Source organism: Lepisma saccharinum, chromosome 3, assembly GCF_977018435.1.
Source record: "Lepisma saccharinum chromosome 3, izLepSacc3.1, whole genome shotgun sequence".
NCBI classification, from domain to species: Eukaryota; Metazoa; Arthropoda; class Insecta; order Zygentoma; family Lepismatidae; genus Lepisma; species Lepisma saccharinum.
This window is the reverse complement of record NC_139231.1, coordinates 55,817,102-55,889,190: the sequence shown is the minus strand read 5'-3', so window position 1 is coordinate 55,889,190 and position 72,089 is coordinate 55,817,102. Positions and strand designations below refer to the sequence as shown.

The following is a 72,089-nucleotide window of genomic DNA, read 5'->3' as shown; positions in this document are numbered from 1 at the left end:
TCACAGTTGAAACTATGATGTGCCACTATTGTTTCCGCCACATAAGGAAGTGACTGATAACCAAAATGCTACCACAATTAAAAATTACAAGCTTTGTTCAACTATGTTGCATCAATCAATGCAAACGTTTTATCTAAAAATGTCTGATACTTTTTCTTTTTTGTTTCTTGGATATATATATTCTCGTTATTTGTTAAAAAGTCCACTTCTAGCATGAATTGGGGAAAATAGCCTGAAAAACCCACTATGACTTGTTCTATATTCATTATTTTTAGTATTATAAGCTATTCTAAGCCTTTACTTTACAAGTTTTCCAAAACCTTTTGACAATCTTAGAACCTCACAAGTATTTAAAGCAATAATTTATAAAATTTTTTGAAAAAACCCACATTTTCACTGGGTTTTTTTGTTGGGATTTTTCAAGGTGGGTTTTTCTGAAAAAACCTGCATGGGGAAAACTGGGCTGGGCCCACACAGGCCAACCCTGTACTTGACTGAACATGTCTTAAGTGGTATAACAATTAATTCTACCAAGTCTCTTGCTTTTATCGAAAATTCAATGATTCCTGACTTAACTGCCGGACTGTGATAAAGACACCCTTTTTGGATGCTGTTCTCAATTTGGAGACACATTTTGTGGTGCATCTTTCATTAAAATATATTAAAACTGATATCATTTTAAAGCTTATAAATTAGGCTGCAACTTTTATTTGAAACGATTTCTTGTCATTTGATTTGTTTAAAAGTTACAAGTCAAAAACTGCCTCTCCGATGATGCAGTGGATCCCTTGATTACAAGGTGACGACGTTACCATTATGCTGTCAGGGAGGCCCCCTTCAACTTGCTTTGAACACATGAGATGTGGAGATGAATTATCTAGTCTAAACTTCCCGAAAATGAGGTTGGCAATCTACCTTCCTGTTGCATCAGTAGTTTTGTCAACTCCCACCCAAATGTACGAGTCACCTATGTCTTGCTGGAGTGAGAGGAGGGAAGTTTCTAACAAGTTAGTTGTCAAAGGAGCAAATACCTCTTTGTGATATACAAATCCTGTAGGGCCTCCCCCATGGTGCAGTGGTAGCGTCTTTGCCTTGTAATCAAGGGGTCCCGGGTTCGATACCCGGTGGAGGCACATAGTGGTTCGGATTCCACTTTAAACTGTAGATCCAGTCCCAATTAGCCTTACAGTGCACAAAGTGGACTAAAACACCAACTCAAACCAAACAAGTCAAAAACTTTGGAAAGTACTAGAAAAAATTAACCTTTTAAAGGTTATTTTTGAAATTGCGGCCAAACCATCAACATTATCGAAAAATGAAACAGAATATTTTTTGTAGCCCATCTAATGAGGATTAAGACTAAAGAATGATGGTCTACGACTATTGGTTACGGGGATATAGGTCAATAACTAAGTGTCTTCGTAATTTATGTTGGGGAGGCCATTTGGGGGGGGGGGAGGATAAGCACTGCGAGGAGGGCCGGTTTTTGCACCACTAGTAGTGTTCTACCAACTGACCAAAATTCAGCTTTTACGGAATTATTCCAGACATTGGCCTTTTTTTTATGTCCTTCATTGACTGGGCTAATAGTTTGGTGGGAAGTGATGTGAGCCGGAGGTCCATGGTAGGTGTACCAAAGCATTGGATTCCTATTAGGGAGATTTCATAACGAAGCAACACGTAACGGGTGACACACGTGTTGCTTGGAAGAGAACCCTTAGTAATGAATGCAAACTTTCAAACTGAAGAGACATGGCAAGCTGCACATGTTGCTTGTCATTTACGTGCCACTTGGACTGGGCCGTTTTCTCACTACCATGCATCGTGTTGCCTACTGCTGTTGTATGCACATGCGGAGTGAATGTTTTGCTTCAGACTGAATGGCCTTGCATCGCTTGTTGCTTCGGTGTGAATTCTCCATGTCACTTGTCACCTATTGCTCGCTGCGCGTCGCTTCGGTGTGAAATTTTCCTTAAATGGAGAATCAGCAAGAACTTCTACCGAATTTAACAAGTTGTAACTTAATTCTCTGCTTCATTACAGAACATGCTGGAAATGCAACAAGAAGTTTATTAAGGAAGAAGGATGCAACAAAATGATGTGCCCCTGTGGGGCCATGATGTGTTACATATGCCGGCAGCCTGTGAAAGATTATTCTCATTTTGTTGGGGATGGAATACCTAATGCTAAAGGAAAGTAAGTATTGTTTGAATTTCTACTTGACAAAATGTGATTATATTGATTGGCAAACCAAACAAGAAATTTATTATTACATGTGATTTTGGTTTCTGATATTTTCTACCCCTGCACGACCCATAATTTTGTGTGTGATTATTAGACCTTGAATTTTTAGGTTCTAAAAAGTGTGCTTTTAGGTTCCTAAAATAGGCTCTAAAAATCCTAATATAAGTTGAAAAAATCCTAAAATATTTTCGAAAAATCCTAAAATAGGTCCTTAAAATCATAGGCTCAAAAAAACATGAAGTAGGTTAAAAAAAATTAAAATAGTTCAAAATTCCTGAAAAACTCTGATTAGGTATAGTCACCAGCAATGAAAGTGGGACACCTATATCCTGAATCTTCTGCGATGGGAGAACTTACCATTGGAAATATGCTATTAAAATCCACTCTTCGCCGTATAGTTAGGCAACAATCTTTTTTCATGTTATCCACAGTCCAACTCCACAAATTTGTCTCTGAGGATCATCTTATATGCTGAAAACAATCTTGCAACAAAAACATAGTCAGTGGTGCAAACTTCAATGTTGAAATGTTAGTTTGCAAGACGTGTGTGCAAGTGACGTGAAAGTGAGCAAGACCACGCAGATCAGACCACTTTGGGTTGTACAGGTAACAGTGGCATCAGACATTTTGCTTTGTTTAGAGCTTTGAAAAATTTGTTTCATGACCAAACAAAGCAAATGCCTCTGTGTGACATAAAAATCCTGTAAAACCTTTAAAGATATATAAAAACCTTAAAAAATGCTTGATTTAGGAGCATAAACCTAAAATGGATTCTAACAAGCAAAATAAGTTTTTGTAGGCAATATAAAACTTCCTCAGTAGTTGCGTTTTTTAACGAAACACTGACATAAATTATTTCTTACATACCTGTAAAGGAAAAAAATAGGTTGAAAACCTAAAATCCGAGGTCCAGTGATTACATACATCTAATAGTCAAAATCCATCAAGACAGGGGTAGAGCAAGTCTCAGAACATCAAATTAAAATTCAATATATATCCAGTGGTTGGGTAATTTTAATGGTATCAAAGTTTTAACTTGAATGTATTGACCATAGTGTGCAAATCTCATGTCCCCAGGCTGGATTCTTCTGTCCCATCTTCTCACTTCTCTGTTAAACCAGAATCGGCATCTGAAAGTCGAGCCTCTTCTACCCACTTTTTACACTGCTGCCTTTCTTCTTTCTTCACCTTACAGTGTTACACTTGTGTAGCAATGATTCCTACTGGCTCCATTTGTTTCTAACCAAATTTAATTCATAAATTAATTATTAACACTGTATTACACTGGAATGTTTTTTTAGAAAATCAAACAACTACTGGTGTTAACTAACCACTTAATGCTGACTGTAACATCTATGTCACATTTTGATGTTGTTGCTAATGCCGAGATATGACATGTCACAGGGAACATTTTCGACTTTTGGGAACAATGTGGCTCAGGTAATGTATGGAAATACATGTTTTGAATGTTATATGAGTTATCTGATAAGTAATTAGTAAATTTTAATTTGATTCTGGCCATCTAGACGGTATATCGCGATATTGAAAAAATATCCAGGCAATATCAACTAGAGGATATATTGTTATGATATTTTGGAGATATATCATCATGATATTTTGGTGATATATCGTCATGATATTTTGGCGATATATTGTCATGATATTTTGGCGATATATTGTCATGATATTTTGGCAATATATCATCATGATATTTTGGTGATATATCGTCTATGATATTTTGGTGATATATCGTCATGATATTTTGGCAATATATCATCATGATATTTTGGCAATATATCATCATGATATTTTGGCAATATATTGTCATGATATTTTGGCAATATATAGTCACGATATTTTGGTAATATAGATCATGTCAGCGATATATCATGATGATATTTGGCAATATATATCGTGTTTGCAATATATCATCACAATATTTTAGTGATTTGTATTGGGTCAGCAACATACCGGGTGAGTTTTTTAGCTTGACACAACGAAATATCTCTAAAGGAATAAATATGCATTTGATCAAAAAAAAAAAGTTCTGAATGAAATTTGTTCGTCACTGAGGGGCTCATCCAATGATGCCAAACTCCACCCACCACCCTCACCCTACCTCAAATGGGAACCCCCATTTTGTATTGCAGATTCGGATTCTCCAGACAAAAATACGTAGGTTTTGTCTTAAACGTGTTTGTGGATATGTGATATATAGTGCTGTAATCGCAAAAATGAAATATTGTGGAAATTGTAAAAAATGCACTTTTAATCGCAAAATGACTTGATGCATGTTGAATTTTTATAAGAAACTGCATTTAGTATAACCCAGGAACAACGACGTGGACGTAGCAGTATTTTGTTCCCATCAAAGTGCTTTTTTAAGGTGAGTCCCCTTGCCTCTCACCATCGGGGTGCTTGTTTTTAATAATCATTTTACAATAAGTGCTCGAAAATGTCACCACCCACTTCGATACACTGATTTATCCACACTTGGAATGATTGGACACAACTGAGAAAGAAAAACACTACTTCCATCCTCTTCTTCAGACTTCGTGGCAGATTATGCTGTGTCTGTTTGACTAGGAAACAAGGTCAAATGATCTTTAGGAGAAAACATGCAATCTTGAAACATGCTCGGCAATCTGTTCAAAACGTTGTTAACCACTTATAAAACTAAAACGTTGAAGATTTCAAAGCTCCGTAAAAACCTTTGACCATGTAAAAATAAACAAGTTCACTTCCGCCGAATGGATCGTCGATTTAGTCATCTTCACAGCTAATATTGTGCTGCTGATGTGCTGCCGATGGCTGGTACTGGCCCCGCCTACTTGCTTCCTCCCTCCACCCTCCTTTTCCCTGCTACTCCTGCATTATTACGTCATCCCTCCGCCTTGGAACTCCTCTATCATCATGAACGCTCGTGTCATTTTTTTCGTTACATTAAAGCCTATTTGTTTTTATCTTCCATTTTTTTAAACATCTTTACCCATCTTTCCTCTACATTCCCTTTCTTCAACGTTTTACAGTTTTATAATTGGTTAACCTCGTTTTTAACAGATTGCCGAGCATGTTTCAGGACCGCATGTTTTATCTTACAAACCATTACACCTTGTTTCCTGGTCAAGCAGACACTGCATAATATGCCACGAAGCCTGACGAAAGAGGACAGTGTTCTCGAGAATTGCGCCAAATCTTACTCTTTTGCGATTACAGCTCCAGCTATCACAAATCCAAAAAACAGTTTCAGACAAAACCTACGTATTTTTGTCTGGAGAATCCGAATCTGCAATAAAAATGGGCGTTCCCATTTGAAATTTTACAGTTGCTCCTTGCCCCACCCCCATGAGGTGGGGTGGGGGGTGGAGTTTGGCATCATTGGATGAGCCCCTTCGAGACGAACAAATTTAATTCAGAACTTTTTTTTGATCAGATGCGTACCTTTCAAGATATTTCGTTGTGTCAAGCTAAAAAACTCACCCGGTATATTGTGGAGACGATATATCGCCAATATCACAATATGGAAAACTATCGTATTGTATAGTCTGTGATGATATTTTCTTGATTATATATTTCGATATCAAATTCCAATATTGTCCATCCCTAGATGGTGTCCTGAGTATAGTGTGCATTTTTGGCAGGCTGTTTTTTTTTTCTTACAACAGGGGAAGTTAGTAAAAAACAGGCATATTTACATGATTAGTTACAAATGAATATATCAATTTCGCTGACCTCCGTGGCAAAGTGGTTATCACAGTATGCTACAATGCAAGGTGTCCTGGGTTCGAGTCCTGGTCTGGGCATGGGTGTTCTTTTTAGTGTGTCCCTTCATCAATATCATAACTCATCGTCATTGTCGCGATTAGCAAAAAAGTGGCAGAAGTCATCGCTAAATAAAACAAGAAATAATCGTCTAATATACGAGGAGCATACTAAAAGTAATGAGCAACAATTTTTCAAAAATCAGAATCCATCAATGCACGCAAATGAAGTAAATCATCATAAAATACAGACTTTACTGAACGCGTCGAGGTAGTGTGACATCATTAGCTTTTGATCGCGTGAATGCAGGCAGTTGTTTCAAAATGGCTGACAGTGATGTCTTGTTTTGACAACGTGCTGTGAACGAATACTTCTTAAAGAAGGAATTCCTGCTGCTGAAATTCGGAATAGACTTCAGTGTGTGTATGGAGATGTATGCATGAGCACTAGCAGTGTTAGTAGATGGGTAAAACATTTTGAAGATGGAAACACGAGCATCAAAGATCGGCCTCCATGGAACGCAGCATGGAAAGAGTTGACAACATCATTAAAGAAGACAGACGGTGGATACAATTGCAGCAATACTTGAAATAGGACACAGTGCAGGAAATGATAGCAAGGTTAGGCTATTTAAAAATTTGTTGTCACTGGGTTCCATGTTTATTGACGGCAGACCACAAAGTGCAGCGCTTCACAAGCTTCGTCGTGCATTGCAGGATAAACGTCCTGGAAAGATGATCATTTCACCAGGTGATTGGGAAAATGGGGGGGGGACTTGTGGCTCACCCTGCCCAAGACTACTAGAAGGAAAGGCTGGGGTCAGACACGCCTCTTTTCGCGACTGCCGCAGGTGTGACGTCATGGGCGGACAAAACCCAGCTGAGTCTTTACCCCATACGGAAAGAAACGTGGAAAGGCTGATCTGTTTTGTTCTTTTCGCTCCTTTTTTCTTGTATTTCTGGATTGTTGGGTTCAGGGTGCGAAATCCTGGAGTGGACGAGGGGAATTTCCCCCCACCAAGAATCTTGGCCTCAAAAATCCCCCCACCAAAAATTTCCCGGGGGGGCAGTTTTTGTTATAACAAAGAAAAGATAAGCAATTACTTTTAATTTCAAATATACTTTACTAAGAATAATATCGAAAACACACACAAATTAGTGTGGCTGTGAGTGTTGAATGCTTTCTCTCTCAAGAGATCACTAACAAATCTACATCAATACGCACAATAAAAGTAAAACAAGAATGCAAAACAATAATAACTATGAAATCTAATTGATTTATATTAACATAGTGCACAAACTAAACAAAAACTTACACATAATAAAAACACTTCAACTGCCATAATTTATTAACATCTTTAACCGGTTAGTAAAGGAATTAGTTAGCTGCTTTACACTATCTGATATGTATGAAAGTAACAAATTAATTTCTAATTAATAATCATAATAATTATTTTAATTGAGTAATTTATTTTTAATTTTAATAACATTGAAAAATATGTACATCGTATAATTCACACATATGCTTGTGGGGGGGGGGGTTTAGGTTAAGAAGTTTCTCCCCCTCACCAGTTTTCAATGATTTCGCACCCTGGTGGGTTGTGGGGTTCTGCAGTTTACAATGCCTTCAGTGAGGTGTTGCGACGTGTCGTAATCTCCGATGAAAAAATAAAAACAGCGGGTGACAATATATAACTGAACACATCGCATCTAACGAGACTTGTTAGTGGATTGCGATACCAGTAGTCTCATTACACAACATCAGGTTACCATACACTTCAATTGGGTTACAATTATTAGAATAAAAAATAATAATATTGTAATTTATAATAAAGGCTCTCACGGGTATAGTAAGATAAAAACTGCAAGCATATACCCCCAATTTAATATCCTGCCCCACCAAAATTCCTATGTCAATTTTAGGTTCACTGTTGGTATTGAAGAGTTAAATCTCGACCTCCTCCAAATAATTTAATTCTCAATCGCCACACCAAAATTCCCACAACAGTCTAAGCGCAACAGTAATTAATACTCAAGACTTGGCTATCTCCCATCCTAGTGCTCAATTTCCTTACTACAGAGTTGGAAACTTCCCCAACCAAGGGTAATTCCACATCAGAATTCATGATAAAAATTTAAGGTTTAATATGTAATATCTGGATATTGTGCACCTCAAATAGATATACCGTGTTGCCGAGAGGCGACACTGGTATGTCTCGTCGCGTGAAAATTCCATCTCTTCTCGTGTCTAGTCTCGTTAACAACACTAATAATACATAGTAACTGTTATAATTCCCTTGAAAATACACAACTTGCTATTTATATACGAGTGATGCTTAAATGACAACGTAGTTCAACTTCCGTCCTCCATTGTTCTATTATTTATTCAGTCAAATTTACATTACAATCGCCAAGTTAAGTGGACGCAACCAGCTTTCACATACCCGCCTGTGGGCACCCCTGTTCGACATCCCACTGATTATATATATATAAAGTGAGCCTCGACTTTCTTCAGTTCTATGTCTCAAGTTTTCGTTCAATCGAAAGTTGGTTCAAGTGTTTGTGACATAATACACACGGAACTTCCTCACATTCCTCCCTGTGTAGTTCAAAGATTCATAAGACTCACAACTGTAATCTGAATAAGGAAAATTAATGATGAAATAAATATCAATAGTCGAAGCAAAGTTACCAAATTTGAAGAAGTTAAGTGTAAACAGCTCCTCTCTCACTCCTAAAAGAGAGCAATAGATAAGGTTGTTTTCTTTTACATATTCAACTTATCCATAATTTTGGCTTTCTGCCTTTCTTTATTTAACAAAACGCATGATCAGGCATATTAACTTCAATTTTACATGAAACTTTAGGTTTCAGAGAGAAATGTGACGACCTAAAAACTACCGATTCAATACATATGTTAATAGCTGTATAATCCAATTCTGAAGACATACATTATCTCGGATCCTAAGTGAACCTGTATATTCAGTCCCAGCTAGCTTCTGGGCATAATGACGGCTCTTTTTTGTTCATAATTTCTGCATTGATTCCGCTGCGAAACCGTGGCGCGGAGCGATCTGTCCGCCCGTGACGTCACGCCTGACGTCAAGGACCACGTGATCAGGTATGGCCCCAGCCTTCCTTCTAATAGTCTTGCACCCTGCCTACAGTCCCGACATCACACCCTCAGACTATCATCTGTCCGGTTTGTGAAGGAAAGTTACGAGGCCAACACTACCAGACGACTGAGGACATGCAGAAAGCAGTGTGTCAGTGTCTGCGAGCAGCTGGAACAGAGTTCTACCGTAAGGGTATTTTCAAGCTTCCAGAAAGTTGGGGAAAATGTGTGTAAATAAATAGGAGACTATGCCGGATTGATGTACCTACGACAACCAAGGCGAGTTAAAAGGAATAAAATTGGAACTTGGAACATACTTACGATTCTGAAACCAGGTAAAATGCAAGAAATTGCTGAAGAAATGTTGAAATCTACACTCCAAATAGTAGCCATTCAAGAAATTAGATGGAAAGGCTATGGACACAAAGAAAAAAGACTATTCTTTATACTATACCTGCAATAGCGAAAAAACAGGTCACCTAGGAACCGGATTTATGGTACGAAAGGAAATCAGGGAAAATGTATTAAGCTTCACACTTCACAACGACAGGATCTGTAAACTTAGAATGAAGGGCAAATTTCATAATCTTTCTTTAATATATGTTCACGCCCCTATGGAAGACTCATCTGACGAAGATAAAAGTCAATTCTATGAAAATTTACAGTTGATACAAGATCAGACACCCAGACACGATATAACAATACTAGGAGATATGAACGCAAAAGTAGGACGTGAAAATGCATACTTGTCAATAACAGGCAACCACTCTTTACACAATAAATGTAATAAGAATGGTGAGTTATTATGTGAATATTCAGCTATTAATAACATGATGATAATGAGCACAACATTTCAACATAAAAATATCCATAAAGGAACCTGGATCTCACCCGATACAAAGACTTTGAACCAGATAGATCATGTGCTTGTTGATTCAACTAAGAGTAGTACATTCCAAGACGTTAAGACTAGACGTGGATTTAATTGTGATTCGGACCACTTCTTGGTCCAACTGGAAATAAAACAAAAACTAATATCAATTAATAAACACCAACAGATTCATCTACAAAAATGGAACAAGAACAATCTAAGTGACTCTAAAATGCAAAACCTATATAGACAGTGTTTGCAAGGAAAACTAAAAGGAAAGGATGAGTCACAGGATACTAACATAGAATGGCAAAACATTAAGGAATCAATACTTGAAGCAGCTAATGAAATATTCCAACCCCAGAAAAAGAGAACATTCAATGAATGGTGGGACGAAGAATGTAGATTAACTATAGATGAGAGGAATAAAGCAAGAATGAAATGCTTAAACAGAAGATCAAGAGCAAACCAAGAAGCCTACATACAAAAAAGGAAAAATGCCACAAGGATCTGTAAAAGAAAAAAGAAAGAATGGATAAATAATAAAATCAAAGAAATCGAAGAATCAAGTAGGAAAAATGAAACTAGGAAATTCTATAAAGAAATGAAATTTTTTAACAAAGAAAAAATTTCAATGATTCCACTATGTAAAGATAAACCAGGAAAATTAATTTCAGAAAAGAAACTTGTATTGGAAAGATGGAAACAATATTTCAGCAATATTTTAAACAATGAAGAAACACATGACAATACCTACCTAAGAAATGTAAATCAGATAAATTATGAAGAGGTCCGATGTCCCAACATATACTGAAATAAATACCATAATAAATAAGTGCAACAATGTAGGCCGTCAGCCCGTTGCCAAGGCACGACACACTGGCTCGGTCCCCTCAAAAGACCAAGACCGGGCTTCGCTGCCTACCAATTATCTTTCTGTTATAATATATGCCACGACTAATTCTCAGTTCCTGCGGGGTATGAGAGCCCGCATCCCAAAGTTCGGGTAAGGGTCTGCTTTTGAGTAATAAAATTAAAATTAAATTTATGCTTACTTTTCTAAGAACCTTAACTCTAAAGTAGGTAACCTTCCTTACGCTTAAACTTCCATCGTGATTGCACCCGCATCCCACTGACCAGTGAGGATACGCATGCGAGTCGCGAGCGAAGTCAGCATAAGCTACACTGACATCTTATGGGTTGATAAAGCCTCCGCCTCACTGACCAGTGACGGCGGGACACATCATCAAACCAAAAGGAGGCCAGTTAATTTGCACTTATGAACCAAATTTACTATAAGGAAATACCCATTAACGACTACGAGTTTATTTACAAATCCAAACATAGCTAAGTTAAAAGGAAAATATACAAACTTCTGATCAAAAGGAGAACTACAACAATGCCAAGATAAAATTTAGATCAATAACTACTTCCGTAACATAAACTGAAACTTGCTTTAGAGTAATCATAAAACCCAGAGAGCTCTCTCTTATATATATATTGTCCATATCCCATCATAGAACTAACACTGCTTTAACTTGGTTTCAATTAACGGTGACTAATTATTCAGTAATGGTCGACAAAATTTATATTAACCAAAACCAAAGAAAAATTTACAAAAACATCTATCCGTAAATTCCTATTTGTGCTTTTGTCATATTTTCATATCTGCATTATGTTCTCTAGAACTCATGAGGTAAACTACCATCTTCAGGGTCAACCTCCAAAAACATTCATAACAAAATATAAGGGGAGCCTTTCTCTACCCAATATCAAAGCCATATCTCGGCCACAAATTACAAATGTTCACGTGGAATTCCTTAACATAATAGGGGACTCTATGTCTACCCTTTTTGGCTACTCACATTGCAAAAGCAAAACAATAGACTTTTACATTAAATGAATTTCTATAAAAACATATACTCGACCGGTCACCTATTATAGCTGTTTCAAAATTATGTCTAATATAAACCTAAATAAGAGAAACCAATAAACCTTCCTCAACTTTCCGGATACTCAGACTTTAAAACGGACATGTAAACTACATAAGCTATAAGGTTTAAAAGACACCCTCTGACCAGAGGTATGCTCTCGGATTAAAGTAATAAAAAAAAAAGAATTTAAATGAACCTCCTGACCAGGACAATTCAGAATGATTTAGAATAAAAATTAACTAGACGAGAAGGATGTATATCTTTGATATTATATCGGAGTCACACTGACCAGTGACAACTTCGACCGAAATTTAAAATGTATGAATAATTTCAAAGTTTAAATTATTAAGGTTAAATATTTATATATGAATCAAATTATTTATAAGCCTGCAAAAATCCCCTTTAAGGATCATGCTGACCAGCACAAATCCCGAAAGGTGGCTTACGGAAAACCTCGGACATTGTGGAAGGGAGAGCTGACCAGCCACTCCCCACACAACGCCCGTATTCTCCCAGCCCTGGACCTAGACAAGCGATTTAATCACCTAAAGATTTCGGAATATACTGATCAACTGATTATTTTGCCAGCGAAACGGCTGGTATTTATACTCGCGGGATTGCGCAATCCTATCCCCTGAACAAAAGATTTAGACATATGGAAAGTTATTTTTAGCATTCAACAATTACCCCTTCGAAAAAGGCATATCGAGAAACACAATACAGCAAAATTTACTTACAGAACCACGCAGCGCCGAACGAAAAAGAACCCATTGTTGATTAGAAAGAAAAAGAATGCAAGCTTCAACTTGCTTTGCGTTCTTTTTCGCTTGGCAGAAACTGCGTTACAATTTTAACAAAGATAAAATATACATTCAAAAATATTAGACTACAAAAGAATTTATACGAGGGCTATCGAAAAGTAATTTGAATAATATAGAAATTTACCAAAATTTATCAATCGTTACATAAGCTTAAGAATAACAAAGCTACAGGCCCAGACAATATCTCAGCAGAATTAATTAAAATGGGTGGACGAACCTTAAAGAGAAATATTTATGACCTTATACTTAAAGTATGGAATAGTGAGCAGATCCCAGATGACTGGTTGGAAGGAATAATTTGCCCTGTATTTAAGAAAGGTGATCGTAAAGACTGTAAGAATTATAGACCAATAACTTTGTTAAATGTAATCTATAAAATTTATGCTATCTTATTGTACAACAGACTAAATGAGTTTGTAGAACATCAAATTGGTGAATACTAAATGGGCTTCAGACCTAACCGATCAACCGTAGACAATATTTACATGATACAACACATATATGAAAAATGCCATGAATTTAATATCGAGCTACATAATGTGTTCGTAGATTATACCCATGCCTTGATTCTATTAAAATATCATTAGTCCCTGAATGCCTATTACACTTTAATGTTCCAGTAAAAGTAGTAAACCTGATCCAAATTACACTCCAGAATACTAGGGCCAAAGTGAAAATTAATAATGATGTTACTGATCAGTTTGAAGTAAAATCTGGATGAAACAAGGTGATCCTTTGTCAGCACTTCTATTCAGCATCGTAATGGATGTGATAATATCCAAACTTGAACTAAGAAGTAATATCTTTACCCAATTAAAACAGCTATCTGCCTATGCTGATGATAAATTGATAATGGCAAGAACAAAGCAGGCCATGCTAGACACATTCATAATGTTGAAAAATGAGGCAATAAAATATGGTCTAATAGTAAATGAAAGTAAAACAAAATATATATGAAATGTGGGAGGAAACCAAATAAAGAGAATAAACTAATAATAGACACAATGAGTATTGATAATGTTGAATCTTTTAAATACTTAGGCTCAATTGTGAATACCAATAATTCAATAGAAGAAATAAGAGAAAGAATTATAGCAGGAAACAAAGCTTTTTATGCAAATAAAAAATTATTACAAAATAATCTACTCTCAAAAAAATCAAAACTGAAGTTATATTGGACAATCATTAGACCAGTGACAACATATGCCTGTGAAACATGGGTCCTGAAAGATACCTTAATACAAAAATTACTAGTATTTGAAAGGAGAATATTAAGAAAAATATTTGACCCCTCCAAATTGAGCGATGGCTCTTGGAGAATAAAAACAAATGATGAGTTAGACCAGTTGATTAAGCATAAGAATATAATTCGATTCATAAAAGCCCAAGATTAAGCTGGTTAGGGCATATCGAACGATTGTCTAATGAGAGAACAGTCAAAAAGATATATAAATGGAAACCATTTGTCAAGAGGCCAGTAGGTAGACCTAAAGTTAGATGGGAAGATGATGATAGAAACGATGTTAGAATAATGAAGATCTCAAATTGGAAGAAGGATGCCCAGGATAGAATTAAATGGAAGAAAATTGTTGAGCAGGCCAAAACTCATAAAGAGTTTTAGCACCAAATAAGAAGATGATGTTGAAAAGTAAAGTCTGTAGATTATGATGTAATATGTTTTTCTTTAATAAAACCAAAATTCTGTTCATGAAGAATCGTTGCTCATTACTTTCAGTATGCCCCTCGTACATTCATTTCTTGTCACAATTAGCCACAAGTGGAAGAAGAAACTATGCAAAAGAAAAATAATAATACAAAAACTGCTTTGTACTTGATTTGGTCAAGACCCTGAGTTTTTTCCCTTCCAGTGGAGAATTTTGTAGGTTGCCTGTACAAAATTTAAACGTAACAGATCAAATTTTTCACATCAGACACACACTTGAGAAAAAGTGGGAATATAATCAAAATGTCCATCAGCTATTCATTGATTTTAAAAAAGCATATGATTCAGTCAAAAGAGATAAATTATATAATATATTAGTAGAGTTTGGAATACCTAAGAAGCTTGTTAATATGATAAAAGTATGCACCAGTGAAACAAAGTAAATTTGTGTGGATATTAATATGTCTGATAAATTTACAATTCATGATGGGTTAAAACAAGAAGTTGCATTATCTCCATTGCTCTTTAATTTTGCCGTAGAATGCGCTGTTCGGAAGGTAAAAGAAACTAAAGAAGGACTAAAATTAAATGGTGTGTCTCAACTGTTAGCATATGCAGATGATGTAGACTTATTGGGGGATGATGTAAATACAATTAAGAATAATGCTAAAATATTTTTCAAGCAGGTAAAGAGATAGGTTTGGAAGTTAGCAAAGAGAAAACTAAATATATGCTTACAGGTCGAAACCAAGTGTTAGGTAATAATCAAAATTTAATTATTGATAAGAACTCGTTTGAAGCAGTTTCCAAATTCAAGTACTTAGGAGTAATACTAACAAATGAAAATTATATTAAAGAGGAAATAAAAAGCCGGCTTAATTCAGAAAATGCATGTTACTTTACTCTTCATAAACTTTTGTCTTCTCATTTAATATCTAAGAAATTAAAGTTAAAATATACAAAACAGTAATTTTGCCTGTAATATTATATGGATGCGAAACTTGGTCCCTTACATTGTAAGAGGAAGATAAATTGAGAGTATTTGAAAATAAGATCCTTAGGAAAATAATTGGGCCTAAAAGGGATGAGGAGACAGGTGAGTGGAGAAGGTTACATAATTTAGAACTACATAATTTGTATTCATGTCCATATATTATTAGAATGATTAAATCAAGAAGACTGAGGTGGGCAGGCCATGTGGCACGAATGGGAGAGGAAAGAAGAGTTTACAGGATTCTCGTTGGGAAACCTGATGGTAAGAGACCAGTAGGAAGACCAAGACGAAGATGGAGGGATAATGTTGAGATTGACCTAAAGGAAATTGGTAGGGATGGAAAAGAGTATATTGATCTTGCTCAGGATAGGGACAGATGGAAGGCCTGTGTTGCTGCAGCCATGAACCTTCGGGTTCAAGAAGGCTAGAGAGTTAGTTAGTTAGCCTGTACAAAATTTTTACATCCGGTTAGGTTGCTTTTTACTATGACTCCTATAAGCATCAATTTACCAGACATTTTGTTGAAAACATTTATGAGTTACGTCAGAATATTAAAACACCTGTTTATGCATTCCCAAAATAGTTTTTCCACACAATATTGGTGCAAAATAAATGGACACATCAAATTTTGTATAACTTTCAGCGTAATTATACTCCGTGAAAGTGTTGCTTGGCATTTTTGTGGACCCCACGAAGTATCAAAATGTCTGAAAAGTATCGACTGGTATTTGTACGTAAAATTCAACCAATACTTTCGGATACCGAAACCCCTTGTATTGGGCGATACTGATACATTATCATCTACATGGAAACACTCAACACCTCAGTCACGATAATCGACTTTGAAAGATTGAAAACAAATTACATCAATCATTACTATGTTTATTCTGCATGAAATTTTGATCAATATCTGCTTCTAATTCAGTTTAATAATTTTTCATTCATTCCACAATCTTTCTCTTTCAATGGTAACTTTTGAAAGTCCAAGTCAGTTTGACTTGAAGTATCTCAATATAAACTTGCAAAACAAACTGTAAAATCAGACAAATAGATAACATGTTCAAATAACAAGTTTTTGCACCACCAATGTAGAAGGATGAGTAAAATTTTCCTCAGAAAAATCAATGTGGAGTAGGTATGCCAGTGATGTAGCCTTCTTTCTTGAAAGAAATACAACTACAGTAATAGAAAAACTAATGCCTACCTCCAGATGTGACATCATCGTTACCTGCAGAAACAGGGACACTTCCTGAAACAGCCAATCCCTTGTACTTGCAAGTAGTTAAGTAGCCAGAACAGCATCCAAATCCTTTGTATCCCACAACACAATTTTTGCTCTCCCACGCTCGAGCGTAATATCAAATATCATTTCAATGGGACATAATCGTACAAATATGTGTCTAAAAATTCGTTCTGGTAGTTTCAGCCCATGGTCATTATTCATTTTCATATGTTGCTATGTATTGGGAAGATACTAAATTACATTTTAACATGGAAATGATGACTATATTCACTTCAGTTTCAATTTCACTGCGTCTTTCACTTCACGGTCCATATTTGAAGGCCCACTACTTCAGAAAAATTATGGTTGCACGTGAACTACTGGGCTTCGAGTGTATGTATACCGTTCGTTTGAATGTTCGAGTGTTATTCGCTCGAGCGAAGAAACTGTCCATTTCGTAAGCCATCTAGCATAGTCCTCAATGCAGCATTCTAATATGTATACTGTACTTTTAAGTAAAGAGCATATATCTGCTATGGTATATATTAACATCCTATATGTTTCTATTGTTTTTGTAGGTGTCCACTATACAGTGATAATGCCTTTATTCATGCAGAAGATGTAAAAAAGACTGCAGAAATGGCTAAGAAGGAAATTCTTGCTCAAAATCCAGATATTGAACTAAAACATGACCCTACCAAATTGCTTCCTAAGGGACCGAAGCAACCAAAGAAATTGGCTCACCAATTTGGATTGCCTCATCATGTGGCTGAAGTGCTTAGAGTGCCAATAAGGATGCCCCAAATGCCAAGAATGCCCCCAGAGCCTCAAATGCCAAGAATGCCCATAGAGCCCCAAATGCCAAGAATGCTCCCAGCAAACGTTGTGATAGCAGCAGCAATGATCCAACCAGGAGACCTCGATCAGCATCTTCGAGAGGTAGAGCAATTTCTTCTTCAACATGGAATCCAAGTCCCTCGCGTGAGAAATCATGTAAACCCACATGCCCCGGTGCCAGCCCCCCAACCTGGGAAACTTGGATCTCCCCAACACCCTCGAGGACATGTTTGAGAGTTACTTTGGTGCTCTGATATGCCACCAGCGCTGGATTGATAATATACTTCAGAGACACCTTGAAAATATAACATTGTGATATATGATATTTGGATACCAAATATTTGAAGAATTTCTACAAGTTTGTTTCTTTTGATTCCAAAATCAATAGCACTCTATGGGATTTTTTTCATTTAATGAATATACTGGGGAAAAGATTCATACCATATCTAAATTAAATGTAGTGGCAGTATTAAAAAAAAATGTTTTGTTCTAATTATTGCAGATGTTATTCATATACATTATTTTAAAATTACTGTAAAAGAAAGTTAGGGGGGAATTCTTTTGTTTCATACTCTTTGTCTAACATGCTGTGTGCCTACTCATTTATGTGAACCTAAGAAATAAATCTTCAGGAGTTGCTTCTGACACTGTTGCATAGATTGAATTTATTATTGCAGTGTGTGTATTTTTTTTTTTTGTACATAGTTTTAAAAGTTTTTAAAATCCCAAGGACTTTACTCTTCATTTTTCTTATCACATTTATACAATCATTATTGTGCAACCTCAAATTATGTAAAATGTTGTAAATGGAAGCAATTTGAAGACATATTTTTTGTATTATACTTCTTTGTAACTTGTATAGATAGAAAATGTACAGGTATTTCAAATACAGCAACCAGTTTTAAAACTATTTTGTAAAATTATTCATATATTACTAAAAATGGAAGTGTTATACACATATCTGTGTTACACGAGTACAGTGCTATTTTTGTGAATCCTGCTAGCAAGGATGAATGATGGCTATCCAGAAAGTATGTTCCAATGGGCTATTTAGAAATGACAGTTGTGCTGCGACGTGCAGAAGAACCTGTGTTACTGCAATGGATTCTCCAGTAGAGGAACAATGTGGTGTGGTTAGATTTTTGTCTGCTGAAAGTGTTTCACAACATGAAGTGCTTCACTGCAGGTCTGCAATGTACGGATAGCATTATATTTAGTTGGCCACTGAAATGATGGTGCAAACATTTCAAGGAAGGATTTGTGGTGCAGAGATGACCTGAACAAAGTCGTCATGCCATAACACAAGTTTATACATTGATTCAACAAGATTGACACCAACGCATTGGCCTCAAAAGTGCACATTTTTATTCAACATCTGAACTATTGATTGCCCTGCACATAATGGAACCACTGTGCAATGTGCCTCCACCGGATATCAAACCTGGGATCCCTTGATTACAAGGTGAATACGTTACCATTATGCTGTCAGGGAGGCCCCCTTCAACTTGCTTTGAACACATGAGATGTGGAGATGAATTATCTAGTCTAAACTTCCCGAAAATGAGGTTGGCAATCTACCTTCCTGTTGCATCAGTAGTTTTGTCAACTCCCACCCAAATGCACGAGTCACCTATGTCTTGCTGGAGTGAGAGGAGGGAAGTTTCTAACAAGTTAGTTGTCAAATGAGCAAATACCTCTTTGTGATATACAAATCCTGTAAAACCTTAAAAAAATACAGTAGGTCCTAACAAGCAAAATAGGTTATTTTAGGCACTATAAAATCAGTTGTTACTTTTTTAATGAAACGAAGATGGAATTGTTATTTCTTATTTACCTGTAAAGGAAAAAATAGATACTTTTAACCTACAAATTAATGAAAATATTCAGGATAATCAAGTCTGTGAAAGTTCCGTGGAACTCATGAAATAACAAAAGTTTCAGCTGGTATCAGTGAATAAATTCTAATCAATACTTTCCGACACCACTTGTATTGGCCAATACGGATATATTAGAAGCTAAGGCCTAGCTGCCGACGTTTGTGTTTGGAAGGAACAGAAAGGGAGAAGGAGGCAAGAATTCTTTACTTCATTTTCCATCCCAACTAAGGAAGTAGAACTAACGTTCCAAAAAACTAATGTGTTCAAATAAATATAAATTAAATGCAAAATATAGTTATTTTAAGTGGTTCCTGTTTTATGTATCATGCGATATTTCATCCTGGTTTCCCTGAACTTTCTCAAGCCAAGACAGCCACACATGCAACATGCAACTTTACATACCATGCTTTTCTTAGCAATGTAGTGACTAGTCATGTAAGTTTGTGTGTAGGGTGTGTGGTTATCTTGGCTTGAGAAAGTTCTGGGAAACTGTATGAAAAATAAAATAAAAACCACTTCAAATAACCATATACATATTATTTTTCATCTACCTAGTCATATCATAAATTCTGTTGCAAAGTTAATAATGAACTGCAGACACAGAGAGCAAGCTAATGTATTAATATTTGGATGTTACAAAGGTACAGGTCTTGCCAACACAGAGCACCAATCACTGTTCAAAATGGCCACCTCTGGCCTTCACACAGACCCAAAGTCCCTGAGGCCAGTCCTCGATCACAGCACGCACGGTCTCGAGGGGAAAGTCCGCCACTGCCTTCACAAGAGAACGCTTGAGACTCGCAAGGTTTGGATGTCTCGTCCTACAGACCATGCCCTCCAAAACGAACCACAACCTGTAGTCCAATGGACTGAGGTCGGGGCTGCTGGAGGGCCAATCAGCTGGAGCAATGAAATCTAGCACATTCCTCTGAAGCCACTCCTGTGTGGTCTTTGCCTTGTGGGCCGGTGCCGAGTCCTGCTGGAAGCTCCACGGCTCATTGTTGAACAAGGTGCGGGTCAACGATTTCACAAGTGGCTCCAACACTGTTTCTTGGTACACTATTGCAGATGTTTTCACACCATGTTCACAGAAGTGGAGGTCAGTTGTGCCATCCTACGAAACCCCCCACCAAACCGTCACTGAGGTGGGATGATGGCCTCTGAGGATCCGTGGTGCATTTTCACGAGCTTCCTGGGATGTCGAGGCATAATCTCGGTCGTTTTGACGATTGTAAGATGCTTCAATCGTGAAGATTTTTTCGTCCATGAAAAGGATCCTCCTGTGGCCACCATTTGTGTAACGCTGAAGGAGTCTTTTTGTTTTCTGCTCCCTCTGGACAAGCTGTGGAGTGAGGAAGTGACCAGTACTTTGCCGATATGCGCGGAGTCCTAGGTCATTTCGGAGCACACCCAACATCGACATTTTTGAAATGTTCAGCTCTCAAGCCAGCACTGCTTTCACGAGCTTCTGGCTCCTCACGCTGCGAGGTCTACCTTTCCTGGGGCGGTCCTCAATTGTCTGTGTGTCACAGTATCTGTTGATGGTCCGATGCATGAACATCCTGCTGATATTCAGAGTTTTCAGGGTGTTGAAAATGTCCGATGGTGATTTGCCAACTTTGTGCAGTGCGATTACTGCCACACGGTTCTCGTATACACCCCACTCCATTCGACTCGCAGTGAAATTCACCTTTCCGCTACCACAGCCAAACACACAATGATACTGGTTGTTGTTTGATCCAACATTGGGGGGTTACCTTGCCAACCAGTGTTGCCATCCCTGTCTAAACTTTGTAACAGAATTTATGATATGACTAGGTATAAAAAGTGGTTATGTAAACCTAGATATAAATTAAATATTGCAACATTATAAAAACTCAGGATGTCTACAAGTCTGGAAATCCTCAAAGTCAGGTAATTAACTTTTTTTCTGGAAATTTACTGTTTTCCTTGAAAAATCAACATTTTTGTATCAGTTCATTAAAAGTAGGTTTTTGAGCAAAGGAAAAAGGACAAGCAAGATTTTTTTTTGTAAATTAAATTTGTTGTAGGCAAACTATACTTCAGTTTAAAATATTGAGTATTACTGGTAGTTACAGTACAAATTTTATATTGAATACTCAGGAAAAATGTCATGTTTTGAACAATTTTCAAGTAGATCTACTACAGTAAGTGGCTACTGGCATTTACCATTTTCTCATTGCATTTTTGGATTGTTTTTGGTTTAGATTATAAGTAAAACATATGTTACTAAATTCTACTCTAATTATCAGGCATGTATATTCTAGGCTAGCTAGACTATCTCAAAAGCCCAAATAAAAATACAGGAAGAAATTTACTAGCAAATTTGACGAATGCTTCATTCTCACGTAACGACCGTGTGGAAAAAGTGCTAGTGAATGGTCATCTTTACTTTAACCTAGAATAGTCTTCTCAAACCCTTACCTGCTCAGCAAGCTGCCTACATGTGATGCATTTGTGGTGGCTTCTAGCCCAAACGCTGGATAGAGAAGTTTTTAGTTCATCCCGGAGATCCAATCAGTGTGGCCAACAATTGGAATGCAAAATCCACTAAAACTCAAACCTGCTAAATATAATGTGTATAAAAATGTACACATGCTTACTTGATGACAGAGTGCATTCACGTAAAAGTTTGTATAAGGAAACATTACACAAACTTTAAGTAAATAATGTAGATGACAGCCAGCTGTATCACTTTTGTACCAGATTTAGCAATTTTACGATGAAATTGGCAAATTGTCGCCGACCCCCTCTTGCAATTCTGCTTTTGTTGTCAAATAAGTCAAAAATTCCTTTGGTAATTGGCCTTGAGGGGCATTTGCTCTATGGCTTTGAACCTGTCCACAGTCAGGAAAACATAAACATCCTTGCATGATAAGAAATGTGGAAGTGTCTTCTTGAGTACTACAAAACTAGATAGTGAGACATTTCTTATGAGGATAGACTTGAAATAAATATGGATGTAGTGTTTAGTGTGTAAAAAAAACAGGAAATATTTTGTGAAAAAGTGACCCAGAAATTCACACACATGGAGAGAACAATGGAGTTTATGTTCAAGTAATTGATTTAAGGTAAGAAGTTTTTATTGATTATTTTGTACTCGCACATAAGTCTAATTAAGATATTGCATGTACGTAGTAGGGTGCTACTTTTTGTAAGTAAATCTCAATAGTTTCTGTTCATTTGTTTCTAATGATGAGATTTTGACGTAATAAGAGATTCAAAACCGTGAATGAGGAATAGCCCCTCCCCTCCCTTCCCTGGTGATGAATGATGAAGATATGCTCAGGTTATTGAGCAAGTGAGTTCTGGAAAGATTTCAGAGCTTTCCGGAGTTAATGCCACTCATCTTCGGGGTAGAAGTGCAGTGCTGTGCATAAACCCTGTTTGCATGTATTTGGGGTGGGAGGTTCCCGATGTAGATGGCTGCACAATTGGGAGCTATGTCTACTGTGTCGATGCTATTGATTGACTATCGCTAGCTATTCTGGGTTCAGTTCAAGCCCATGTCACGATTGGGATTATTCTTTTCTCCATGAGTGGCTATTGTAATGTTTTTTTTCCAAGACTGCTGTAACTTATTACCTTCTGTCACCCATGGAAATCCTGGAATACATTATTAGGACGCAAGTCCCAGAAAAGATAACTTAATTTCAAACAACTTGAAGTGGGAATTGTGCCGGCCCCTGTTGCGGAGTGTTTAGCACATTGCCCTACGATGCCAAGGGTCCTGGGTTCAAATTCTGGCATGGATGTTTGTGAGTGTCCATTCATGAATTTCATAATTCATCTGTATCTTTGCAAATAGCCAAAAGTGGCACAAAAAATGAAGTAAAATAAGGCAAATCAATCAAGTGGGAATAGTGTGTTCACTCACATATTTGATTTTTTTTTTTTTTTTTTTTTTCATATTTGAATTTTTGCTTACAACGCTACCATCAACCAAGCAATTACTATCTAGACAAATAGTACTTGACTTATTTCCTTCAGTTCCTATTGGAACATAGGGCATCCACGAAGTGTCTCCATCTCACTCTATTGCATGCGATCTTCTTCATTTCTTTCCAACTTTTCCCCTGTTGTTTTCCTTCTTCTTCAACAGTACGTCTCCATGAACTTTTGGGTCTTCCCCTTTTTCTAGCACCTTGAGGGTTCCAGTAAAGTGCTTGTTTTTCAATTGTGTTGTCTGCTTTCCTTAGTGTGTGTCCTATCCAGTTCCATTTTCTTCTTTTAATTTGGTTTTTAATCTGGTCTTCTGATGCTCGTATCCAAAGTTCTTGATTTGTGATTACTTCTGGCCAATGTACATTTAATATTCTCCTGAGACATCTGTTAATAAAAACTTGTAGTCTATTTGTGATTTCAGTTGTGACTTTCCAGGATTCTGCTCCATACAGCAATACTGATTTAACATTACTTCTAAAAATCTTTAACTTTGTTTCTGTAGTTATAATCCTACTTTTCCATATTGGGTAAAGTTGTACAAAGGCCCCATTTGCTTTCTTGATGCGTTGTTTTACATCATGTTCTGCTCCTCCATTTGTTGCAACTACACTTCCTAAGTAAGTAAAATTGTCTACATCCTCTAATATTTCATTTTGTAGTTGAATATAATCTTGGATTCTTGCATTTATTCGCATTGTTTTAGTCTTTGATTTATTTAATGTCAGTCCGAATTTTTTAGCTTCTACAACCAGATCTTCCAATTTAGTTTTTGCATCTCTATAAGATTCTAACAACAGACACACATCATCGGCAAAATCTAAATCTTCTAATCTATCCACAAGGCCCCATTGCATTCCTCTTCTTTTTCCCTTTACGGTTTCCCTCATTACTGTATCTATTACGAGAAGAAAAATAAGAGGCGACAGAATACATCCCTGCCTCACTCCACATTCTGTTTCAAAGGGTTCTGTAACATCTCCTTCATGAATAACTTGACTCTTGTATTGTCGATATGACTCCTGGATTATCCTTATTATCTTAAGTGGTATTCCAAACTTCTGTAATATTTGCCACATTTTTTCCCTTGTTATAGAATCAAAGGCTTTCTCAAAATCTACAAAGATGGTATACAATCTAGTATTCCATTCTATACATTGCTCAATGATAATCCTTAATGTACAGATTTGATCTGTGCAGGATCTACTAGAACGAAATCCTGCTTGCTCTCTCCTAATCTTGGCTTCTACTTTATCTTGAATGCGATTTAATATAACCCTAGTTAGTATTTTACTTGGGACCGATAACAGCGTGATTCCTCTCCAGTTATTACAATTTGTCATATCGCCTTTTTTTTAAATTTTTATTATAAGACCCCTTTTCCAATCTTCTGGCATTTTCTCTTTTTCCCAAACTGCCGCGAACACTTCATATAATATTTCTGCCATCAAGTTCACATTTACCTTCAAAATCTCTGGTGGAATTTGGTCTATTCCAGCTGCTTTCCCATTCTTTTGTTGCTTAAGTGCTAGTGCTAGTGCTGAATTGAAGGAGGAAGGTCTGAAATTCTCATCACTGTACGCTCTTCAGTTTCTTCAGCCTCACTCTCTATTTCTCTCGTTCTGTCATTTTCTCTGATGTTCCTATTTAATACCTCTTCAAAGTGCTCTTTCCATCTCTTCATTTGTTCTTGTTTATCCGTTAACAGCCTGCCATTCTTATCCTTGACTGGTATATTTTTCTTAAATTGTCGCTTTGATAGTAAGCGTGTTGTTTGATAAAGTTGTTTTAAATCACCCTTACTTGCTGCTTCCTCTGCTACTCTTGCTTGCTGTTCTATCCAATTGCGTTTATCATTTCGAGCACTCTTCTTCACTTTTCTATCAAGATCTTTATATTGTCTTTGTAGCGAACTCTTTTGGGTTCTTGTTTTTGCAGTGTTTAATTCTTCCTTCTTCATTTTTCTAGCTTTAATTTTATCCCATGTGTTCGTTGACATCCAGTCTTTCTGATTACTTTCCCTATATCCTAAAATGTTTTCACTTATTTCTATCAAATTAGTTTTGGTCTTCTTCCATTTTCTCTCTATTGTATCCTCTTCTCTTTCTTCTATATCTTCATCTTGCTCCATTTGTAAACCTTCAAACCTGTTCCTAAGTTCCAATACAAATCTATTTCTTGTATCTTTATCATTTAACTTTTTCAAATCAAATTTCTTTCCCATTTTTGAAAACTTTTTACATGCTGCCATTATACGAAGTTTAAAGACTGCAATTACCAAGTGGTGATCACTACCAATATCGGCTCCTCTTTTATTTCTTACATCTAGAAGGGATCTTCTCCATTTACGGGTAATGCAAATATGGCCAATTTGATTTTCTGTCACATGATCAGGTGATACCCATGTCACTTTATGGATATCTTTGTGGGGAAAAACAGTTCCACCTATGACCAGGTAATTTTCTGCACAAAGGTCAACAAATAACTGGCCATTTTCATTCATTTCCCCCAGTCCATGTCTACCCATAATATGCTCTATTCCTTCATTATCTGATCCAATTTTTGCATTTATATCTCCCATCAAGATGCATATGTCTTTCTTATTATGAACTAGTACTTGGTGCAATTTTGAATAAAATTCCCTTTTTTCTGTTATGTCTGAAACTTCTGTTGGGGCATAGCATTGTACTATTTTAATGCTTCTCACCTTTGCTTTGAACTTCGCAGTTATAATTCTTTCAGAAACAGGGTTCCATTCCAATAAGCTTTTCTTTGCTATCTTACTCAAGAGAATACCTACACCATCCCGAGGTTGATCCTCCTCATCTCTTCCTGAATATAGGAATGTAAATCCGTCTTTAGTTCTCATCTCTCCAAATCCTTTCCATCTTGTCTCACTGATCCCCAATATGTCCAACCTGTAGGCCTGCATTTGGGCTACTGCTTGCTGAAGTCTACCACTCTCTCTTAAAGTTCTCACATTCCAACACCCAATTCTCGTTTTCCCTTTCATGCCAAAAGTCGTCATCTTAGAGTCAGTCCGGCTATTCTTCGTGGATGTTTCTTTAATAGTGAAGTTTAAGGTGTGCGGGTTATTAACCCACAGCACCCGATCTTGGTGATAGGGCTGCTACCTAGACCTCCAAGCAGGACGATTTTCTGTAGGGGTTTTCTCCCTTAACCTTTGAAGATCCCTCTTCACCACAAGGCAGTGGTTTTCTCTTCATTACTCCCAAGAGAATGGGTTGCCTCTTCCGCCGTTTGTGTCGTACCGAAGGATTCCTTCTCCGCCGCATCTGCCGTTGAGGACTTCGCCGTAACCCTGGCAAGGGGCCCTTACATGGTACTATCAGCCGGAGCCAGCTGAACCATGGTTTTTTAAAGAGGTGTTACTCCTCTTGGTTCATCCGCCTCCTCCGCCGTTGAGATGATCGTCCATCTTCTTCCGCCTTTGGAGCCGTTGACCAATAGGTTGCTTCTTAGTCTGGCTCCTCTTCACTAGCCTGCCCGGCCTGGGAGACCCTGCCAGTAGCTATGCTACCGCCGGTATAACCTAGTGAATCATTAGAGCACGCAAGCCCCACCACCAACTACAAGGTCCTGCAACCTGAATTTCATCATTCATCTGTATCTTCGCAAATAGCCAAAAGTGGCACAAAAAACGAAGTAAAATAAGGCAAATCAATCAAGTGGGAATAGTGTGTTCACTCACATATTTGATAATTTTTTTTTCATATTTGAATTTTTGCTTACAACGCTACCATCAACCAAGCATTTACTATCTAGACAAATAGTACCTCATGACAAAATCCAGTTTTCACAAAATTGGGGCACATTAAATGACATAGAACCTTGAATTTTCCACAATTTCCAGGATAATAGTGTCTGTGAAAGTGTTATGCAGCATTCTTACAGATAAATCTGAAAAGTATCTGCTGGTAAATAAATTCTAATCAATTTCCAGATACTGATGCCATTGGTATTGGTTGATGCAGCATTGGCATGGGTTCAGCCTTAGTATTTATGGTAATTTTCACATTATTCATTGTCAAACTCTGTGTTGCAAAATTTTTATCTGTGGTGTTTAGTGCTAGAAAAATAATCTTAGAAATCCATTAAAAAAAATGTTGAAAAGATCTTTCTTATCAAACTGTTTTTTTATTATTATTATTATGATACTGCCACCATCCTCTTGGGACCTTCTACTTTTGCTTAGGTTTGCATCGTGCTGCTAGCTATGCTGTTATCGCCTGACATTGGCTGGTACTCTTTGGTGTCAACTGGTGTAGTAGAGGGATCCAGGTGTTGTGTTATGTCCACTATCAATGTTTGATTCATGTGGTAAGTGCAGAGTGGCATGGGTTCCTTTGAATTTTGTGTCCAACAGAATGCTAGGAATATATTGTCTGGTGGTGAGTTAACTTCTTTTATGCATTCGTTAGATGTTGCTAAATTCTTTTGTTAATGAATGTGCTTACTTTGTGTCATACAGCTATGTTATCAAGAGGGGAGACGAAGTATTTGGCAGTTGATTTGTAAGTTTCATTAACAGAGGGATTTGTTAGGTGATTGGATGTTTTGTAGTATGGTAGGGGAAGGCAGACTTTTTGTTGATTCTTGATGTTGGCCGTGGCTGGCTGGCCTGCATTTCAGTATTGCTACACCAGGTGAATAGTTGGAACTCAGTGTAACCATTCTGAAGCAGGGGTCTTCTCTCCCCTCAGATCTCTCAAGCAGTAAGAGAAGGCTCTTCAGAAGAAGTTAGTCGCACACTCATCTTTTGTTTGGGTGGATGGTGAGAGATGGCATGAAGATATTGGTTGTTTGTGTTTGGTTTTCTGTTCACTGGTCATGAATTTATCTGTCTGATGGCTAGGTCTAGGAAGTTTCATTAGTTATGCTTTTCCAGTTGAATTGTGAATTCGAAGTGACAACAGCAGCACACCTAGTGGCATGCTGCAAAACTAAACACAACAGAAGCAACAAGTTCCCAATAGTGGCAACCAAAATTAACAGAACATCATAAGAAACAGTTTCACAGATATGAGAGTTTATTTCAGTTTAATAATTTTCTACTACATTATCTTTCACTGAAACATTAATTATGGTTTGATATACATAAGCGGAATAACAAATCAACTAATTTGTAGGAAATTTTACCCATAAACTGCAAAATGTGGAAAATCCAGTCTAAATGTGTGTGTATGTTAAAAATGATGAAAATTAGGTATAGGTGTGCATGACTTTTGCAACTCACTATTTTTTTAATTTTTTTTCTACTTCCCACTATATATATAGGCAGTTGCTCCCCTTAATACTCTCACTTAGAAATTTAGTGTAGGGGAATCTTATGCTCGCTATTAACGGTTTGGGTCCCAAGTGTCTCGGTCGAGATACCCAAATGTAACCCTCATGGTCCCAAGCATCTCGATCGAGACACTGTGTCAAGGTCATTGTTTTTACGTTATAACTTTTCTATTTTTGGCTAGAATTTCGATTTTTTTTTATATATTGTTCCTAACACATGTATTTAACAGAAATGTTTCTTGCACTTTTTTTTTTCTTCCTGAAAATGGCAGGGAAAAGGGACTTCTCTTTTGCGTCTCTTTTCAAGGGAAAATTTTTGCCGACAAAGGAAGACCGGCTTTGTTGTTCTAAAGCAATGCTTTTCACTCCCGCCTGGTAACTGCATTCGAAGGAAGCTTGTTTATCAGTATCCAATGTTAAAATGAAAGTTTTCCATGCGGGCGCAAGCAGGGGGTGGGGGTGGGGAAGACTGGTTGTTGAATCTGCGTTGTGAGAATGGAATTTCGAGGTGTGCTGAAGGAAACCTTTGTTTTTGAGCACAAGTGTTCCACAAGTTGCAACACAGGTTACCCTGCATTGTCTAAAAATAGAATTTCAAGCAGATGCAAGAATCGGCGCTCATTTTTCACTGCGTTCTAGCTTTTCGTCCGTGAAAGTTGTGCGTAGGTATGTGTCGTTTTGTGCCCAAGTGCGAGGAAATTTTTTGAGTGAAGTGACAGACTTCCAAGGACTTTTTTGTCATCTAAGTGTTTTTCTTGTGGTGTGAAAAGCAGTGGCGAAGCTAAGGCGTAAATACTGGGTAGGCTGAAAAATCTGCTTACCTTAAATCTTTATATACAGCAGGTCCATGCGTCGATTCTTGTTGGTCGCAAAAGTATCAATTACTCTTTCCTTGAAGCCTTGATCAATAGAAAGTTCTTTAACCAGTTTTTTTTCAATGGCTATTGTACTGAGAGAACTTAATCTTTCATTTTTCATTGAATTACGGAGATAATTTTTTACTCTTTTGAGGGTGCTCATACTTCTTTCGGAGGAAGCTGTTGTAACAGGGAATGTCAAGACCAACTTGATAAGTTGTGTTACTTCTTTGTAGATTGTTTGAAAATCATTGCTAACTATGAATTTTAGAAGGTCTGCAGGAGGTAAATGCTTTTCTTCATCAGCATAAATATTCTTTAATTCATTTTCTAATCGTTCTTTGTTGAAAAATGGATATGTGGACAGAAGGTTATTTAATTTCATCACAGGAAAATGTAGTGTATATCCCCCAAAGCTATTTTGGTCTAGCAATTCAACAAATTTTATCTTTTCAAGATCTCCAAAACGTATTTCCATTTGTACAGTCAGTGTGTCCAAGATTTCATAGGTTAAACATCTGAGAGCCACGAAGTCTTGTTCACTTACACTTATTTCACTGCAAATCCTCTTAGAGTTTTCAACACATAATTTGACAGTATTTTCTGATCTCATATTCCTTATTACCTCGATGGTCTTCTTGATTTCTGTGTTACACATATTTATGTCTGATGCAACTTTGTATTGAAGGAGTGCAAAAAGGTGGTCTAGGTATGTAAAAATGTCTTTGTAAAGGCAAAGCAGGAAAATAAATTGCATTTTATTAAGTGTACTAAGCAGGCCCGAGGCACAATTGAACGAATCTGCATCCCAATCTTCAATATTATCTGTAATTGTCTGGAAAATGTCCTTCAGCTCGTTGTATTTTCCATAAATTGTATGCACTGCTCGGGAATTAAAATTCCAGCGGGTACTACATGTTTGTGGCAATCTGAATCCTTTACTTTCTAAGAGTACTGTTCTCTTTGAGGATTTGCTGAAAAATGTATGGAAAGCTGCAAGATTATAAATGAAAAGCCTGACTTGTTTGATTGTTTTTGAACAATGTAGCAGAACTAGATTTAATTTGTGAGCATAGCAATGTAAAAATATAGCTCGTGGACATACTTGCTTCAAAAAGTGTTGCACGCCTCCTCGATCACCTGCCATTACAGAGGCCCCATCATAGGTTTGACTCACTATTTTATCAGAAACTTTCCAAGCATTAAGTTGTTTAATAATAACTTCTGATAGCCCTAAAGCAGTTTTATCACTAGAAACGTCATAAAAGCCAATAAATCTCTCTTGAGGACCATCTTGTGTACAGAACCTTAGAATAATGCTCATTTGAGTTTTGCAAGAAACATCGAGAGTTTCATCTGCTTGCACACCAACAAACTCACAGGAATGTAGCTCTTCTTTAATATGTTCATTAATTACGTCAGTTACTGATTCAATCAGCTGATTTTGAATTGTACTTGACGTGCCTTTAAAGCCTGAAGAGTAGTGCAAATGATCACGTAAAAACTGTTCTTGTTTGGAAAGAAGTTCTAATAATTCAAGATAATTTCCTTTGTTGTCCGAACTTTCATCTTCAAAGTGCCCTCTAAAAGCAAGCTCTTGCTTACCCAAGAAGCAAACAACATCGATAAGTCTCTTGATTACAAATCTATTTTGTTTCACGATTTCATTGTGTTTGATGGCTTGAAGTTTGGCTCCTTCAGAAAATGCATGTTCAATTCTTCCACGACCTAACAATAGAAAACTCTCTTCATTCTGAAGATGCTTTCTTGAACTTTGATGTTTCTCAGCCTTTCTATCAAAATTTTTTGTTGCACAGACCCCGTAAGAAGATGATGACCATTCTTTTTCACCCCCATACAGAATACAAGTATAACAATATAACTTACTTGTATTAGAGCACCCTGTTAGCCAAGGATATTTGTTGTACCATGAAAACTGAAAATTTCTATTTTGTCTTCCTCCATCTGCTACTTTAATATCTAAATGTGGTGTCCATCGCCTATCTTTGTAAGCACATTTGGTTTCATAAGTCCAACTTGAAAATGGTTTCTCTTTTAATTCCTCAAACAATGACGTCAATGTTCTCTCAGTATCAGCCATTTTTATAACATAAATACACTATGTGACACACACACAAACACACGCACACATGCACTTGAAGTAAAGAAACATTCAACAATGCAGCACGTGAACGACGCACTTTGCAAGCACAACAGGTTGGTTCTGAGGCTAGCCACTCTCGCCCAGCGAATCGGCAGTCCCTTCCCCTTTCCCCTCCCCTCCCACCTACACAGAGCTCACGCTGTAGCTGCCTTTTACCGTGAGGCTTTTCGTCAAAAGCCTCAGAGTTCCGACCGAACGCGCTCTCTCTTTCTCGCCTGACTGACGGGATATCTGGAAGCATCGGCAAAACCAAACGTTCGGAGGATTACATAGTTTAATTCGTTTTAATGAACTTTGATTGTTACAGGGTACAGAAACATTTTAATTTCAACATTTTTTGGGTAGGCTAAGCCTCAAAAGCCTCATAGGAGCTTCGCCACTGGTGAAAAGTGTGCTAGTGTTGTTCGTGCCTGCTGTCCCCCAAAAGGCTTATAGTCGACCATGGCTGCTCCCGGTGATCTCCGTTCTGAAGAAATCAGAGATGAGCTGGAGGATATGGATACAGACTCCGAGTGGGATGAAGAAGAGCTTGACATTCCCTCTGATATATCATCAGAATCTGATTCTGATATGTCACAAAGACGTTCCCCTTCCCCCCTCCTGCTCCATCCAACTGGCAACCCCCTTCCTGAACTGGTAGAACTGCTCCCAACCCCCAACCTTTCCTAGGACAGACTGGACTGAAGGTTCGACACATTGACGATGCATCCTGTTCCTTGAACTTTTTTTCCTTGACTTTCTCCAAAGAAATCTTCCACTATCTGGTGACTGAGACCAACAGGTACTACCACCAACATATCACAAAGCCCGAACGTGACGTGACCATTGACAAAATGAAGACTTTCGTTTGTTTGACAATACTGATCGGACATGACCGCAGATTACGTTGGCAAGACTACTGGTCCAGAAAACCCCACCTTCACACAGTTTTACGGACAACAGATTTCACGTAAACCGCTTTTATCACTTGCTCAGATTCCTACACTTTGAGGACGAGACGAAGAACCCCTCCCCCTAAGATCCCGATTATGACAGGCTGTGGAAGATGAGGTTTGTCTTTGACAAGATCAATGAGCTTAGTTCTAATTGCTACTATCCTACAGAGCATTTAGCAGTTGAAGCTATGGCCTTGTATAAAGGGAAAGTCATCTTCAAACAGTATATTCCAAAGAAACACAAGAGATTTGGGATCAAGATCTACAAACTCTGTGATTCTTTGGGATACACCTATGACATGACCGAATATCTGGGCAAGGACAAGAACAGAGCGACTGCCACGACATCAGCGACGCATGGTTTAGTTGTAGCGTTGACGGAGAAGGTGAAGGGAGTTGGTCATAAATTATTTATGGACAACTACTTCTCTTCTCCAGAGCTATTTGATGATCTCGCAACAAGAAGTATCTATTGCTGCGGGACCGTCAATCCCCAACGAAAAGGCCTCCCACCCAACTTTTCAAAGACTGGTTTGAAGCTGAAGAGAGGTGACCTATGTGTTCGGGTGAAGAATGACTTGACTGTGATATGCTGGAAAGACAAGAGAGAGGTGTACCTGTTGACAAACATCCATTAGTCACAGCTGAGGGGCGTGATGCTGATCACATCACCCCCACTCATGACCGGATCAAGAAAGTGTGGGGCGTTACCCCCACACCCCCTATACGCCTTCATGGCATGGTGCTATGCACAGGGGAGCACTTTACTTTTTTTTTTTTTTTTTTTTTTTGAGGGAAATTTCTTGGATGACCATGGCAACGTACTCAAGCTGACTATTGTATGTGCCACATGGGTTACGTTGACAAGGCCGACCGCATGACTAATTCCTACGGTGTCCAACAAAAGACCATGAAGTGGACTGTCAAGCTCTTCTTCCACCTATTCGACCAATGTATCCTCAACGCCTACCTGCTCTTCAAGACATTTCATCAGAACGTGAGGCACTGAGAGTTCCGTGAGAAGTTGGCTATAAGTCTTTTGTGGACAAGTGGCAGGCGAGGCACTCGAACCCCAGCTCCCCAAGGTGCGGCACAACTTGATCCATCATCAGGTTTGTCTCCATCCACAAACACGTGCCATGAGGTAGTGGCTTCCGTCACTTCCCCACCATGACACGGGAACAACGGAGATGTGTGCTGTGCGGGCCACGAACTTCACGGCAAAGTAGATGCTGCTGCGTTACCTGCAAGATGCCCCTGTGTCTGGAGCCATGTTTTATGGAGTACCACCAGAAGTAAGGCATCATGGCTCCAGACCAAGCCTGGGAGCTGGAGCAGCAAAGGTAAATACAAAGAAATCTTCTTATTTGTACTCTTCTTCCTATATTTTCTTAAAATTATTTTTGGGGGTTTCCTCCCTTCCCCCTCCATATATACGCCGAATTTGATAAATTTTGCATTTTGACATCCTTTTTTTCGGGGTGGGGGAAACCCCATTATTTTTTAAAAAAATATTTTTCAGGGGATTTCCCCCTTTTCCCCCTCCATATGTATGCCGAATATGCATAAATTATATATCGTCTGAATCTGTGATTCATTCTGCGTACAACGGTATATCGTTCATATCTCTTGGGCATTTAGTTTCTGAGCTATAGTCATTTCAATGTAACTCTGTATTTCGCTCAATTCCGTACAAGCCTTTCGTTTCAGGGGTACAACTCGCGTTACATTAGTCATATGACAATGATGCAAATATTTTTCGGTTTCTTACATGCCAGCGAAAATTTCTATGGGCATTTTGAACTTTTCATATCCCTTTTTTTCGGGGGGCGGGAGAAACCCCATTTTTTAAAAAAAAGTGTTTTCAGGGGATTTCCCCCCTTTCCCCCTCCATATGTACGCTGAATGTGCATTAAGTATTTTTAAGCGGGGATTGGGTTATAAAAGTGAAGCTTCCTTCTTATTGTGTGGACATTGCAAAAATCTTTCTTACAATTAATGTGCCATTTTCTCAATAATAGTGTACCATTTAAATGTCACCATACACACAGCTGTGAGAAGTTGTCCATTTACAGTTGTCCAATGGAAAGATGTTTTAGTGATCATTATGCAGGAATGCTACTTTAAAAGTGTTTGCAGAATATGACAATGAATGGCCATTGAATGTTGAATTTCTTGAATCCAAAGTCATTCATTTCCTATTATTGTTGTCCAGTGATCAGAACGCTACATTTTAAAAGTAGCTTCGCTACAGCTACAGCTACATTTTCCAAGAAGTAACTCGCTACGCTGCTCCTGTTCGCTACTCGCTACTTCACTACTTTTCCGCTACTTTTGCATAAAAGAAATTAACAACCACCTGGATATTCAAAAGAAGACCCTAGTATGATAGTTGTACTTGCTGGAAAATTGATTCTGTTATTTATTATCATGATTCCCGTCATTCTGTAATTTTGATAGCAGTGTTACTTCAGTTGCTTATTTTCAATACAGTGTTTCAGAATAACGTACCAATGTAAGCGGCAGATCAATTCAAATTTGATATATGAGTATTTCAATTAGGATGACATAAAATTAATGATTACAACTATACACAAATAAAATTTGGTAGAATTATTTACATTTATATATCAACATATTTTCCTTGAGAATAAATATTGAGTTAAGTCACATAGTGGTTCGAAACGTCTCGATTTGCTTATCTGTACATAAAGTGGACTCCAAATAAAAACTAGGAAAAACGCCTGGAGGATGGGATCCTCCTGCTCCTCCATTCCCCACGCTGCTCATCGTCTTTCATCATTCTCACAATTAGCCAAAAGTGACAGAAAGTGACTCTAGATAAGATTGATTGACTTTTTGTTTTAAGTCCACTTTATGCACAGTAAGGCTAATCGGGACTGAACCTACAGTTTAAAGTGGGATCCGAGCCACTACGTGCCTCCACCGGGTATCGAACCCGGTACCCCTTGACTGTAGATAAGATAATTACTAAATAAAACATTGATCTTCATTGTCATGATTAGCAAAAGTAACAGAAAATCTAAAGGGAAATATATTGAGAAAACTGATGTGTAAATCTGAGAGTTCTGTTAACATACTGAACCATTGATTTCTGGCACTATTGCTGTCATTCTAGTGGAAAGTGGATCGCTCCTTTTTGCACTGCAAGTTGTGTTTTACACAGTAATTAATTACATTTTGTTGCCTCTTATACTAGGGATATCCACAATATATGTTCCGGGGTGGCGCAAACGAGGTAATTTTTTTTCAGGGGTGCCACAAATGAGGCATTTCCTCAAAATCTAAAAAAAAGTAGCTGTTAGCTGGAATATATTTATACATGTCAGTTAGTTATCTGGATATTAGAATTATTAAGATACTAATGAAATAAATTACGTGGATACCTATACTGTGATATCAAGATATTTATTATCTAAGTTATCCATATTTCCATGTAATAGACTTTGTCTTTATGAACCTCCTGCAAAAGTAAGTGTTATTGTCGATTTTTTTAATGCTGTTGTCACACTCAAAATTTACCTCAAAATGCTGAGAAGAAATGTAGCTGTAGCGAAATTTTCGCTACAACTACAGGAATTTTGTAGCTTCGCTACCGCTACAACTACAATTTTCAAAATGTAGCACAGCTACAAATTTTGTAGCTAGCTACAGTAGCACCGCTACAAGTAGCGCGCTACTTTCGACCACTGTTGTTGTCTTCCTGTGAATACACATTATGTTTTGTTAGCTGGCATAGTCGAAAATCTGTTTAAAAATCACGCACATATAAAGCTATGTTGTAAGAGGCTAATTTAAGCCAATAAGACATTAATGCAAATGTTATCTATGCAACATTACTCAGTTTTGTCATTCTAAAATTTAAAAAGGCCCTGTTGAATACGTACTCGCCATGTAGCCTTTTCAAGAGATTAATATGAAAATTCCATTGAGCAGTACATAAAATATTGTTAATCGTTCCAATGTTGAATGCCGAATTTTTTATGTGCATATATAACAGAAGGAAATAAGTGAAGCTGTTTTCCAAATTGTCAGTTCTAAATTATGTAATAGCTCTGTTAATTTTCAATTAAGAATTTTCTCCATGTGGTTAATATCCCTATTTTATATCCGAGATGTATAATTTTGTGTTATTACCTACCTACGTACAATTCTGATACATGTATGTATCGTGTGCTGTTTGTGCACTTGATAAATTGAAATTGTAAATAGTGTGTTAATGTTGATTATATCCAGAACAATAAAATCTCTAAAAGTTGTTATAATAAAAAGTTCCTAAAAGCAGTTACATTGCTGCTTTCAAATTACATATACTGTATTAAAAAAAAAGTGATTGTCTGAGAAAGGATAGAAATACATTTGCTTACGAAAGAAATGGGAAAAAATACTTGCAAAATGAAGATGTTATGTTCCAGGGTGTTGGTGCATTTTCAGTTATTGCCATAGATTCCATCATAGTGGAAAATGAAATGTGGTGGTCTTCAGCTGGTGTTTGGGATTTTACCCTCAGAATAAGACATATGTTGAGAAAGCAGTGTTAGAGGTGTGCTCTTGAGATTAGGAGGTAGATTTGCCAGTACAAAGTTATAAAAAAAGAAAATTAGTAGTAATATTGATGAAATGTAGTTAATATGTATTTATCTTAATTTACATACTTCGACATGCAAGTTGAAATCTTCCTCTACGGTGCTCATTCTTGAGACACCAGGAATACTGAAACAGGTTAAAAACTGAGAAAGTCCAGAAGGGGCTATTGTCTCCTATCATGGCTGTTACTGTAAAGTGGGTGTTTGCTGCAGCTTTGTGGTACAGTACAACACACATATCGTTGCCGTTGCGTAGATACCAATTTTCGTTTCGTCTCCCTTTCTCTTAGTATCACGTGTTCTACCCTGCTCGAAAACCTTCGCTATTGTTGCCATATTGTCATTCCATTCCTGGACACACTCGCGCAAATATCATTGAAAACAATTGAATAGCGCTCCAGCTCGCGGTTCACAGCCTTCGGCAGGGACGGCAATGTGACAATATAGCACGGCGTAGCGGTTGCTTCTTTTATGCAGTGCATGTTCATTGGCTAGCTAGTAACTAGTGTTGCCAACTGTAATAATGAAGCGCTATTTCTGTCACGTAAGGGGAAAGGCAGGTAAAGTGACGGTGAGTTTTGTTGGATTGGAAGCACCATATTTTTATTTTATACTAAGTATTTGACCGGTTTGACGTTGTGTGCGAGTGCTTCTGAACTGTAGACAATTTACCGAACCCATAGCTGTGTTCAATGGTATCTACTGGTTATAATCAGGGCTAGGATTTATACGTAAATACATACTTTTAGTTTGACGAAATATCACTGAAATTTTGTGATATCTTTGCGAATAGTAATGTTTGTAGTGATTTAAGGTACATTTTATTGTCAATATTTCTAACTTTAATAAATACTTACTTTTACATATTTAAGGAAAATATACTTAATTTTACATATTTCAACAGGTATAATTCACAAATTGTTCATAATTTCATAATATTGGAATTGTTCAAAATAAATAAATTATGTGGCTCCAACAGCATTTCAACTCTTGGCTCCGATACGTGTTCTTGTAGAAATGGCATAGAGGAGGCTGTCATTTTTGCTGCTTAATGCGATGCATATTGTTTTCTGTGTTAAAATTGCCATGCTTTGATGGGCGAACCGTGCCGCCCCCACCCCCCGGCAAAATTTGAAGAGAAGAAAAAAAATAAGCCTATTGAAAACTGTGGTCGAACGAGATATTCTTTTGCACTTAATAGTATTGAAATAGCATAAGAAGTCTCATTATTTTATATTTTGATGTTTTACTTAGGAATATATTGATTTTCAATTTCCTGTTCCTGCGTAATGATGGGGGGAGGGGGTTGAAATGGAGCGGCACCGCCCAGGGAGGCAAAATGACTAGCGCCGGTGTAACGGGGGAATTTGGGGCTCTGATTCATAGCAAAATAAAAAAGCCACGCAGCTTATCGTATAGTGGCAGTATATGTTGTTGTTGTTTTGGAAGTCGGCATCGTTTGTAAATGTACAACAAAGGCAACCGACTGTCGCCGATCACAGAGAGGAAATAATAATACTGCTTGAGGCGGAGTGTTGTGGTCCAATTGTCGCGGTTTAACACGTTGGCATGTTATTATCTGCCGTTGCAGTTCCGTACCAGTGTATACAGGTTTTGGGAGTGAACAGTTAGAACGCCACCAGTGCAATAATGCAATGGAAAATAATATTTTTTTTTTATTTTGTTTGAAGTCACTCAAATAAGGAATCATATGAAGAAGTCTTCTTTGCAGCATTTTTGGTAATTTTACATGTGTGTTACTTCATATTTTGCGAACTTTTAGTCCATATGTATGTAGCTACATACAAAGCCACTTGTTAGTACATATTAATCCTAGTCCTGGTATAATGCATGACGTTTAAAACTCAACGTTAGATAGACCTGAATTCTCTAATTTTCTTGTTGTACGTAACAGCTGTGCATCGGTGCACTGCAGCGATTTATCTATCTGCTCCATTAGCAACACTGCTTCTTGAGTTGTGTCGCGCATCGCATGGCAGAAATATCTGTGCTGGACTCTAAGTGGTATTCCTGCAAATTGGTTGTCAACTAATTATCCTGAAATATCCTTCATGGAACTCCTTTCCAGGTTTAATATTTAATTTGCAACATTAAAAAGCTTGTCTGTATGATGTCATGTATTACATACTTATGAATGAAGATTTCTTTACATTGTTCACAATTTTTTTCACTGTATTTCTCAGGTTTCACATGAACACCACAAATAAAACCTGTGAACTGCCACCAGTAGTTAAAAAAAGATAGGTAACTATGCTTGCCTTTATGCAAGTTCAAAATTTTCTGTGAGATTTGTTCTGTGGTAATTTCACAATTTTAAACTTTTTCTTGTTGCTTTTACACTTGGTGGTACCTCGGAGTTTTAGGTATGAGCCCTGGTTTGGGAGTTTTCTTTGTGCACCTTCAATTTTATTTGTCCTCGTTATCAGATTAGTTAGAGGTAAGGAAAAAGTGACACTAACAAAGAGATAAATTCCTTCTTTGTTGTAGATAAGCATGTTCAATTGTAATAAAGCCTGCCGGCCTTCGTGGCGGAGTGGTTATCACACCATGCTATGATGCCATAGGTTCTGGGTTCAAATACCAGCCTGGGCATGGGTGTTCTGTGTGTGTCCGTTCATCAATTTCATTATATGGCCCACTCATCCTCATCTTCGAGATTGACCAAAAGTTGTAGAAATGCAAAGCAAAATAAACCAAATCAATCAATCAATTGTAATGAAGTCTGATTTCTATATTCTTTTTTTTTTTTTTTACTACTTCTTGGTTACAACCCTTTTCTTCAAAGCTAAGAGCTTATGTAGCATTGTCACCTGAAACAGTGTGCTCAAAGAATTTTGTTGTAGTAGAGAAATAAAACTGGGTATTTACAAAAAGTGTTAATTTATTTTTACTATACTGTGTACAAAGAGAGGTGGGGGTGGAGGAGGTTGAAGAGGAATGTACATATAAAAGGGACTAGGGTGGGAATGAACAAGGCTTTTTTATTTTTTCTATACACTTTCCTAAGAGTTGTCCATATGCCATACATTTTATACACTTTTTTTATACAAGTGGTGCCATCTAGCAAAAATGAGTTTTTCAGTGCAAAGAACAAGTGGAAACATCTAATAGCAAGTTTGATAACTAATGAATTGAAAAGTGAATGAACTAACATTAAAATAAAATAAAATAAATTGCAAAATCATCCCTGGTACCTCAGGTCAGCAAGTTTGCTACTCCCAAGCTGATCCCTCAAAGGAATCCTAGCTTTTAAGTGATAGGAAATGTATATGAAGGTAGTCCAAAGGGATGCCTCAAAAAGCAGTAGGGCAGAAATGGGGATTGCATTCACACACGGAAAGAGAGGTAGAATGGAAGAAGAGGATTTGGTGGAGTTGATGGGTAGATAAGAACAGAGTAATAAAACCAACGGTTACTTTGTGGGATTCGAACCCACAACCCTTGTGTAGAACTGACGCCCTTACTGACGGAGCCACCAGAGGTGTCCACTCAATCTTTTTTCTGAACTTGTATTTATACCCAACACTCACAAATGTAAGCTGTAAAAAAATTCCAAGTTTCCTGGAGTGGATTTGAACTCTCAAGCATGAGATCTTGAAGTGGTGCCCATACAACCTGAGCTACAAAGCTTCTTACTGAAACCAGCTTTGGAACTGCTATTTCATTCAAAGTATATAGCATGAAGCTCCCTGCATGGATAAAAGTTCCAAGGCTGTCTTGAGCATGGAAGCTTCATGGCTAAGGTGGTATGGGTGCTGCTTCAAGATCTCATGTTTGAAAGTTCAAATCCACACCAGGAAACTTGGAATTTTTTTCAGGTTACATTTGTGAATGTTGGGTATAAATAAAAGTTCAGAAAAAAAAATGAATGGGCACCACTGGTAGCTCAGTCAGTAAGGGTGTCACTTCTAGACCTAAGGGTTGTGGTTTTGAATCTCGCAAAATAACCGTTGGTTTTATTCCTGTTCTGCTCTACCCATCCACTCTACCAAATCATCCTCTTCCATTCAAGCTCTCCTCATGTGGGCGAATGAAAGCCCCATTTCGGCCCCAATGCCTTTCAAGGCATCCCTTCGGGGCTCGCAGGAGCCCACAACTACATTCATATACATTTCCTATCACTGAAAAGTTACGATTCCTTTGAGGGATTGGCTTGTGTGTGGCAAACTTATGGACTTGAGGTACCAGGGATGCTTTTGCAATTTCTTTTAATGTTAATTCATATATTTGCTAATAGATGGCATAGGCATTCACTTTTCATTTCATTAGTTATGAAACTTGCTATTAGATGGTTCCACTTGTTCCTTGCACTGAAAAACATAGTTACTAATAGATGGCACCACTTGTATTAAAAAAAGTGTATAAAACGTATGGCATATGAACTTTAATTAGTTCAGACAACTCTTAGGAAAGTGTATAAATAAAAATAAATAAAAAAAGTCTTGTCCATTCCCACCCAAGTCCCTTTTACATTCCTCTTCAACCCCCACCTCTCTTTGTACACAGTATAGTAAAAAAAAAATTATGAAAATAAATTAACACTTTTTTTGTAAATACCCAGTTTTATTTGTCTGCACTACAACAAAATTCTTTGATCATCCTGTTTCAGGTGACAATGCTACATAAGCTCTTAGCTTTGAAGAAAAGGGTTGTAACCAAGAAGTAGTAAAAATAAGAATATAGAAATCAGACTTCATTACAATTGATGGATTTGGTTTATTTTACTTCCCATTTCTACTAATTTTGGCTAATCACGAAGATAAGGATGAGTGACTATATGATGAAATTGATGAAGGGACACAAAGAACATCCATACCCAGGCTGGGATTTGAACCCAGGACATGGCATCGTAGCATGGTGTGCTACCCACTCCACCATGGAGTCCGGCAGACTTCATTACAATTTTACATGCATATCTACTACAAAGAATAAATTTATATTCTTATTAGTGTCACTTTTTCCTCACCTCTAACCAACCATGATAATGAGGACAAATAAACTTGATGAAGGTGCACAAAGAAAATTCCGAAACCAGGACTCATACCTAAAACTCAGAGGCAGCACCAAGGATAAAATCAACAAGAATAAAGTTTAAAATGAGGGGTAAAAAAATAGCGAACAATGTAAAGAAATTGCACCTAGCCGTCTTGTTGAATCAAAGCATTATTAATTTCGTCCTCTGTTGGCTCTCCCATTAACTGGTGAAAGATTTCACAATAACGAGCTGAATTTATGGTTTCTGCAAAGAATATTGGGCCAACTATTCTTCTCCTGGATATTGCTATCCGCACCCCAATCTTCTGGTCATGTAGAGGAATTTCATGTATGGCATGTGGGTTGTTGGCAGACCATAAATGTGAGTTATACCCTGATAAATGGAATCATGCCTCATCGGTATAGAAAAAATAGTCCAAAATATCGTCAGAATTGTCTGCTAGAAACAGCTGGAACTATTCCCAGTATTAAATTTGCTTTCCACAGTCTGTGGCCAATAACTTTTGAACCGCTTTCACTTTATATGGGATGAAACAGCTTCTTACAAACTGCCTTGTGTGCAGTTGCAATACCGATGTTTTTCTGTTGGGCCAACTTTTGCACGGACTTGTTGGGACTACGTTGCATAGCAGCTGATATGTCTTGCAGTTTTTTTCATCCAGGACTGATGGTCTACCACTTTGCTCATAGTCCTTTTCCGATCCAGTCTCCCTAAATTTCTCGATTAGTGCTCTTACACAATGTAGATTAGGAACCGGTGTACCTGGAAATTAACGGAAAACTATTTCACTGTCTGTGTGTACTCACCATGCACACGAAAGACGTATTCAACGAGAAATATTTGCTTTTCTAAAGTTAACACCATTCTGAGTGCACACGGAAAGACACAGTCTCAATTGTTCAAAGGTGATGAACACACAATAACAACAAAGAACCAAACACACCTTCTCATCTCAAAACACCAGCCTGCCTGGCTTGTGAAAGCAAACTGCACACAACGCAGGATTACCAACCTTTGCAGAAAACATTACTCGCAGTGCACAGAATACATTCCCTCAACATATAATCATGTTTATGTAGGTGTATAGTTATTTTTTGAGCACACTATATGACATACTTGTATCAGAATTGTAGGTAAGTAATAAAACAAAATTATACATCTGAGATATACAATAGGGATATTAATCACATGCAGAAAAGTTTTTAATTGAAAATGAACAGATCTTCTACACAATTTAGAACTGACAATTTGGAAAACAGCTTCACTTATTTCCTTCTGTTGCTTATTGACATAAATTAGCCTTTTACAACAACTTTATATGTGTATGAACAATTACTGTTGAGTTCCTTTCTCGTTATTACCTTTACATGTGATAGGTTTAGCGAGATTCTGAGCACGTATTTAGCTGAAATATAGTAACCTTCTTCCAGACATGTACACTAATTGCCCTAATGGTTTGGTCTGGACAAATTGTGGTTCTTGGTAAGCAACATATGGAAAAGTCAGGGAATTTAGTTTTTACAAAATTGTAGACATCCTTAAACTATTGTGTATGTGAAGTTTCAAAAGCTCACTGCCTTCATTCAAAAGGATACGCCATCCAATTCGCAACACGGAAACGCGAAATTTCACATATACAATATCAAAACCAGTTTACTGCATCCATCATGAATTATAAAACTATTTTTGATGGAAGTGAAACTTAAATAATAATGTGGTGAGTTCATAATTTCTTTGTCAGTATTGCAAACATGATACAGTTTGAATTAGTTAACCACATCTGATTCTAAAGTTCTATTTTTTTTTTCCTTTGATGGTATGTGCTCTCTGTTAAGTTTAATTACAAGACAATATGTACATATCTAATATTTATTTATTGGCTACAATTTCACTTATGCAATTATCAGTTGTTTTTTTGTTTTTGTAAATATTTTTTGTTCTCAAAAATTGGGGATAATATTACTGTACATTTAACCTTCGTATGATCAATTAATATTAAATTTTATACAAATAAAACAAGCACAAAATGTTCTAAGTAGCAACATTTCAGCTTTACATATACAGGGTGGTGACTCTAGGACCATGATAAAATTCAAGTTTTCAACGCAAAATTTTAAAAAAATCAATGGTACAAGCAGATGTTTTCTCTATTTCAACCTTAACGTATTATTTATTAAATACAGCGTTATTAAAAAAGAATGGTACAAAAGTAAAGTTAATTTATTTTTAAGTGAAAAGAGATACAAAAGCAATTCTGGTGAGAAAGAAGAAAGGAAGGTTGTAAATTTATAGCCTGTGGTTGTAGTTGATGTAAAAACCACTAGAGGTGCTACTTGTTGTTGATAGCTAAAATGGCAACAACGAAGGTAGAGCAAGCATATTGCTTAATGGAATTTCCACGAACAGGGGCAGTTGTTACAGTTCAGAGACACTTTCATGTGAAATTCAAGAAAAGATACTGTGTACGTTCCTCCATTACCACAGGACCTGGATAATTTAAAGCAGTGCATCTCTCGTGCAGTGAAGCTGATAACTGATGATATGGTGGAATGCATCTGGCAAGATACTTAGACTCGAAATACATCTACAAACAAGTTACAAATGTTATGGGATATACTAATGTACGAAAAATTGTTAGTTGTATAATAATTTCAAACTCAAATTTACCTAATCAACTTCAAGATATATCTTATATTGCAATAATCTTCTGTCTGTCAGATAGATTGTTTTGCAGAGGACACTAAGTTAAATGGACTGAGATATTTCTGTTTTATTTTCAATGCAGTTTTACCTTCCTCGATAAAAATAATAACTAAACTGTGAAAAACATGCCTCAGGGCATTATATATGTATAAATTCAATTGGATTTGGATTAATAAAATTTGCAATTTTTCACATCTACGGAAAAAATTCATGCAGAATTCCCGAAATTCCCAGTGAGTAGCCACCCTGATATACCATGTATATTACACATCTTGGTTTTGATAGGGGCGGGGGGGGGGGAGAGAGAGAATGTCTCTCTTATATGCAAGGCACAACTTAGATTCAAGAAATGTCATTGGTTGTAAAGTTGTTGCTAAGTGGACCAAGATGGGATATTGTTCATATACAGCAAGTCATCCACCCATGCTACTTCACCCTTAATATCAAGAGAAAGATGTAAATCTTTCAAAACAATGGGTCCCGAGTTCGATACCTGGTGGAGGTACATGTGTAGTGGTTCGGATTTCACTTTAAACTGTAGGTCTCCGATTAGCCTATATGTGCATAAAGTGGACTTAAAACAATAATTTAACCAATCAATTAAACATACATCTTTCAATTCATGATTACATTCTCCAGCATCGATTGTCATGTTTTGGACTATATTTTCCACAGTGCTCATTTCTCAGGCCATCAGCATTAATGATCTCTCTGTAAGATCCAAGTTTCACTGATTCATCAAATCATGGTCTTATTCATATGGGTCAATGTATGTTGTTATTCTATGTCATTTTGTTACATACATTAATTAATGAGGCGTATTCAGGCTCTACAAATAACATTTGTAGTTTAATATTGGAATGGAACAATGTTATAGATATCGGTAAATTTTACATTGGTACATTTTTGGTATCGTAAAACGTTCACACCAGACAATCCATAATTTTTAATGTCACAATAATCTAGGGATGGACAGATACGAAATTTTGGCTGATACCAATATTCTAGCAATCCAATATAAAATTCCAAATGGTTCAATGATCTCCTCAATAAATATATGCGATGCAAAAGAGGCTGAATATTTAGACATTTACTTTAAAAAAATGTACAGAATGGAGATTATGTGTTTGTATCCATAAAAATTATAACAAAATGGCACAATATTGCACTACATCATAAGATATTTACACATAACGGGTTGGTAAAATTATCGGAAATTTTAACAACACACTGACATGCCCATATTGGCTGATACTGACAAATTACAGATTAATCTGCCCGATCCCTACAATATTCCTCTACATGGATTATTATAAATTTGCCAGTTTAAGAGACTATACAATAGTATTTTGTTCAAGCAACTGTTAAAACTTGAGTATTGTTAGCAAGTGTACAAAATATATTACAGAAAGATAATTAAATCTGAAATATTGCTACTTAACTTTTTTTTTCTAGGACACTTCTGCATTGTGTCATCTCTACTGACTTCCAATGCTATCACTACAACCCAAAAGTAACCATGACTGTACACAATTTAATATGAAGGAAATTAATGAGCAATGCATGCCATAAACAAAAATTATCAACAAGCATGTGGAATAATTATTCCTCCATGTCTGTAAACCCTCAGCCTAAAAAACATCTCGAATGATGGTTGAAACAGATGAATGAGAACTGGTAGTTTAGAAGAGAAACTTTGCCCACATATTTACATACAATTACTGCTTTAAAATGAACACTTTTTTCACACCAAAAAATGTGTTTATTACTTCTTTCTTTAAAAAAAACCAACAACATTTGAAATTCATAGAAAAAATATACAACATTCATTTCCTGTAACCCAAGCACACACCAGACTAACAGTTTTGGAAAAAAGAATTGAAGTCAACAATTAATACCCCCATTGAGCTGACAAGGTTAGGTGAACTCAACCACATAATTTCACAGAACATAGTGTAGAAGGATATTGGCAGTCTTCATTGACGAACAGAAGGTAAGGTAAGCCTTTGTGCACTATTGTGAGGCTTTTGCTTTTGTCTTTGACTTCTTCAACTTCTTCAAGCCATCCAAATTGCCCTTCAGCAGATTGGAATATGCTAACTGAAACTTGTTCACATCCTTTGGGTGAACCTGTAATGCAATGTTATGTTAAAAACATGTTTAAAATTTATCCATTTCCTCTTACGTACATAATTCTGCAATATTTACATACGAGGGTTACAGCAAAAGTCATGGCAACCATTTTTTTCCACAATAATGCGGGTCAGGTAAATTTTATAATATACAGTGGAGACCCCGTCACATGCAATGTATTGTGACGCCACTAGATGGCAGTGTCTGCCAAGACATTGAACTGAGGGAAGTGGAAAGTCAGTGCGTGTTTAACAGTCGTGCAGGATGAATGTGACCCGGCATGAACAGCATTCTTATGTGAAAATAGCAGTTCTCCATGGAAGGAATGCGAGAGAATATCACACTGAGCTTGTGGACGCTTTAGCAAATGATGTTCTGACATACCAAACTGTGGGCAGCAGCATTCGAGCATGGGAGAGAAGCAACTGCCGACATGCAATGTTCAGGATGACCTGTGACTGCACATATTTTGCCTTTTTCTCTATCCTGATACAGATCTCTATGTTGTTCAAAATTCATACATTAAACGTTAGCATATGTTGTGACCTTTCAATTGTATATTTTACAATTTCTTGACTGACCCGCATTATCATGGAAAAAAATAGTTGCCATGACTTTCGCTGTAACCTTCGTATACTGTACACGTTCTACTCGATCGTAACTGAAGTGAGAATTGAATACATGTGATATTGACAGAAGAAATTAAGTGGTCAATTTCATAATAAAATTCTACTCTTTTCATAACTGCGTTGTTTCTTATTTACAGACAATAAAATCCAGAATATTCTCTGTCAGATTTATGGAGTTGTTATATTAGTATGATGGCATGCTTTCACTTGCTTAACCGTGAGTTTTAGACTTGATCATACTAAAAGTTGAAATTCCCAAAATATTCATATAGAGGAAAAATTCTTTATTCACAGCACACGGTTGCCAACAAAATACAAAATTCATGGGGAAAATTTAGTTTACAGAGCTAACAGTACAAATATGAAGGGGGCAAAACACCTTAACCACATTTCTTATGTGTACTGGCTGGTAAGTCCGAATATTGTTACACATTGTATATGCAGTGACTGCATATACAATGTGACACTATATTATCATCTTGAACTCAAGGGTACAATTGTACATCGAAGTATTCTTACAGGTTCCCATTGACAACTTCAAAACTACAAAATTAGAACATTCAGCACAAATATCCAAGGACAAACATTTGATAACCCAATGTCCAGTAGAAGATATCTATTTCTGGACATCACTTTTTCTATATCTAAATAAAATCCAATGCTGAATATCCAATATAAATTCATATCCATTTTTAAATTTTTTTTTAATATTTTACTTCACTGTCATTCTTTTCAACATTAAACATTAATTTGATTGCAATTTGTGTATCTACTGCTCAAGTTGGACGAAATAATCTTTCAAGGATCTTTCTTCATCTATTTCCTCGAGATCTAGGGCTCCAATATTATTGCATTCAAGCTGTCAGGCGTGAAAATTGGAAGCCCATTAGCAGAAGTAGACTCCGCAGTAATGACAACTGATGTGCAGGATCCCAAAAAGTCTGATCCTGAAAAAAATTCCTTTCCGATCCAGACTTCAGAAAATCTAAATAATGTAATTTAAAATAAGTTTATTCCCTACATTTTTTTTTGGTACTAAGTGTCCGAAATGTATTGAAATTGGCACTTTCCAGAAATGCAAAATAAATCATCACCCAAGGGTGAAATTGTGTGTATAATTAACATTTTTAGTATGGGTTAATTGTGAACATTTTCTGCCCCTATAATCTCCCAATTTAGTCTGAAAATAACACTATTTTTCCCTTTTTTGAATATCAGGATTTTAAAAATACCCCATCCTGATCCCACCTTGACCAAAAATTTTGCGTCATGTACCCCTTGCACTTCATTAAACGTCTCTATTTGAGTAATATGAGCAAAAATATTACTTTTCATTTTAAAAGATGTTCGGTCATAGTGAGTTAGGTTACTCGTTACGTTCTTGAAGAACACACAAAGTGTATTCAATTTTAGCGTAACCAGAGGAAATGATTTTTTGTGTAATCAGAAAACTAAGTGCGGGTACTATTATTAATTATCATCTTCAACATTGATAGAGAAGAGGTCCTAGGTTTGAACACTGGTCAGGCAATGGTGTGTCATTGTGTTTATCCAATCATTAATTTTTCCAGTTTATTATCATCTTCATCGCCATTTTTAACACAAATAACAGAAAATTGACTTAAAATAACAATGAGCGTTTTGTATTTCTGCATTCAAACTGGAACGAAACCAATAAGTGTGCATTACCGCATTCCACTGACTCACCCTGACTGAAGAAAGAAGGGAAAAAGCTCACGCTTAAAACATAAATGTATGCATCCAAAGATTTACATGCTTTAAGCGCTCTCGCTGTGGAGGAAAAATTACTTTCTATTAAATATGTACACTACAATATCGCTAAATGCAACGACGGTCAGCAAATGGATCTCATCCTGGACTATTACTTCGTAGTTGCTCATCCAATTGATATGGAAAGCCCTCTACTTTGCCCAGATATCTCTTGTTCTCCTTGTCGTCAAGTGCTTTTATATGATCCATTTCATCCGATATACTAAAAGAGAAGAAAGGCCACAAGTACGTGCTTGAATTACCCGGCCGCCGTGAACCGGAAGTTGCTGTGCTACAGTTCCACAATCGATTGTGACATTCGAAATGTTTTTGTTTATTCGTGGATAGCCCCTATACTTTAAGCCCATTGCTGATTAGCCTTCCTGAACATAAAGTCAAATTCCAACAAAACTTTGAAAACACACTCATATATTTCGCTGGCAGGGAACCATTGTCTGAACCACTGATTTCAGGCTGGCGCCGTCACTGCGTATATAGCAGATATGTTGATATGTCTCTTTAATGGCTGCCAGCGGATAGTCCCAACTGCCAATTTGCAGATGATAACACTTTTACCTGATAACTGCCAGCATGTAGTCCCAACGGCATGAACACTGCAAACTTTCAACAAGTATTACTTCCGTCTCCACCCACTCAGAATAAAAGTCTGAAAGCAAGAAGACTACTACATTGCATGTGATGGTCCAGATAGGCATATGGTAGAAGGACCCCCCTCCTTGCCTGTCACTCTGACAGGCTACTGTTGCCTCATCAATGGCATAGTGGTAACATTATCACCTTGCAACCAAAGGGCCCTGGGCTCGATACCTGGTGGAGGAACATAATGGATTAGATCACACTTTGAACTGTAGGTCCAGTCCCAATTAGCCTATCTCCATCCAGAATTCATTGATTGTTATCTATGTTTAACAGCACTGGAATGCCACTTTATGTGAAATGTGCAACACTGCACAATTTTAAATTAAAAACAAATGTACAACACAAAGGACATTGTTTTCTTTGTGTGTTGTGCATATTACAGCTACAGCAATATGTCAGTTGCAATCAAATAAGGAAATGGTATCTACTTACCACAGTACTTATCTTTTTAGTGTTTAATTTAGCTCGTAAAAGACACATATATTCTGATGGTTCAGGCAGAGGTTTTCTTCCATCACGTGGCTTTGGCTTAGTTCTTCCATCATCTGAAATGCAAAACATTTTCTGTAATATGAGGCAAATCTGGAAAGTAAAGATACAAAGTGTAATGATTATGGCTTTAGCTTTAAATCTGTTATCAGAAAATTTCAATTTTGTTCCCTCATCAATCATCAATTTTGTGTTACACTTCGCCTGTTTGCACTGAACTTTGCAACAGTGATTAAATCTTCCTTGTATATAGGGCAATGGCATAGAAACTCTGCCTCCTTGTATAAATTAATGCCATCTATACCACCCTCTGATCGACGAGTACTCGATATGACAAATCAGTTTTCTTCCAACATTTGACTTTGCTTTTGTCCGCTACAATCACCGATAGCCAGCTGTACTTCTGCCAAAACCTGTGATTTCGGCCGGTGATCTTATCCTTCATCGTGCTGACCACAGCAAAGTTTTAGCAAAGCCGAAGATTGCTGCTTGTATGTATTAAGAGCAACGAGCTTTCTCACCTGCCACCTTATTGCATATGGAGACGACCTTCAATGAAGCCTGCATGCAGTATACAGCCTATGCATGGAATGAGGAAGCCAATGCCCGGTGCAAACAGAGCAACTTGCCAAGTTCGTCAATCGAAACCAGGTATACGTGGAGTAATGAGACCGGATTTCCATTTCCTGACATTGAAGTGTTATGATCTTCATTGCGAAATTTGCTCGAATTATTCTTCATTGAAAGGTGGTGCTAAGATGATCACAAGAAAAGAACATCAAAATTAAACGTAATGCGAGATTCCTGCCATCACCTTCTTTATGCTAAGATTGATTACATTGCTTTTCAATGCAGCTATCCATTCAAAGGGAACTGATAAAACAAATTTGTGCCCTGAATTGATGACATTTGATGCACTTGCAAGTCTGATACAACAGCTAAAAAGAAAGAGAAAACTAGTATCTTTTAACTAACCATATGAATTCCCCCATTGAAACCTAACCTTAAAAAGGTACAAAATACTGAAAGATTAATAAGAGAGTAAATAATGAATTAAGTTTTGTAAAGTAGATTTAAAAGTCGTAAAGCTGTATGTTGTAAAGAAATAGGATAATTTATGAAAGCAGAATTGATAAACATATTACAGTTCATAAATTGTCATGTACATTTTGTCTGGGAGATTAAAATGCACAATTTACAAAGGATTATCCCGTTGGCAAAATTTAATATGATATGATACTATCAGGTGTCTACCATTTCATAAAAACAAAATGTCCTGACTTTTCCAGACCAAGAACCAAAATTTTCTACACAAAGCCATTAGGGCAATACTTGTATTTAAACATGTGTGTAAAGTCACTATATTTTTGCTAAACACCACACTTAGAGTCCCACTTAACCAGGCCTGGATTTTCCAATAGGCTTCATAGGCCCAGGCCTAGAGCAGAACAATTGTTTGTTTTAAATTTATAAGGAATAGCTAATTCTCGGATTGCCTCTTTTTTTCTCTCCGGACACACAAATGGAATGACTTAATGTAGTTGTATTGTAAATATAAGTTCACAAAGAATATTTCTTAAGAGAGATAGACTAGCAGGGCTCAGAACTAGTTTAGTAATTTGTTGTTTTAATTACCGACGTTGTTGTTTCGAATGTACAGTATTGTGCTGAGCCAGGTTGGCGATTGCGGCAAGAACGTGGAGCCTGCCGCTTGCTTTTGAAAGACAACACCGGTTTGGCTGCGTTCCAGGAACGCCGTTACTTGATACTGCCAGCATTGGCCGCATATCAAAAGCATGTAATTCCCTTTGAATTGTAGAGAATTAAACTGTCGGCGCAAGCATTATTAAAGGGGTTTCGCATTGTACTATTCTACTCTTAGTTGTTCGAGAATATTATTCAAGAAGTTAGCGCCGTTGCCTTGTAATCAAGGGGTCCCAGGTTCGATACCCGGTGGAGCCACAAGTGGTTTGGATCCCACTTTAAACTGTAGGTCCAGTCCCAATTAGCCTTCCTGTGCATAAAGTGGACTTAAACACCAAATCAATCAATTCAAGAAGTAGGTGGTGTATCGTGTCTCGCGTGTGTCAGTGTAAGACATGCGTTGGTGGGGTAAGTTTAAAACAACATTACGCTCATTATGAGTGATCAAAGAGTAAGACTTATGTCATATCGCTTTGTTACATTTTTTTGTATGATGGTATGTACTTAAATAAAGTAAAAATAAAAGACTTCTCTGAAAAACAAGGTAAATGTTAATATGTAATTTATACAGGGTTATAGTTTAATTAGTCACAATGACATGCAAATTATTTGAAATGAAAGAAAAACTCAAAAAGTTTTAGTGTCTGGCAAAGCTGATGTTTAGTTACACATTCTGCCGCTAGGGTGACAGTAAATCAAGGTGGCTGGAAACGAAGACAGGAGAGCATTTTGTGTCCTGGAATTTCATGTACAACAGTCAGTTATTTGTCTCCAAAGAAGTTTTAGGATGAAGTTCGGGTTAGATCCATCAAGCGGTCACTCAATTCGGAAGTAGTATAGACAATTTAAAGAAAGTGGGTGTATCTGCAAGAGGAAATCAACAGGCCAGCCAAGAGTTAGTGATGAAACAGTTGATTGGGTGTGTGCGACTTTCGTCAGAAGCCCCAACAAATCAACGGTTAGTGCAAGCAGAGAATTGAACTTTAAGCAGACAACAGTGTGGCACCAGGATGTCAGGAGAAAACTCAACAGAAGGTTACCACATCAATGGATAGGACGAGCTAGTCGTGAGGATAAGGTCTGCTTCCTTAAATTAAATTAAATGCTATTGCTTTGATATGAAAATTCTATTTCAAATTTTATGAATTCAAAATTTTTAATATTATTTCAAGTTTATTGTATTCAATAGGTGCCAAACTACTACTATTAAAGTCTTCAATTTTATACTGTCTTAATAACTACCCTTTGTTTCTATCTACTTCACTCTTGATAATGGATTGAATTGCTTTATTTTACTTCACTATTTGTGCAACTTTTGGCTAATATGCGAAGATGGGGATTCGAACATGGGACCCCTGGTGTCATAGCATGATGTGCTAACCACTCCACCATGGGGGCTGGCTAAATCTTGATAAAAATTAGAAAAACTAACAACAATGGGGTTTAATCTTGGGTTAAACTACCTAACTCTTCTTTCATTACAAATAAATATTATATGCATACTACAAGAGCTTAGAGATTATATAATATATTAAATATAAATATACATATTATATAATATAATATAGCCTTCATAATTGGGAAATGAGACACGATAGCAGATAAATACAGAGAAACTAGTACTCACTTTCTGCGTGAAACAGTTTTATTTGTAGTTCTAACAATTAAAGTGGCCACTGCCACCATCCTCGTAGGAACTTGTTGCACTGTTTCATGCCGTGCTTCTACGAGGTGTGTAAATAAAGTAATGAGACTGGCAACACTGCACACAAACCGGCGACGCTGGTGACGTGGGACTTGGAGGGGAGGTGGATGAACATGTGATACACCATCAGTGGAAGTTGGAACTCGCTAATGTCACGTTGGTTGTCCGTAGCAATTGTTTTAGTGAAGCAGATTTTGCATGTGCATGTGGACAATGAGTGACACGAACATCGAGCAACGGTATGCGATCCAGTTTTGCTTCAATGCAACGGAAACTTTTGCAAAACTGCAACATGTCTACGGAGACAGGGTTTTGTCAAGGGCCCAGGTGTTTCGTTGGTTTAAGGCATTTGCAGAAGGAAGAGAGTCAATTGCAGATGAACCTCACAGTGGCACACTCCAAGCTCTCCAAGGCCAAAAAAAGCAAGAATGACCAAGTCAAAGATCAAAAGCATGCTGATTTGCTTCTTTGATAGACAGGGAATCGTTCACAAAGAGTTCGTGCCTCCAGTAAAAGGGCTTAGTTAATCAACACTTTTACCGAGAGGTTCTGAAAGGTGAAAAAGGATCATGCGCGTGCGACTATACATCCAACTGAACTGGGTGTTGCATCACGACAATGCACCTTGTCACACAGCAATTTCAGTAAAAACTTTTTTGGCCAGTAAGAACATTCCTGTGGCTCCTCAGCCTCCTTATTCGCCCAACTTGAGTCCTTGCGACTTTTCCCTATTTCCGAGATTGAAAACACACCTGAAGGGACGTCGGTTTGACAACGTGGACAACATTCAAAAGGCTGTAACCGACCAGCTGAAGGCTATTCTAGTATCCACATTCCAGCACTGCTATGAGGACTGGAAAAACCGTCTCCAGGGTTGTGTGGCTTCCCAAGGCAATTACTTTGAAGGATACAATGTTGCATTGTAATGTTCTTGGAATAAAACAGGTAAAAAAAATCAGTCTCATTACTTTATTTACACACCTCGTATTGTTCTTAGTTCTCTGGCTGCCGCTAGGTGCGCTGTTGTCAACCATCCGTGACGTATGCTATTGCCCGGTGTTAACTGTTGTAGTAGGGGAATCCAAGTGAGGTGTGCCTGTCCGCTATCGATGTTTATCTCATAAGGGGGGTGCATCATGGTATGAGTTTCCTTGATTTTGGTGTCTACGGGTATGTGGGCTGTGTGCTTGACATGTACCTTTTGGATATTATGGCTATTTTATTTGCAATACACAAGCACACAGCCCTCACACTCGTAGACACCAAAATCAAGGAAACAAATGCTGTAATGCATTTCCCGCATGAGCTAAACATCGATAGCGGACAGGTACACTACACTTGGATTCTCCTACTACAATAGTTAATGCCAGGCAATAGCAGACAGACAGTTGACAATAGCACACCTAGCGGCAGCCAGAGAACTAAGAACAACAGAAGCACACCAAGCATCAGTGCAACAAGGATGGTGGCAGTGGCCACTGAAATGAATTGAACTACAAATAAAACTGTTTCGCGGAAGAAGTGAGTACTAGTTTCTCCGTATTTATAACATAACCTCTAAGCTAATTTCTATTTATATAAAAATACATGCATTGCATGATACTTACACCGTTTCATTGTAATGGTAACAGATCCCTTACTTCTGGCTCTTTTAAACAACTTTGTCAATTCTATCAGAAACTGCAATAAAAATATACAATTTTTTTTATTCTTGTGTAAGGGATTCTCTATAATCAATTTAGAAGTACACAATAACAAAATTACATTAATCCACCTGGTATTCATAATAAATATTATGCTTTTGTGTAAAAATAGTTTTTCCACTAACCACTACTGGTACAATGAATGAAATCCCATATTCCACATTCACATGCCATTCTTAATGAATTTTATCAAACTCTTGTAGTGCAACCTGAGCTAATGTACCTGCCAATTTTGCTCAAACATCTACTGTAGAAGAAGACATGTGTGGCTTCGAAGATTTGCCCCATCCTCCCCCTGGGTCATTCCATGCCAAATCAACCAAGTTCACAACCAGACCATCTCACAATTTTCTGAAACTCTACTATTTGGTAGTCTTCATGAAGATATGAAATCCTGAGAAATTGTAGCTTCCTGTGTGGTGTAGTTATGGAGTTTTTGGGGCTCGAAAATACAAAAAATTGTAGATTTTTAGTCTGCGCTCAAGATTTTCATAGATCGTTGCTCTTACCCTAATTGACGTAGAGAGCTGGTTGTACTCTTGTTTGAAAGGACATGAAATAAACTTTCCAATGGTGTATCACATCACCATATTTAGAATAAAATCTTTTCAAGGTCATCTACTTTGACCTTTGGACCTTGAACTTTTGAAGATGCATATCTGCGATTTCCTTGGAACTGAAATATATTGTTAACACAAGCTTACACTATAACATAACCAAATTTGAAGTTGGGACGATTATGGGATAATTAAAGAAAAACAATTTAATTAGTATAAGTGTATTTTTTCAGCATGTCTCGAGCGCAGACTAAAAATCGACAATTTTTTGTATTTTTGAACCCATAAAACTCCATAACTATGCCACACAGGAAGCTACAATTCCTCAGGATTTCGTATCTTCATGAAGACTACCAAATAATAGAGTTTCAGAAAAATTCGAGATGGTCGGGTCAGAAATGACACACTTTTTTGTTGATTTGGCGTGGAATGACCTCCCCCCCTGTGTATTTGCTGGATCTTGTACCCAGTGAATTCTATCTCCTCCCTTAGACAATTGATTGATTGAGTTGGTGTTTTAAGTCCAATTTATGCACAGTAAGGCTAATCAGGACTGGACCTACAGTTTTTAAACTGTAGGTCCAAAGTGATCTGATCTGAACCACAATGTGCCTCCGCCGGGACCCCTTGATTACAAGACTACGCTACCACTGCGCCATCGGGGAGGCCCCCTCCCTGAGATGAAGAAGCCACTTCGGATTTATCAATATGACAATAGAGATAATGTTTTTACAGAAGTGGAACAGTGGTTCTCGAGGCAATTATAAGACTTCAATAATGATTGGTCATGGCAGTCACAATATGGTGGCAGAAATTTATGAATCTGCATGGTGAATTACATCCAGAAGACTTACCTTCAACATACCACATTTTAAGTTCCTATATCATTCTGTTCACACTGATAATTAAAATTTTAAGATACATCCTTATTCATAACAATAAATAAAATTCACATTTTACCAAATTCTCATTTCCATTGAAATTGCTCAAACCTTTTTTCCATAAGTAAAAACATTGCAATCTTGAATTTTGTGTGGGTGTGTGTGGAGGGGCAAGCAACAGTACTGTATGTTTAATGATTTTTGAAAGTTTTATACAAATTGTTTTGAAATACTGGAAGCAATTGTTGAAGATAAGATTCAAGCTTGGAGAAACTAATTAGCACAGTAAAAAGCTTCACCAGAGAAATTGTGATTTGAAAAGTAAAGTAGCTTACATCAACATTCACGCTTGGCAGCCGTTCTCACTTATTTACAGCAGTGGTACTACAACTAGAGTTCAATTTCTTTCTTAAAGATGGAAAATATCCTTTTCTTGTTCAAATTGTTTCTGTACAAAATAATAATAATAATAATAATAAAAAAAAAAATGGAATTACAATCACTAATTCATATTAACTATCATTACCACTGAATCATAGAATTATTAGGACTTCCTGAATGGATGGAAATAATGATTATTGATAGCAAATTGTACACTTTACAAAAATATAAAATTTCAAAATTCCCAACAAAATTAATTTTATACTCACTGAATTATTATAATAACACAAATTGAAAATATTTAATTATATTTGGGGTATAAAATATGCGAAAACACAAATTTCATTTGGTTTGACTAATATGCATCCAGGGAATCTTCAAATTTTCCTGTGCCAAGGAAAATGAAATTTTACTTTATGTGGCAAAACTGATTTACGGTCACCTCAAAAGAGAAATACAAGCAGATTTCCTTATAAGTTTTGAAGGGGATTTCTTGCATAAAATCAAATTTTACGTGATCAGGTGTGGAATGCAATTTGAGACATTACTTCAATGCCAAGAGCCCTAAACTGAACCTTAAAAAAACTTAATCCATGGTGCTATAGTCCATTGAAGGCCCAGGCCTACGTACCGACAACCAGCCTCACTCCTATATGATCCTACTCCCTCACTCACCCGAAGTGGGAGATTCTCCAAACAGTTATGGGGTGACGTGTGGTGAGTACAACGAACCCCCAGTCGTAGGTTTCCATAACCGGGTTTTGCTACTCATTCGCAGCTCCCCAATTTCATCATGATGGTGGGTAGCCATTGGTCCCATACACAGGCTGAAATCTCAAGAGAAAAGTTGTTACGCTTCCCCCAGGAGACTCAAACCTGCATGTGTCCCATAGCCGGAGTCCAAGGCATGACGCCCTAGACTGCACAGCTATGGTGCAGGACCATAAACCGAACCTGCCTGACGTAAAAAAAGAAAGCATTCAGCAGTGTGATACCTCTATTCCAGAACCTGGCTACGATTCTGTAGGAAAGTTTGAGTACAGATAATTTTTTTTTCAGAAATGCTTAGTTGGTCTCTTAGGAAGTATTTTTGGCTTGGACGGACATCTTTCATCTGGTACATTTTTCCCGCTATGGCATCATCAAAGATGGCAGCCACTCAATTACAGAACTACTCATATGTCTATTAATACTTGACAGATTTTGATGGAAATTGAGTCACTATGTTGTAATTTCTATTTAAAAGGTGAATGAAGATGATTTGTAAACAGGATTGTCTTCTGTTTGATACAACGTTTCACAACATGCTTTCCCTTTATGTTCCTATTGGGATGTCTAGAGCAGTCTCCTTATGTCTTCTAGTTATAAAGAAGTTGACAGAATCAAACAAGGCAAATACTGGCGGAAGTTTCTATGCTGTGTCTAGATGTAGTTGCCCGAGACCTTTTCTATCAGAACGGATCAAATTCCTAAGAAGTAGAAGTTTCAGAAAATTATCCCAGATCAGATTAGACTGGTATGTTTAGTAATAAGAAAACAGATCTTAATAGTGCATCTAATTTATATCTGGAGAACTTTGGAGTATCACCTGTCTAGGGAGGAGATAGAAAAAAACTCAAACCTCCAGAACCTTTTGCAAATCTTTAGATGAACTCATATAGTGGTGGTATCGTGATGGAAATAATACAGACAGACGTGGTACAGAACATTTGCCGAGATCTTATTTCGACACATATCTTCAGCCACACTACATTGAGATGGCGAGGTTGTTCGCATAGATTCTTGTGGATTTGAGAAGATGGTTATGTTCCAGGAACGAACTTAAAGAAATATAACGATGATTTTGTTGGGGTGTATAATTGTTACAAATGTGCTGGATCTTTGTGAATTTGTAGGGAACATGAATCAACCTGTTGCTCTTTTTGTAGGTGTGGCAGTGTCAGGGCACAGATTCAGCTTATAAAATCTGAAATTGCGATATAACCACTCTTGCTAAATACTCCCTCTGTCCCATAATTATTGTCCGGTATACCTTTGTTTGTTTTCTCATAATAATTGCCCTATATTCAAACTGTGACATTGGTGTATACAGAAGAAGAACATAAAACAAGGGAATGAGTCATACAACTTTACTACTCAAGGAACAGTACAAATTGTGCTTTCCATCTGCCTCTTCGTCTGTCATTTCTGTACTACCATTTTGGCATACCGGACTATAATTATGGGACAGAGGGAGTATTAATTTTAATGGTAGTATAAAACTATGCATCATTGCATTATGATTATTGACACAGTAGTAAAGCCGTAGCCATTTAGCACAGCGTGCCTACAACGTTATGGGTCAATTTCATCATATCATCATCCATCCTCATCTTCGTGATTAGCCAAAAGTGGCAGGAAAGCGAAGCAAAATAAACCATTCATACAATAGTTGCCTTTTAATCAAGGGGCTCCAAGTTGGATACCCAGCAGAACCATCTTTGATGATGCCATAAAGGGAAAATGTACCAGATGTCCACCAAAGCCAAAAATACTTCCTAAGAGACCAACTAAGCATTTCTGAAAGAAAATTTTCTATACTCAAACAGTTTCCTACAGAACTCTCTGCACCTCATGTCACATGATGTAGCAGCAGCAGCACTCCGTATCCAGGATAGCAGGAAATGAATCACCTTTGGTAAAGGTTCCAAATGTTTAATGACTTTTCGCAAGTTTTAGAAAATGCTTTAAGATTACTGGAGAAATTATGATTTGAAATGTAGCTAAGTAGGTGATCTTGACGATCAACTCAGACACGAAATTTTGCAGATTTTGATGAGAGGGTCGAAGTGGTTTCATGCTCAAGACCAGATATTATATGATTAGGTGCTTGAAGAATTTAGGGGTGTTATTTTAATGCTAAGAACCCCAAAGCTGAAGTGCCTAACCTAATAACGAAAGCATTTAGCAACAAAATACCCCATCGTTAAGGTGACCAGATATCACATAATAGCCGGGACGAACTCTTTTCTTGTTTCTGTTCTAATTTTTTTGCAGGGTAAAACCAGATGCCAAAATATTCTATGTCAACCTACAGGATACTATGAATAAGGCTAAGGACTTTGCGAGACATGTAATCATCATGGGAGATTGGAATGCAGAATTGGAAATGAACCAGAGGAATGGAATGAGTGTATGGGAAAGCATACAGCAGAAACAGTGAAAAATAGCAATGGAGAAAGAATGAATGAATATTGTATAGACAATAATTTACTTATAGGAAATACATTTTTCCACATAAAATAACATTTGTAGCAGAAAGGAGAAGTGCAATAGATTATTTCACTTACACAGAAAATACAAGATGTCAGAGTGTATAGAAGTACAGAACTAAGCACCGAACATAAATTACTAATAATGAAAACAAGATTTCAGGGACCTAAACAAATACAAAAAGTAAAGTACACAAAAATTAAAATAGGAGAACTAAGGACAGAATGCAAGCAAAAGGAATTAAAAAGGCAAGTGAAGGAAGAGTTGAACAAAAGAAAGAGAGAGCTAAGTATCCATAACCAAGATAAAGAAGAATTAGAAGAAAGATGGAATATTCTAAAAAGAGTATTGATTAAGACAGCTACAGAAGTTATGTGGCTTAACAACCTTAGGAGAACAAAAGAAAACATCAAAATGTTGGAATAAGTTGGTTAAAGAAATACACTATGTGGAAGAAAGTCATTGGACACCCCGGTTTCAACTCTGAAACTAACTCCTCGTGGAAAAGAGAGTACAGACGGGTATATATATGGCAGCAGGAGGCTTCTCAGATCATTCGCTGATAAAATGACGGACAGGAAAGAGCTCAGCATGTTTGAAAGAGAGATCATAGTAAGCTGCTCCATAGGAGGCATGAGTATACGTAGCATAGCTGATGCCCGACAGGTCCCTAAATCAACTGTAACCTTTGTCATCAAGAAGTGGAAGGAAAGGGACACTGCAGCAATGCACCACGAAGTGGAAGACCCACGAAATTGGACGACCTGGACAGGAGAGTGCTGAAGAGGAAGATTCGGAAAAACAGGAGCCATCCGATGCATTCGATTGCAGAAGAGTTTCAAAGTGCGACCAATTTGAGTGTTTCGACGAAGACACTTCGCAAGGAGGCCCATGCGCTCGGTTATCATGGTCGAGCCGCTGCCCACAAACCCCTGATAACAAAAAACAATAAGCGGCAGAGACTATGATGGTGTAAAGAGCGGAGAAACTGGACGGTGGAGCAATGGCGGAAGGTCCTATGGAGCGATGAAGGTATGGCGATTACCTAGAGAACGTCTGTTACCCGAATGTGTAGTGCCCACAGTGAAATATGGTGGTGGCGGCATCATGTTCTGGGGTTATTTCAGCTGGCATGGCGTGAGTCCACTGGTACCGGTGTATGGCCATATGACGTCTGCGTCCTACCGAGATATTCTCGACAAGTCCATGCTCCCCACATTGTGGAGTTTCCAAGGAAACGAAGAATGTGTGTTCCAGGACGATAATTCGACTTGTCATGTTTCCAGGGCTACCACGGAGTAGTATGCAGAAAATAATGTCATCCGACTGGATTGGCCTGCTCAGACCCCTGACCTCAACCCTTTCGAACATCTATGGGACGAACTGGAGCGCCAATTGAGGTCGCGATCGCCTTGTCCTACAGTTCCATGGTTGGTGACTGTACTGCAGGAGGAATGGCGGAATATCCCACTCGGTGTACTACAAGACCTTGTGGCCAGTTTACCACGACGAGTGGCTGCTGTTATCGCTGCCAAAGGCGGACCGACCTCCTATTGATTGCAAGAAAACTGATGGTATCCGCTGACATGTGGTGTCCAATGACTTTCTTCCACATAGTGTAGTTAAAAGGCAGAAACAAGCATGGAAGATGTAGCCTACATGGAAAGAATATGTTCAGAGAAGAAATGAAGCAAAGAAGCAGTCCGACAAGCAAAGAAAGAATCATAGGAAGAGTTTGAGTTAGAAAGAGAGAAAAACTATCAAGGGAATAGTCGAAAGTTCTGGCCAACAGTAAAAGCAATGAAAGGAAAATATGGGACGAGAATAAGAAACCTAGAAGATGAATCAGGAAAGATCCAAGCAGATACTGTATTGAAGACATGGTGTAAGTATGAAAACACATTTACAGATGAATGAAGAAGATGCAACAGAGAGTGCAAATGTAGAAGAGGATGGAAGAGATGAAATAAAAATGCAAGAAGTAGAGGATGAATAAAGAGAGTGAAATTAGGAAAAACAGCAGGAGCTGACCAGTTATACCCAGAACTAATAAAGACGGGAGGGAATAAAATTGTACAATGGTTGTGGAAGATTTGTAATGAAGCATGGAAGAGAATTAAAATACCCAAAGATTGGGAAAGAAACATGATCACACAAATCCACACTGTAAAATGTGAAAATTATAGAGCCATCTGTCTATCTTCAGTAACTCTAAAAATATACACAAAAATCTTAGAAAGAAGGCTAAGAGATGAAGTAGAGGAGGAGTTAGAAGAACAACAAGCTGCCTTCAGAAGAGGAAGACTAATGCAAAATCACATTTTTCGCTAAGACAAGTTATAGATAAATTCCTTACCAGAGAAAAAGAACTATTTGTAGCCTTTTTTTATTTAAAGGTAGCCATCGATACAGTACCACAACAACAACTATGGTCAGCGTTACAGAAAATAGGAGCTTCAGAAAAATTAGTAAGAAGAATACAAAGTGTCTGTAAGACAGTTAAAAGGAATAGTGAGAATAAGAGGCGAGAAATCAAAAGAATTTAACATATGAGTTAAACAAGGAGATAGCCTTCAACCCCTTACTATTTTTAATACTAATGGATCAAATACATAAACAATGTAGAAGAACATCTCGAAAATGTAAGGTTGTAAATAGGAAACTGACACCAGTTTATGTACAATCACTTCTGTATTCTGATGACATAGCATTAATAACATCAACTAAACAGGAACTACAACATACAGTAATAGAATGAGCCAGCTCAATACAAGATTCAGAAATGATAGTGAACCCAAAAAAGATTAAAGTAATGCATATATCAAAGCATGGAAACGAAGAGAGATTGGAAATAAAATGGCAAGGAGAACAGCTAGAACAAGTGAATAGATATGAATATTTATGAACAATAATAACAGGCGATGGAAAAGTAGAAGAAATAAACAGCAGGGTTCTGAAAACAAATAATGCATTTGCCACCCCTGCTCTATGGCATAGAAAGCTCAACGCTCCAAAATAAGCATAAAAGTAGATTAACAGCAACAGAGATGAAATAACTCAGAAGAGTCGTAAGAAAAACCAGACGAGATAGAATCAGGAACACTAAAATCAGGGAACAGTTACAAGTAGAATCAATTGAAGAGATAACAACACTGGGCTGGGCTCATGTCATGAGAATGGGAGAAGAAAGAAAACCGAAACAAGTAATGGAAGAGAGAACAGAAGGAAGGAGAGGAAGAGAAGACCTCAGATAGAATGGGAGCAATACCTGTCAGAGATACTAAAAGAGGAAAGGCACTAATGGAAGTTAAGAGAATGGCACAAGATAGGAAGAGTTTTAATAGATAGCTGAAGGACCCCGACGCCTAACAGCACAAAGAGGAAGAAGAAGTAAGTATTTTCAAACGTAAGTACTTATGACGAAACAATTATGGTAAGGGTTCCGAACATTCAATGATGTTTTGTAAGTTTTATAGGAGTATTAGGAAGTGCTTTAGAATACTGGAAACGATTGTGGAAGTAAGTTTGAATAATAGTTTTTCTTGTATGTACGCATTGCTTGCATTATAAAATTATTTTCCTGTAGTTTACGGTTATTACAAGCATAAGAAAACAGTTTTTCTTTGTGACGTCCCAGGAGAACACACACTCCTTTCATCAGACATTTATTTTAATTTTTACTAAAGATACAGTTATAACAATGGTTTGTAATTTTTTAAACAAAAGAATCTGTTATATAATGGATGTCGTCAATGTTACATTGCTGTAATATAGCAACTTAACTGTGAAAAAAGCAGAATGTTTTATTTTTATTTCAGATTTTTTTAAAAATTAAGAATCCCAAATATCATCAGGTAATTCAAATTCATCATTGTTTTCACAAAGTCTCTTGATGTTTTCTGTTACATTAAATTTTAAAGATGGTGGCTTACTCCATTTGTGAAAAAGAAAACTCCATACTGGATCTATGTTACCATTTTCATTATTTAATTTATTCCAGTGTTCTTCTGCAATGAACGAAGCTTCCCAGACATTCAACTCTGTGTTTCCCGTTAATGTTTTTAAAACCCTTCTCTTTTTAATCAAATGCTTCTCTTCGATGATATGATTTGACAAACCTGTTCTTGGGTTTAGATTTATAATGTCCAAATCGTGTTCGTGCCATCTTATTGCCATTTTCCTTGCTGTTTGTCCCATATAATCCTTTGAACATGAACAAATGTCTGATGAAAGGAGCGTGTGTTCTCCTGAAACGTCACAAAGAAAAACTGTTTTCTTATGCTTGTAATAACCGTAAACTACAGGAAAATAATAGTAAGTTTGAAGCTTGGAGAAACTATTTAGCAAAGTTAAAAGTTTGACCTAGTATTTACTGGAGAAATGATGAGTTGAAAAGTAGTTTATGTGAGCATCCACGCTTTGCAGCAAACAGCAATTCTTGGTTTCCGTTTGTCTCGGATACAAACAGAGTTTTAATGTATTTTCATGGGAAGCTTGAAGGGTGTTGCTTACTTGAGACTAAATGGTATGTGATCAGGTGTTGGAAGAGTTTAAAGCCAAGAGCCCTAAATCTGGCCCATCTAACCTAAGAAAGCATTTAAGGATGTTTCATTAATGTGAAGACCACTAAACTTGACCCATCTAACCAAATAACAAAAACATTTAGCAATGTAATACCACTTCACACTCCACACAAGTAAAGTAGATGGCAGCATTAGTCCATATCCAAGATGAAAGTTAACGAATGGCTGCTCACAAACAAAGAATAATACAGAGCGTATAGAAGGGAAAATCAGTCTCGAGACGAAGTATGTGTTAACATATATAAACATAAATTGAACCATGTAAAAAATGCCTGTGTACCAAGATAAATTTGGAATACAATAATTGGAATTTGTGCCATATTTATATTAAAATGTGTACATTTTGCCATCCTGTTTTTTCTTCTAGAAAATAAGAAAAATGTCCTGTTGATTTAAAAATCTGGTCACCTTATGCTTTGCACCCAATTCAAATGAAGCAGATGACAGCAGCAGCCCATACCTAGTATAGGTAAGTACAATGTACGTAAAAGAATGGCTGCTCACAAACAAAGAACCCTGGGAAACATTGTAAGTAAGAAAACATGCAGTAAGTAATTACTATGACACTGAAGTGTGTTAACAAACATAATAGAATAGAATGTTTATCACCATTAAGCAACCTCAAGTTGCAATAGTATTAATTGTACAGTGAGTGAAGTTATATTACAAACTGCTGCTTCAAATTCTTCTATTCTAAAAATACAATTATTTATTAGCCATTTCTTTATGAATTTACAAAAACTATTTAGAGTTAGTGACCTAATCTCCTGAGGTAGTTTGTTACTAATTTCATACCAGAACATCTCTGGGATTTGCATAGTCTAAGAAATTCAGTCAAGTTCATGTCTCCATCTAGTATTATAATTATGTACTGTGAACAGAGAGATGTTTTCTTTTATGAATGGTAGTACACAAAAATATATATAATGAGGGAACTGGCATGATCTTAAGTTCTTTGAAAATAGGTTTAGACGATGTCATGTTTGTTAGACCTTTGATACACCTCATTGCTTTCTTCTGCCATTTAAATACCGTACAGAATCCAGTCGAGTTTTCCTACAGCATTAGACCATAGTGTGTATGGGAATCAAAGAAAACATATATGCATCAATAATCTGGCTCTCACTTACAAATTATTTTAGTTTACGGAGTAGGAATAGTGCATGACATAATTTACTACATAGTTGTTCGGTGTGAACATTCCATGTAAGTTTGGGATCAAGATGAATACCTAGCAATTTGACGGATCCCTCTTTATTTATATTTTCACTTATTTTATGTAAGAAAAAATATATGGATTGAGTTTTATTATTATTCAGTACGAGTTCGTTTTCTATAACCATCGAGTAGATATTCGGAACGAGTTTACAATACCGGACCACTCTCCAATTTCAATAAAATTTCACCTACTCACTAATTGAGACCTCCTAATCACGAATTTGCATGTAATAATTGGCCGTCAAGTATGGAAATCTAGAGAAAAACGAAATAAACTATGTTTTCCTAACGTAACGTAACCCTACCGTAAGAACAGCAGCTCCACTGAAGATGCCATTTTCCCAACATGAAGAAATCAGCGTGCAATATACCGTTGCCAAACTTACATAATCAAACGAGTTCACATTCCAAAATAATAATTTTTCATTGTATTTATACTAATGGAACCTAATGTAACATGCCTAACCTAACCTTGTAGGCATTCCTCGAACACAAGGTAGGAAAACTGTTGTGCGTGTGTCCTGCCATTCTTCCATGCTGAACATAATGAAACTGAGAACGCAACAGTGTAGCAATGTTGGAGACAGCGTAACGAATTGGGTCTCACTTATTGCACAACACTTGATCAACCTTGTGTTCTGACTTCAAGGCAGAAAGCTTTTCAATTTTAGTGTGTTTAGCTCTCTTAGCGTAAATAATAATTATTCGTTGTATTTATGCCAATGGAACCTAACCTCGCAGGCATTCCTAGTCTGACATCAGAATGCAAGGTAGGAGAACTGTTGTGAAACAAGGAAGATCTTAGCGAATTGCGAAAGAAACATGGTTGTCAATTGCATTGTATGGAGAATCATCGTTGTATTTAACAAGGTTATTCTACAACTTCTAAAAGTTATTTTACAATTTCCATACTTGACCGCCAATTATTAGATGCAGATCGGTGATTAGGAGGTCTGAAGATCGTAGAGAATTCCGAAAGAAACATGGTTGTCAACTGCATTGTATGGAGAATCATTGTGAGATTTAACAAGGATATTCTACAACTTCTACACGTTATTTTACAATTTCCATGCTTGACCGCCAATTATTAGATGCAGATTCGTGATTAGGAGGTTTCAATTAGTGAGTATGCGAAATTTCATAGAAATTGGAGTGTGGTTCGGTATTGTAAACTCATGCCAGATATTCTTATCGTCATTATTCATAATTAGAAATGAAACTACATAAAAAATGCCCGTGCATCATGATAAATTCGGAATTAAACAATCAGAACTTGGGCCATCGAGGGTTACAATTGTAAGTAGGGAGAAAATCATTCTCCAGAAAACACGCAGCACTGTGTGCTAAGAGACATAAATGAAGAAATGTGTGCATAATGATTAGTTCGGAACCTGGCCCCTTTAAAGTATTAATTACGAGATTGATAAATTTAATGATGTCGACACAGACATTATGAACCAATTGTATACTCAACATCACTTGCTACGCAAAGTATCGTGATCATCGCATGTTTCTGCCCGATCCATTTTACCCACAATTTGAACAAAAACTTATTCCGGTTTATTTTAGTTGAAGAAAACACATAATAAATCCTTACGATTTCGTTATCCAAGAGTACCATAACTGCTAACAGCTGTACACCACGATTCGAATCACAAGGTATTGTGCACAGACACGCGCACGCATAAACACACACACAGTTTATCGAAAGAAAAGAAGGGAAAAAAAGAAGGTACATGACTGGAAGTGCAATCATGTGTCACTAATGAGCAATTCTACATAACAAACAGGACAACTCTTCCTAAAGGTAGTGATTGCTGCTACAACCTTTTCAAGCATTCCCATTGGCTGGTAGCTTTTTGGGGTAGTAAATAATCTGTGGTGGTTAGGTTAGGCTAACTGTGTTTGGTTCTCTTAGAAGAAGAAGACGACGAAAATGGTTGTAACAGAGAAGCCCTATAAAATTGTGTCATACTTTGGCATGTTGACTTCTAATTATGATTTGTCCATTCATTCAGTGTTCTCTGCTTAATGAGCAGCCATTTCGCTGCTAGCTCCTAGCTTTTCTAGCTTGCGCCTTTCGCTTCGTCAGAGTAGGATTCTATCCCATTGCAGGAGGCGAGTTTGAGCGATGGGAGATGTGCAGTCTAAACCAAGGTTATTAGAACGGTAGGTCTGGCCATATGATGAAATCACGATAAAACAAAGACCGAGTCTGCTGCCACGCGCATCTCTTTTGAGGTTCCAGCAAAAAAAAGGACATGGCAGCAGACACTACCTTTAAAAAATGGCCGAGTCTGCTGCCACGTGCGTGTCAGCAGTAAGAATAAGCGTCAAATTTGTTCCTGCCACGTAATTCGTCTGCTGAGAGGATGTTACAAATCTTAAGAACAGATTAAGACGAGAGAAATGCAAGTATATGATTAGTGAGAATGAATGTACAGGTAATTTAGAACCTCTTATTTTAGAAAGCATTTAGTGATATTATTTTAATGCTAACAGAACCTAACCTAACTACGAGAGCATTTAGGTTTATTATTAGAAGAATGCTGAGGGACCTAATCTTAAAACATTTTTGTGTAAGTAATCGCTAACACTTAACAGTATGTGTTACAGACGTAATTGCATACATAGCATGATGAAATCACGATAAAACAAAGACCGAGTCTGCTGCCACGCGCATCTTTTTTGAGATTCCAGCAGAAAAAGAACGTGGCAGCAGACACTGCCTTAAAAAATTTCCCGTCCCGACCCAAAAAATTCTCCTTCCGCACACCCCTACAACGCACAAATGGGTCTCACTTATTGCACAACACTAGAGCAACCGTACGCTTGCGCACTGACGTTAGTGTTGCCCACGGGACGAGACGGGACAGGCTTTTAAAAATTCGAGACGAGACGAGATTGATCATGTGTCCCGAGACAAACTAATATTTTCGAGACGAGAAGGGGGTCTACCATATACTCTATTGAAAGGTCTTGACGTGCATATTCCGAAACTGCAATCGCTTTCACTCTAGCTCAATTAGGGGCAGAGCGTCCCTTTCGAATTTCTTTGGGCTGTATGAAATTTTCACCTTTTTTTTTTTTGCTAAAATTTAAAATCGACAGGAGCGGGGGTGGGGAATCAAGTGTGATATCATTGAATAGCTTTTTCACTTATTAAACACGTATTTTTTTCGTTTTCCGATTCGATGTGTATTTCTCACGATATGTGACCGTTCCGGGACTTTTGGACCACCCGGTATGTAAACATATTATTTAAATACTGTACATTACATACTCAATTCATCCGCCCCATAACAAACCAACAGCAAAATTGAATAAATTGTCTGAAATTTGCGCGTTCATTTTCTTCTAAACAATTGTTCAATTGTTCATGCATCTAAGGTAAAACTGATCAGCAGCAACAGTCCGAAGTACTTGGTTGTTCTTCTCTCTCTGGTAATTTACAATACATTACAGAAAGAGTAAACAATGAAAATGCGAGCGAAGCGAGCAAGAAAATTTTTTAATCTAAATTTGTACAAACTGAAAACAATATTGATTTAATAGGGCGCAAAAAAATCATGGGGCGCCATGGCATTCTCTTTAACAATTTTTTTTCACTTAGTTCGTTCGGTGCTCAGTGCCAACTCCCGATAAAATTTTAAATCAAGGGGTCAATTGCACCACTGTGCCCCCCCTGCAGTTGTTCTTGGCCATCTGGAAGAAATAATGCAAGAAAGCCGTGAAAAATTATACCATCTGGAGTATCCTGTTGACCTGCTACTCATAGATTCTGCTATTGGTGAGCCCAACTTAAGAGTTCAGTATGGGGCTTATGACGACAGTGTTGCCGCATGGTGCGCAGTGGAAGAAGGCTCCAGCGCCCATCGAACGTCTGCTATAGTACACGCCGCAACAAACGTTAGTGGTCAACGCAACGGGTACTGTTCAATACAAGAATGCAAATCCTTTCGCCATGATTTGATGGGAAGCTGTTCTTTCATGCGGCTGTGGTACAGAGTAATGACGGTCCGTGGATGGAGATTTGCAAATAACTGTTCCCGAATATACTTGTCATACGTCTTGCTGTCCATTTCATCGTGTACGTTGGCCGTGTTATTTTCTTTTAAGTCCACTTTTTGCCCAGAAAAGCTAATCGGGACTGGACCTACAGTTTAAACTGGGAATTTAACCATTATATGCCTCCAAAGGGTATCAAACCAGGACGTTACCACTGTGCCATCGGGGCGGCCTGTTTCACATTTATCGGCACACTGTCTCGTTCGAGACAAAACCGTGTTCATTACCGGCATGCACCAAAGAAAATGTCTCTTTCCCCCGATCTGTAGGTGCTCGCAAACCACTCGTAAGGCCGCACACAAAGTTTTGTTGTGTCTTTATTGTTTTCTCCCTCCATTCGTTTTGCACAGCAGCAGCTCGACAGTCATAGGCGGGTCTAGATTTTTTTTCTGGGACGTGCACAGAATATGCTGTAAGCATTACGTAATATTGGAAATATAATGTGCAGATTTGCAGCAACTTATTCGACACATCAAAAAGTGCCCTTACATCAATGTTGTGCCCAGTGTTTTCGAAGAGGGGCGGGGGGGGGTACGTATACTTTTTAGTAGTCGGTCCTCATATGCCATCTCCTCCTGCCGTTGACCCTCTTCTTTTAGGAATATTTATCCAAGGGGGACTTATGACCAGCACATACGCCCATTGGACACGTTACATCATTCACATCAATACAATTACAAGGGTTCGTTGTAGGCCTAATTTGTGGTCAGATGAATTAATCGGAACTGAACCTTCAATGCATAATCCATCCTAGAATGTACCTCCGCCAGGAAATGAACCCAGGGCCCTTCGATTCTAAGGGGATAGAATTAGCAGAATTTCCGTCCTCGCATTATAATCAAGGGATTCAGGGTTCGATACCTGCTGGAGGCACATGGTAGTTCGTATCTCACATAAAACTGTAGGTCCTGTCCCAATTAACCTAACCTATCTGTGCATAAAAGTGGACTTAAAACTCAATCAATCAATTATTAGTAGAGGTGTGAAATAAGAGGAGTTCTATTGTATTTGTACTCATATGAAGAATAATTACAGAAAGAAGGAGACTGGCATTCTTTTAACTATATAGGGAAAACGGCTCGATCATTTTTTTTATCTTTTAATATGATGCTATCAATACTTTTCATAATACTTAATCATCATTTTGGGAGGGGCAAGTAAACCTCCTCCCGAAAAATCCGCCAATGTATTATATACAATGTGCTTGGGACTTTTCACCGCACATCGCCTCGTATAAAAGTTATATTCGAAGTCGTTGGATTTTGCGTACCTGTTGTTTCTTGAAGTTTTTCTGCTCGTTTGGTGTTGCAAGAGGACCTTTAATCGCTTCGCTATTAATTTTGTGAACAGTTTTGAACGAAATTCCAGTCGTTTCAGCATTTTCGCTTGCAGTCCAACTAACACTTTTACCAGGATTTTTCTGCTTGAAGTATATTTATATTTATTACAATTTGTCTCTCTTTA

General features: G+C 37.3%; 3 protein-coding genes across 3 annotated transcripts in view; 1 reads left to right on the top strand and 2 right to left on the bottom strand.

The window, feature by feature from the left end:
* Positions 1–18,369, top strand: part of LOC145985056 (uncharacterized) — a 58,859-nt gene extending 40,490 nt beyond the window's left edge. The window contains exons 7-8 of the mRNA XM_083118588.1: positions 2,044–2,196; positions 17,204–18,369. Of these exons, the coding sequence (XP_082974714.1) occupies positions 2,044–2,196; positions 17,204–17,696 (646 nt within the window). The 3' untranslated portion in view covers positions 17,697–18,369. The remainder of the gene's footprint in view (positions 1–2,043; positions 2,197–17,203) is intronic.
* A 1,640-nt stretch (positions 18,370–20,009) lies between these two features.
* LOC145985538 (uncharacterized) lies at positions 20,010–26,330 on the bottom strand. Its single transcript, XM_083119608.1, has 4 exons — positions 25,652–26,330; positions 24,884–25,330; positions 23,820–24,419; positions 20,010–20,398 (listed from the first exon to the last, which is right to left on the bottom strand). Exons 1-4 carry the CDS (start codon positions 26,328–26,330, stop codon positions 20,010–20,012), a joined length of 2,115 nt encoding a protein of 704 aa, XP_082975734.1.
* A 16,812-nt stretch (positions 26,331–43,142) lies between these two features.
* Positions 43,143–68,254, bottom strand: Srp14 (signal recognition particle 14). The gene is made up of 4 exons (XM_083118587.1): positions 68,155–68,254; positions 55,590–55,662; positions 50,517–50,629; positions 43,143–47,022 (listed from the first exon to the last, which is right to left on the bottom strand). The coding sequence occupies exons 1-4, from the start codon at positions 68,176–68,178 to the stop codon at positions 46,906–46,908; spliced, it is 327 nt and encodes a 108-aa protein (XP_082974713.1). The 5' UTR covers positions 68,179–68,254; the 3' UTR covers positions 43,143–46,905.
* Positions 68,255–72,089: the final 3,835 nt, after the last annotated feature.

Coding starts and splice junctions, on each gene's coding strand:
- LOC145985538 (XM_083119608.1), bottom strand. CDS start 26,330: ATGACGACTTTTGGCATGAAAGGGAAAACGAGAATTGGGTGTTGGAAT. Junction 25,331..25,651: donor TGGCCATATTTGCATTACCC/GTAAATGGAGAA, acceptor AAAACATTTTAG/GATATAGGGAAAGTAATCAG. Junction 20,399..23,819: donor ACTTTACCCAATATGGAAAA/GTAGGATTATAA, acceptor CATCTGCAATAG/TGTACCAAGAAACAGTGTTG.
- Srp14 (XM_083118587.1), bottom strand. CDS start 68,178: ATGGTACTCTTGGATAACGAAATC. Junction 55,663..68,154: donor TACTCTTGGATAACGAAATC/GTAAGGATTTAT, acceptor TTTTTATTGCAG/TTTCTGATAGAATTGACAAA. Junction 50,630..55,589: donor TACCATTACAATGAAACGGT/GTAAGTATCATG, acceptor TTTGCATTTCAG/ATGATGGAAGAACTAAGCCA.